Raw genomic sequence first — 72089 nt, 5'->3', positions numbered from 1 at the left:
ATACATATTTAATTACGTGTACAAAGTTACTGATGATTTGAAGGAAAAATGTAAGTTTACGTGAAAAGGATCATTTTGGTGCTTAAATGACGATCTAAGGAAAACGTATAAGGAAAAGTATATGTATGTTTATCATTAAATATTTTTACAGTTTTAAAGTTAAAAGTTTAATTTAGCAGTTATAGTATATGATTGTAAAAATTTACTGTTGAAATTGATGACAAAAGTTTTATGTAGAAATTTTTAAATCTATATTTATTCTAAAAGCAGTCTTGAAGTTATAGTATTAAATATTATTTTACGAAATTATTTAAAAGCTCATTTTGGCCACACACTAATAATAATCTTATTTACTTACTGAACGTCGTCTCACTCCAATCATATTTTTATTTCAGATAACTCTGAAGAGCATGTTGGAAATCAGGCTTAGCAAGCATACGGGTGGGGATAGAAAAATAAAGATTATTTAGAAATATTAGTATGATGCCGGATATTTATGCTTATGTAATTATTCTTCTTTTGAAATAAATGATTGTAATATGGATAATTAGCGCTCTGGTTTAATAAAAATTGAGTTTATTTGCTTCCGCTGTAAATCAATGGTAAAAAGTTAATATCCCAGGCCCCTCGGGGTCGGGGTGTTACAAAAATAATTTTATTTTATTAGTAGGTCGTTTCAACACCACAGTTTAGCCCAAGAGCAACACAACCCTCCCCTGGCTTATCTCACATTTGATCTTCTTCCTAACTTTAGCTCGATCCCCTTTCATCTTCTTCCTAGAATTCTCCTTCCTTAACTTCTCCCGAAATCCCTAATCCCAATTCCAGTTCACCACTCTCATTGTAATAACCCAAGAAATTAATCAGAGCCTTGTCAAAGAACACATGGGATTTGTCGATGAGGGTACATGAGGATCTCGTCGATGAGAAGATACTGAGAGGGGGATTTTTGGCAGCCTAAAAATCATTGACGAGGGTTTAGGTTCGTCGACAAACTTCGTTAGGGACTCGTCGACAAGATGATGTGTCTCATTGACAAATCCAGGGCTATAAGTACTTTTAAAATTGATTTTTTCATAGAAATCTGACGCAGGAAACCCTTCTCTCTCTTTATAAAACGTTCCCCTCCCCTTTTCTCTTCAATTCCAGCCCTGTTTCTTGTTGAATCAATGATTTGAGGCCAGCACGATGCTCCTGGGAAAGTTCTTTGCAAGTCTGCCAGAGCGAATCGTTGGTGGAAGTGATTCGAATTTCATCCCAATCTCAGGGTAAGACATTTTATTTAGTATTTGTCTTTCCCATAGTTATAAGAAATGTATTATACAAAGAAATACTGATGTTTTGTTCTAGGGGATGTTGTTTTCAGAGTATTGAGCGGGGAACCCTACGGGTGTAGGACCAGACACAGTATGGGGCTTTTGCAGAAATCAAGTAAGAGAAATATGCTATGCTGGGAGTTTTAACCATGTTATTAGAGATTTTATGTATATGCGTGTATACCAGTTTATTATTCAGTTTTTACAAAATAAGAGTTTTTAATGTATGTGTGGCTTGAATAGATATTTACCTGATACAGAATTTATATAGCTTTTCCAGCATATCATGTTATACAATATATACAGATATAGGAAAATATTCACAAATGTTTATCGGACAGATATAAGCAAATTTTATTCAGTTCAGCATATTACAATATTTAAAGAATGTCATGTTTTCTAATACCATAACACTCAGATTATACAGTCAGATATATAGTTATAGCATCAAGATGTTACAGATATCTTATTCAGATATTACAGTATTTATAGTACATAATTACAATGTTATGGTTATTTTGGAAACATGATGAAAATAGTAAAGATAATTATAGTATATATATATTTATACAGTATCATATCCCTGAGAAAATAGTACAGACAAATGAAGTTTACAGGATACAGTACTGTTGCTATTTATAGAATAGAGTGCAACCACATATCTTAGATAGTGTGTGGGTATTGTCAACCATGCTCGGAGTGGATGCAACTCCCTAGTTTCTGGGTTGAGGGGGCCGGTTTGATAAGGTAGCAGTCCAGTTCTGTGCCTAGGAGAGGATGCAGTTTGGTCAGGCTAAGGAAGGGTAGAGTATAGTGACTTACCTGGTAGGCCAACCAGAGTTAAGTCCCGCCTACGGTCCGCACAATCCTGTCATAAGGGGTCAAATCATAACATACAGACTTTCAAGGAAAAAGCACAGTTATGTATATGTATACAGTGTAAAAAATAGAAAATTCAAATGATACAGTCATATTTTAAGCTACGATAAATGTAAGATATATCTTTACTGATTTGCCAGCTTATACAGTTTCAAATGTTATTATTATAGTTATGCAACTTGGTCGCCACACACTAATAATATCATATTTCCACTTACTGAGCGTTGACTCATCCCATGCTTTAACATTTTTCAGGTGAACCAGTTAGGCGAGTAGATCAGGCTCGCAGATAGAGTGACCCCTTGATTACCTTGTGTATAAGGTAAGTGTGTATAGAGGGATTGAGTATTGGGGAAATGGTACTGGTGTGAGATGTGATAATGTAATTATGATATGAATACTGAATTCTTGTATTGTATGTATATATATATATATATATATATATATATATATATATATATATATATATATATATATATATCGTTGTATGATTCTTATGTTTTTCCGCTGCATAGGTGTGCCCATTACGTACAAGAATACCTCAGTGCCCATCTGAGGCCTGAGATGATACAGTAGGGGTATCAGAGTAATTTATTTATTAAATGGAAAAAAATGGAGTAATTTTTGGGTCGTTACACTCATTCCCCCCAAATCTCTAATTATTACTCTGTCCCTTACCAACTCTTCTCGTCCACGTACTTTCACCGATGGTATTGTTCCCTATCCATACTGAGAATGCTATGTCCCCACTGCCATGGTTTCTGATGAGCCCTCTTCATTCTCCACTACCTCCGATTTTCCTGAATGAAAAACAACCATGTCCTAAGAATACCAATCCCTTGTCCAAACCAATACCTAGACACTAGTTCCCCTTTCCTCTTTTTTGAGCCTAATTGGTAGCAAGTGGGTGTTCTGAACGAAACTGAGATTAGATGGCTCTATTGAATGGAGGAAAGCGAGGCTCATGGCTAAGGGTTTTCATTAACAAATTGGTATAGATTATACTGAAACCTTCAGCCTAGTAGTAAAGCCTAACACTATTGGGTTAGTTCTCTCAATCGCCATTAATTGTGGTTGGTGTATAAGACAAAGTTGTAACGCCCTAGAAAATGATATACTTGTGAATGTAAAAATAAAAATAAAAATTAAAAAATTTAAAAAATTTAAAATTTAAAATTAAAATAAAAATTAATTAATATAATAATATTTTAATATTTATTATATATATATATATATATATATATATATATGTTAAATGATAACCTGAAGCTTCTTTGGAAATCAGTTCCTGCAGAAGTCTAGAGCCCCTCCTACTTCATCTCTCACTCTCGTCTCTTCTCCCACTCTCCTTGATTTCTTTGGCTAAACGGGCGCCAATCGAAAATCGAAAAATACCACTGGGCTCTGTTCTCCGCCACCGACATTTCTAGTGGAGTGGATTTGTTGTAGGAGTGACGTATGCATATCTCTTGGGGTAAGGTAATTTCTCACTCTTACCTCATTTTTTCTTAAATCTTTAGCCAAATTGACGATCGAAAACCACCACAAGAATCTAGGGATGATTCCCTATAATTCTAGCGAAGCGGATTTCTCGTGGGGTCATCATAGGCATAGCCCCAAAACTAGGATAAAGGGGTTATTTAGAGATTAATTTTTATTTAATTAATGTAAATTTGGAAATGTTAGAATATTAGGCATCCTGAAGTTGAACTAGGGTTATTGAATTCAGGGTTTGGGTGAGCGTTACGGGTATGATTTCAGGATCCCTACCGGCATAGTTCAGGAAACCAGGTAAGGGGAATAAATTATAACAATATTTGTTGAGAATTATTGATTGAGAAATTATGTGAGAACGAAACATGATATTTTGCCTGATATTATTGTGATATGATTATCAGATAAAAATTGTATGGCATATGAGTTACACTGAGAATAATTGGGTTGTGTGATTTGCATGAAGAAAATGGGAATCTAATATAAATATATATATATATATATATATATATATATATATATATATATATAAAAAGGTTTTTTTGCAGAGATGATTTAAAAGAAACCCAGTGCTATGTATACACTGAGCTAAAACGAAATGAGAATTGTTTTATTGAGAAACAATGAAAATAATATATGTATATGTATATTGAAGAATTTTCTGAGAAATGACGAAAAGAGAAACATGGATATGTATATTGGAAAAATAATGAAATGCTTTATTGAGAAATGCTGAAATGTGTGAAATGATATATATATGTCTTAGTATGAGATGAAATGTGAAAAAAAAAAAAAAAAAAAGGAATATTGCAATGTAAATTCTGCAATATGAATATTGAAATGTGGAAATTGAAATTTGATTTCTGAAATGTGAATATTAAATTAAGAATACTAATTGTAAATTCTGAGAAATGTGAACATTGCAAAGTGCAAAATCTGTAATGTGATCATTGAAATGTAAATGATGAAAGGCCAATACCGCATAATGATTGCAGGTATATGGTAATGATAACCCTGACGGATGTTTATGAAAACCCTAATGATGGGTTGTGATATTGAGCACAGTACCGTTGCTAGTGGTAATAGTGCAACCACACAAACTCTTGGAGCATGTGACATAACAGTCGACTAAACCGTTTAGTAGATTTTGTTGTGCCCCTTAAGTCTGAATTAGTGCTATAAGCCGGCCAGTCATACTACAGACTCTAGATATATGATATGATATTTTGATCTAATTGGGTCGGCTAACCACAGTTAGATCCAACCTTCGAGCCACACAACCTTGACCATGGGGGGAAGCATGGTGTGGAAAAGAGATCCTTAGGGCAACCATGAGTTACATACGCGATATTGGTTCTAGGAACCAAGGATACTCATGTGTTGGATAGTAAAATGGATATGTGTGAGTTAATGACATAAATAATTGAGGCGAAGTAAAACTCTCCGCTTGAGGGCTTACTGAGTAAGGTGAGTGCCTAATGAGTATCAGTTGTAGTCGAACCCGAGTTAATTGGGTAAGGTTACAAACGTTATCAAAGCAGACGGGAGCTGCATGTATGGGCGTGCAATCTCCCCTATCCTAAAAGACTTCACCAGTAAATATGGGTTGTGTAAGAATGAATTTGAGCAATGGTTTTAAAGCTTACCAAAGTTTGTGTTTTATATCTATATGATTATGAGCATATATATTAGTGTATTTTCTCAGATAAATTGATGATTTGGATAGTAAAATGTGTCATAACTGAACTCATATTGCCACACACTATAAATAAATTATTCCGTCTTACTGAGATGTATTTCACCCAAATTACCTAAACTTTTTAGGGAACATGGACTGTAGAGACCCGAAGGAATTATAATAATTAAATAATAAGTGAAAGGAGAGAGAAAGATAAATTGTAATTTGGAAATTCAAATAGGGGTGTCGTTGACGAATATAGCACATTCGTCAACGAACACACTTAATGGGATCGTCGACAGGGACACATGTCTTGTCAATTAGAAATTACCGAGAGACTATTTTCAACTCTAAATTTCATCGACGAGGAATAAACATTCGTTGATGAACTCCCTTCTTGGCCTCGTCAACGAAGTGACGTGGCTCGTCGACAAGTGCAGGTGTAAATAGCTTAAACTCGATTTTTTATGTAGAAATCACGCAAAGAACCCTCTCTCTCTCTCTCTCTCATGTTCATCCCCTTTCCCTTCTCTCTAAGATTTTGGGCCGGTCTCTTGCCGGTTTGACAATCCAAGGCGGCCACGACACTCCTAGAAAGTTTCTCTTCAAGTTTGCTGGAGTGGATCGTTGGTGGGGCTAACTTGGATTCCATTCCAAATTCAAGGTAAGATCTTTTATTTAGTATTTGGCTTTCCTACAATTGTAGAAAATATAGTACTCGAAGAAATACTGAAATTTTGTTCAGGAAGATGTTGTTTTCAGGGTATTGAACGAAGAACCCTACGAGTGTAGGACTAGTCAATGTAGGGGCTTTTCAGTAATCAAGTAAAGGAATAAACTAAAGCAGTAATTTTTCATGAAAATTATTATTATTTAATAGCATATTAATTTTTAGAAGGCATGTATTATATATGAGCATATTTTGTGAAAATGTATATTTGATAAAATGCTGCTATTATACAGGAATATATATATTTAGTATGAAATGTCAGGAAATGTGATTTCATAACAGAATTCATGATTTTATTCAGTCCGTGTGGCATGAATATTATTTTACACATATTGTTTTATGTTAAGTCAATTTTACAGAAAAAGCATGTTTCAGTTATTTTCAAGAATAACATGATAATATAGTAAACAGTACATTTATTCAGATCAGTATGTATGATATGTTCGGCACAAGGCCATAGTTATGCATGTTTTTGGTGCAAGGCAGCAATTATGAATGAATTCGGCGCAAGGTCTGTAACGCCCCGACCCTTTAAAACCCGGGTCCGGTGCGTTATACCTAATAAAATATCTAATAATCCATAATCAATATATATGCAATGGAAAACATAACTATAATCTCCATATAACATAATATCAGAGTTTACTTATTCTAACTACCAACCATAATAAATTAATCATCCACCAATATTCAAATATATACACGTCTCCAAAACATTATCCACTAATACCAGTATGTTTCACAACTATCCTTTCATAACCAACTTAAAACATAAAGACATAAAACATAAACTATACATATCAGAATTAACATAAAAATATACCCTTTTTCTTATTTTTTCAAATAAAATGTTATAAAATCTTGAGCTCTCAAAGCTCAATCCTGAGAAATCCTGAAAAAAATGAATTCATATTCGGGTAAGACACATCTCAATAAGGGAAGAAACAATATATTAAACTCAGTGTGTGGCCATCATGAGTTTATAATCAACATATTATTTAACATTTGAAAATCGTTAACATAATTTCTGAAATCATTCCCTAAACCTAATCAAATACATGCAAATGTTTAACCCACGAGATTACCCGAGGATAGGGGTGATTACCCGCTCATACAAGTAGCACCTTTCTGCTCTGATACATTTAGCAACCCGAAAGTCACAATTTAAGCATACTAGGGCACTCACCTTACTCGGTAAGCTCTCAAGTGTTAGATTGATCTCGTACTCACGCATTCAACAATAGTTTACCGGTAAAGGCCCTAAGGATTGGGAATTCTACCCACCCATACAAGTAGGTTCCCTCTGCCCTAGTGCGTTATGTAGCTACTGTCACATCTGAAGCTACTAGTGCACTCGCCTTACTCAGCAAGCCCTCAGGCGAAAGGTACGCCTCGTCCAATCGTAACATGTTCTACGTACATACATACTTCTATTATCATAATACATCATTCTATTCTGTCATTATACATTCATGCACATTCATTCCTGTTCATAACTTAACTTTGCATTTCATTTCACTTTAAGTGGTTTTTTCCTATTTACATCATTTACATTTGTCATTTCATTTCATTGCCATTTCATCATCATTTCATTGCATAACATTTCATTTCATTACTTCGTACTACAGCTGGTCTTTAGCAATCATCAGTTAGTCTACGTAGAAATGTGCTAAATCTGCTAACACAGCTCCTTTTAGCTGTCATCAGTTAGTCTACACAGAAGTGTGCTAGATCTGCTAACATGGCTCTCTTTTAGCTGTCTTACATTTACATGGTTGCATTTAACATACACAGGCAACATTGTCCATATCATATTTTATTCTCATTATTTTACTTACTTAGCCTGCATCTCACACATTTAACATATAATTTGTACAGATTCTCATGCCACACAATTTAGCAATAAAATTCATACACTGCCTGTAAAATAGGCCAACCAACATTTAGTATTTATATACTGAAAATACCTTTCATTTCTTACTTAATTATTTTGAAAATATTTTTCCACTTTCATCAGTTCATTTTCGCATATACATATCTAATAAACAACCCTAAATTCGAAAGAAATATAATTTAAACAGTTGGCATTTTACCCATACTAAAACATATACACGTACATATAACACAATTTATTTTTTCATTAAATTCATAAAAATTCTGATTTAATATATATTTTTTCCCTTACCTGATTTCTTGAACTACGCCAACAAGGACTCCGAAAAATACCTGTGGCGCTCACCCGAACCTTGAATAAAAAAAATTCCTAACTCCAATAAATTATTCTTGAATAAAATATTATTTAAATATTTCCTAAGCCTATAATTCCTAAATAAATAAATATACCCTTAAATTTAGTCAAATTGTCAAATTTCTCAAATCCCACTCTTACTTTGGAGTAGAGCCTAGAAAACCCCAATTGAAAAATTACCTACGTCAAAATGACGACAATGACGATTAGGACCCGGTGGTAGTGCCTGATAATCGATTCAATAGTAGATTTAACCAGAAATTGAGAAATTGGGGGAAAATTACCTTTCCCCAAGAGCAGTGCCTAAACTGTTCCCACGACAAATCTGTTCCAATAGAAATGTCGGTGGTGGAGTTAAAAATCCAACGGCACCTTCTATTTCCCGATCAGTTGAATATTCATCAAGAAATAAGGAGAGAGGGAGAGAAGACGGAGAGGCGAGGCGGCGGCACGTAGAGGCTGAGAGAGAATTGAGTTCAGAAAGATCAGATTTCGATTTTGAAATCTGATTCAAATTGCAATGCAATCATATCCACTATTATTATTTTAATATTATATATATATATATATATATGTACATATATAATTTAATATACATATCTTTATTTTAGTTTTTTTTTTCCACACTATTCATTTTATTTGTTTATTTAATTAATTAGTTCAATAATAATTAATTAATTAATAACTAGTCTTAATTTTTTTTTCTTACTTGTTTATTTAATACATTAATTTAATAATATTTAACTAGTTAATTGATTAATAATTTTAATTTATTAATTTTTTTTAACAAATTTTTTTTTCGGGTTATTACAAGGTCATAATTATTTATATTATTACAGAATTCAAAAAAAATGTTATCAATCTATTTATATTAAACAGTATATTATCATGTATTATATGTTATCAGAACCCGGATGATAGTCCAGATCAGTTATCAGGAGCACGGTACTGTAGTTATATAGTTCAGTTCAGTTCAGACTTGTGCTAACTACCCCTGCTAGGAGAGAGGGTGGGAGATGGATAGTTGATGTGACTTTCAGTATAAAGTTGTAGACATCCATCTGGCAGTCCAGACCAAGGTACGGTGGGCCCATCATACTTACATACATTTTTTATTCCGCATTTGTCGGCCAGCCATTGTCGAGTCCGGCCTTCGGGCTGCACAACTCGTCATGGGGGATAACACATGACATCAGTTAGCTTTTCATCCTAGGTAAATTTCAGAATTACTAGTTATATTAGATGTTTTTATGAGCAGTGAAATACAGTATGGTTTAGTAAAACTATAAAATTGTATGTTTACATAGTTATGATATTATCAGTGTTTTCAAGCATGTGACATATACTGTATATTTATTATAGCACGCAAATATATTCATGTTTCCACAGATCTGTATTTAGTTTATTTCCCTTACTAAGAGGTGTCTCACCCTTGCTTAAAACATTTTAGGGAACCCAGAAAGATAGGAGGACCGAGCCTCGAGCCATTGAGGCGGTTGTACCACCCCACTAGGAGGGTGAGTTATTTAAGCTAGGGTCAATAGGTCTTTGTTGTAAGATACTAGATTTAACTTTTGGTATTTTGAGGATTGTGTATATACAGTATATGGTGGAATGTAGTTAACTCTAGAAAATTGTATTCTATGGTTGAGTGTGTGAAATTTATATTTACTGCTGCTTAGGTTTCCGCTGTGTATGACAAGTGTGTCCTTGTTACCCACGGGTTCAGGTTGACTTTATTATATTTTAAGTTAATGATAATTAATATGGTTGATATGTGGTAAATTAGGCAGGTCGTTACAGTTTGGTATCAGAGCCTAGGATGTTAGGTTCTATAGACTCTAGAATGCAGCAATAACAATACCAAAGTATAGGATAAGGGAATTTAAGGTTTGGTATGTAGTCTAGATGCAGAACTTCCGTGATGGTTTGTATGTCTCTCTTGGAGTGACGATTTTAGGAAATCCATGGTAAACTATTGTTGGGTTGGGTATCTAGGTTGTTGGATTGAACCTTGAATTAAGATCAGGAATGATGAATTAGTTAAGGATATAATATACTAGTTAGATGATATGTTATAGTAATAGGGTCCTGAGCTAAGTTTATTGTCTTTTCAAGATGAAATCTGGAGGTAGTAGCATCCATGCTAGTGGTAATGAGGGTATTGGGCCCTCAGGTGTTGCGGGTGGTGATTCGAATGCAGTACTATGCAGCGTGACTTAGAAAGTCATAGCTAAAATTGCAAGGAACTCTAGAGAGTAAGGTGGTCCATCTACAGGCCACGACAGTTCGATTGAGAATTTTATTAAGATAAATCCTTCAGCTTTCTCAGGAGGAACTAATCTTGCAGTCGCTGAAATTGGGTGCAGGAGATTGAAAAAGTGTTTGCAGTATTGCAGTATACTAAGGAGCAGAGGTTGTTGTTCGTTATGTATAAATTGACTGGAGAGGTCAAAAGATGGTGGACGACAGTGAAACTCTTGGAGCAGCAGAGGACAAGGCCTATAAAGATGATGTAGGAGCGATTTAAAGAGATATTTTTCGATAGATATTTTCCAGTCTCATCCAAGGAAGCCAAGATAGAGGAGTTCCTGAATCTGAAGTAGGGACCGCAGACAGTGCAGCAGTACGCGGTGAGGTTTATTCAGTTATCTCGCTTCGCTCTGTATATTATTTCAAACGAGATAAAGAAGGTAAGACAGTTTGAAAGAGGTCTAAGGAGAGAATTATATAAGCAAGTGTCGATACTGAAATTACAAGATTTTTTTGAGCTGGTAGATAGGGCAACTATGGCAGAAGCTGGAAAGTGGTTAGAGGCTGAGGAGTAGAGACAAAGGAAGAGATCCACGCCGTATGGTTCCCAGTAGGGGTCCAATCAGGTTTTGTGGAAGAGAGGTGGCTACTACAGAGACCGGAGGCAGAAGTTGGGGAGTCGTGGGTTTCAGGGTATGCAGCCATTTCCAGCTTGTCCAACTTATGGAAAGGGACACTCGGGGGAGTGTCATGCCGAGCGGGGTATCTGCTACCGATGTGGGGAGTTAGGATATATAACGAGAGATTGTCAGGCTTAGATTGGAGCTGCTCCTTCTCCTAGACCTGCTTAAGGAGGTTATCAAACGTCTCGCGGAGGCCAGTAGAGGAATATGGCTCCAGAAAGGGTTTATACCTTGATGCCTGGTGATGCTGAGACAGCCAGCGATGTGGTGATAGGTATGGTTGGCATACTTTCATTTAAAATTATTGTATTATTTGATTCAGGAGCCACGCACTTGTTCATGTCTATGGAGTGCACTAGATTATGTGGGGCTGAAACACAACTGTTAGACACTGAATTGTTTGTAACTACACCAACGGGGTTAGTAGTAAAGTGTACTAGGGTGCTCTGAGGCTGTCTAGTTGATATTCAGGGGAAAGTCTTGTTTTCTGATTTGATAGTGCTGAACATGCATAGGTTTGATATAATATTCGACATGAATTGACTAGTATCTAATTTGGCTAGTATAGATTATCATTTAAGAGAAGTGATTTTTAGACCTCTGGGAAGATCAGAATTTAAGTTTATAAGGTCGCGAGTGCAATCCCTACCTCAGTTAGTTTCAGCTATTCAGGTGAGGAGACTGCTCCTGAGTTATTGTCAGGGATTCGTGGCCTTTGTGAAGGAGATGACTGGGAATGCATTGAAGCTCACTAGTACGCTAGTAGTGAAAGAGTTTACATATGTGTTTCCAAATGAGTTACCAGGCTTACCACCTGATCGTGAGGTAGATTTTCCTATTGATCTGCTTCCAGGTACAGCGTCAATCTCTAAAGCACCTTACCGAATGACGCCAGCAGAGTTGGAAGAATTAAAGAATCAGTTGCAAGATTTTCTTGATAAGGGTTTTATACGACCTAATGTATCTCCATGGGGAGTTCTAATGTTATTTGTGAAGAAGAAAGACGGGTCCATAAGGATGTGTATAGATTATAGTGAAATTAATAAGGTGACAATCAAGAATAAGTATCCTCTACCCTGTATAAATGATTTATTTGAATAACACCAGGGTATACGAGTGTATTCTAAGATGGATCTCAGGTCGGGATATCATCAAGTAAAGGTAAGGGTAAAAGATGTATCGAAGATGGCCTTTAGGACTAGGTATGGGCATTATGAGTTTCTTGTTATGCCTTTTGGTCTGACAAATGCTCCTACAATATTCATGGATTTGATGAATAGAATCTTCCACCCATACTTAGACCAATTTATTGTTATTTTTATTGATGATGTACTGGTCTATTCGAGGAGCTATGAGGAGTATAAGATGCATTTGATGCAGGTCTTACAAACGCTCAGGGAAAAGAAGTCGTATACCAAGTTCAGCAAATGTGAATTTTGGTTCAAAAAGATTGTGTTTTTGGGGCATGTCATTTCAGGGGATGGAATTTTTGTGGATCCTAGTAAAATTGATACGGTAGTGAATTAGTCTAGACCGAGGAACGTCCAGGAGATTTGGAGTTTCTTGGGGCTGGTTGGTTATTACTGTTGTTTTGTTGAAGGATTCTCAGCGTTATCAACGCCTCTAACACAACTGACTAGGAAGAATATCAAATTTAAATGGGACGAAAGCTGTGAGCAGAGCTTCCAAGAATTGAAGCAAAGTCTTGTCACGACACCAGTGTTGATCATCCCATCAGGGGGTGAGGGTTATGTTATCTACAGTGATGCATCCTTGAAGGGATTTGACTGTGTATTGATGCAGCATGGTAGGGTGGTAGCGTATGCTTCTAGACAGTTGAAAGAGTGTGAAAATAACTACTTTGCCCATGATTTTGAATTGACTGCAGTAGTACATGCATTGAAGATTTGGAGGCATTACCTGTATGGCGAACAATGTGAAATCTTCTCTGACCATAAGAGTTTACAATACTTCTTCACTCAAAAGGAACTGAACATGAGGCAGAGAAGGTGGTTGGAGCTTATTAAATATTTTGATTGTACTATCAGTTACCACCCAAGAAAAGAAAACGTGGTAGCTGATGCGTTGAGTAGGAAGTCTATGGGACCAGCGTTGGCAACTATGGAGATTCAGTATCCAATCATAATGGATTTTGAAAGACTCGACATAGAGTTGGTCGAGAGTGATCCTCGGGTATGTATTGCTAGTTTAGTGGTACAGTCTACTCTGCAGGAAAGGATTAAAGCTGCTCAGAAGGAGGATCCAGAATTTGCAGAGGTAATGGTCAGAGTACGGAGTGGTTAGGGAGAGGAATTTTGAATTACAAATGACAAAGCCCTGTGGTTTCGTTCTAGATTATGTTTTCCTGCTAATACTGATATTAGAAAGACCATTTTAGAAGAGGCTCACAGATCTTTGTACACAGTTCATCTCGGCAGCACGAAAATGTATAGGGATTTGCGAGAGTCTTTTTGGTGGAATGGTATGAAGAAGGAGATTGCTGAGTATGTATCACAATGTTTGATGTGCCAGCATATAAAGGCTAAGCACTAGAGATCGGCAGGTCGATTGCAACCACTTTTTATCTTAGAGTAGAAATGGGATCACATATATATGAATTTTGTTTTAGGGTTGTTTTAGGGCTGCCATCGGCATTACATGACTAGAATGCAATTTGGGTGATTGTAGATCGTGACTAAGACCGCCCATTTCCTTCCTATCAAGATTAGCAACTCCATTAATAGATTGAAAGAGATGTATATTCAGGAGATAGTCCACTCTCACGATGTACCTGTGTCTATAGTGTCAGATCGAGACTCGTGTTTCACGTTATAATTTTGGAGGAGCTTGCAAAAGGCTCTAAGGTCTCAGTTATCTTTTAGCACGACGTTATATCCTCAGTCATACGGGCAAAATGAGAGGACGATTAAGATATTAGAAGATATGCTTCAGGCATGCGTGCTAGATTTTGGGGGTAGTTGGACTTAGTTCATGCCGCTAGTGGAATTTGCGTACAATAATAGTTATCAAGCCAGCATTGGCATGACATCATTTGAGGTGCTTGGCGGTAAAAGATTTCGTTCTCCTCTATACTAGGATGAGATGGGTGAACAGTGAGTTGTGGGACCAGAATTAGTGCAGCAAGCATATGATAAGGTTCGGCTCATCAAAGATAGAATTAGTGCAACTCAAAGCCGACAGAAGAGTTATGCCTATAACCACTGCAGGAAATTAGAGTTTGATATTGGCAATCATATGTTTTTGAAAATAGCTCCATTAAAAGGGGTTATAAGATTTAGAAGGAAAGGTAAACTTAGTCTTAGCTCATTGGCCCGATTGAGATTCTAGAGAAAGTAAGGCCGGTTGCCTACATGTTAGATTTACCACCTGTGTTGTCCAGAATACACGACGTATTCCATCTCCATGTTAAGGAAATACGTCCCAAACCCTTCTCACATAATCAGTTATGGTGAATTAGAACTCAATGATTCACTGGTTCATGGGGAGGTGCTAGTGCAGATTCTGGATAGGAAAAAACAGGAATTAAGTAATAAGAAGATTCCTTTAGTAAAAGTCATGTGGAGAAATCACGCAATAGAATAAGCCTCTTGAGAACTTGAGGAACAGATAAGACAGAAATACCCGCAATTATTCCACAGGGTTTAGTTATAATCAGGTAAAGTGTAAATAATTACGCAATGTTTCTTTTGCAGGTTAGTTAGTGTATATAGTAGTTTAGTTAGTAAGTATTATTTTGGTTTTGGGAGAATTTTATTTTATATATGTAATCTCTCAGAACTCTGAATGTAACCATGGTATTCCTCTGCTATAAGTGAGGGTAAGTAAGAAAATAAGTAGACTGTTTACCTTTAGGGGATAGTGAATTATATGGATAATAAATTTCGAGGACGAAATTTTTATAAGGAGGGGAGAATGCAGAGACCTGAAGGAATTATAATAATTAAATAATAAAGGAAAGGAGAGAGAAAGATAAATTGTAATTTTTAAATTCAAACAAAGGTCTCGTCAATGAACACAACATGTTCGTCGATGAACATGCTTAATGGGATCGTCGACAAGGACACATGTCTCGTCGACGAGAAGTTACTGAGAGGCTATTTTCAGTTCTGAATTTTGTCTATGAGAAATAAGCAATCGTCAACGAACTCCCTTCTTGGCCTCGTCAGTGTAGGTGTATAAATAGCCTAAACTCAATTTTTTTTGTAGAAATCGCGCGAAGAACCCTCTCTCTCTCTCTCTCTCTCTCTCTCTCTCTCTCTCTCTCTCTTGTTCGTCCCCTCTCCATTCTCTCTAAGATTTTGGGCCGGTCTCTTGTCGATTCAACGATTCGAGGCCACGACACTCCTAAGAAGTTTCTCTTCAAGTTTGCTAGAATGAATCATTGGTGGAGCTAACTTGGATTCCATCCCAAATTCAAGGTAAGGCTTTTTATTTAGTATTTGACTTTTCTACAGTTATAGAAAATGTAGTACTCGAAGAAATACTGAAGTTTTGTTCAGGGAGATGTTTTCAAGGTATTGAATGAGGAATCCTGCAGGTGTAGGACTAGTCATTGTAGGGGCTTTTCAGTAGTCAGGTAAGGAAATAAACTAAAGTAATAATTTTTCATGAAAATTATTATTATTTAATAGCAGATTAATTTTCAGAAGGCATGTATTATATATGAGCATATTTTGTGAAAATGTATATTTGGAAAAATACTGCTGTTATACGGGAATATATATATGTAGTATGAAATGTCAAGAAATGTGATTTCATAACAGAATTCATGATTTTATTCAGTTTGTGTGGCGTGAATATTATTTTACACATGTTGTTTTACGTTAAGTCAATTTTAGAGAAAAAGCATGTTTAAGTTATTTTTAGGAATAACATGATAATACAGTAAACAGTACATTTATTTAGATCAATATGTATGATATGTTTGGCGCAAAGCCATGATTGATAGCTGTTGCAAGGCCGTAGTTATGCATGTTTTCGGCACAAGGCCATAATTAATTATGTTATTACAGTATTCAGAAAAATGCTATCAATCTATTTATGTTAAATAATATATTATCATGTATTATATGTTATCAGAACCCGGATGATAGTTTAGATCAGTTATCAGGAGCACGGTACTGTAGCTATACAGTTCAGTTCAGTTCAGACTTGTACTAACTGCCCCTGCTAATAGAGGGGGTGAGAGATGGATAGTCGATGTGGCTTTCAATGTAGAATTGTAGATGTCCACTTGACAGTTTGGACATCGTACTTACATACATTTTTGACTCAGCAGTGGTCGACCAGCCATTGTCAGGTCCCACCTTTGGGCTGCACAACCCGTTATGGGGGATAATACATGACATCAGTTAGCCTTTCATCCTAGGTAAATTTCAGAATTACTAATTATATCAGATGTTTTTATGAACAATGAAATACATTATGGTTTAGTAAAACTATAAAATTGTATGTTTACACAGTTATGATATTATCAGTGTTTTCAAGCATGTGACATATACTGTATATTTATTATAGTACGCAAATATATTTATGTTGTCACACAACTGTATTTAGTTTATTTCCCTTACTGAAAGGTGTCTTACCCCAACTTAAACCATTTCAGGGAACCTAGAAATATAGGTAGACCGAGCCCCGCGCCGTTGAGGCGATTGTACTACCCCGCTAGGAGGGTGAGTCTTTTGAGCTAGGGTCAGTAGGTCTTTGTTGTAAGATCCTAGATTTAAATTTTGGTATTTTGAGGATTGTGCATATACAGTATATGATGAAATGTAGTTAACTCTAGTATATTGTATTATATGGTTGAGTGTGTGAAATTTATATTTACTGCTACTTAGGTTTCCAATGTGTATGACAGGTGTGTCCCCGTTACCCACAGCTTCGGGTTGACTATATTATGTTTTAAGTTAATGATAATTAATATGGTTGATATGTGGTAAATTAGGTAGGTCATTGCAAGTACAGACCATGTTATAGAGCTCCATGTTAGTAGAAAGTTGAGACCTTGATACACATGGTGAGTTTTTGGACTAGGGAGGTGTGAATCCCCTAGGGTTGTATTATTTTTGGGTATAGGATAGAAATGTATGTATATGGATACTGATACTCTGGGTATTGTATTCTGGATGGTATGTACATTATGTTTTCCGCTGTTAGGTTAACATAAATAAAACGTCTGTTTACCTGGTACCCAATGCGGGTCGGGTCGGGTCATGTGAGTAGTGTCAGGGTTGTTGATGTGACCGATATTTGATTAATATCTTTTATTTATTGAAAAAAATGGTATGAAAAATTGGGGCATCACAAAATTAACATACAAAATGCCTTTCTTCATGGTCCACTCTCTGATAAAATTTTAATGGAACAACCGCAAGGTTTTGTTGATCCATTGAGGCCTCATTTTGTTTGTAAATTGAATAAGGACATTTACGGCCTTAAGCAAGCTCCTCGAGCTTGGTTCTTGACTCTGAGCTCTTGGTTATTCACCTATGGCTTCTTTGCATCAAAGGTTGATCCCTCACTTTTTATCATGCACACTAATACATTATGCTGTTTAACTTGGTCTATGTTGATGATATGATAATTACCTCATCCTCTTCATTAGCCGTTGGTAATCTTTTTGCATCACTCAGCCAAGCTTTTCCAGTTAAGCATCTAAACAGATTATCTTATTTTCTAGGGTTATAACTTGAAACTACCTCTTAGATGGGCTTCTTCTCTGTTAGTAGAAATATATTTCTAATTTGTTAAAAAATTCTAGTATAAGTGGTGCTAATCCTATCTCCTCCCCTATGTTGGCTTTGACAAAGCTTTCCAAATTTGATTCTCCATCCTTTGATAATATCACCTTTTATCGAAGCATTGTTGGTAGCTTACAATCTCTCTTTAACTAGACCTAACATCTCCTTTTCTATTAATAAAGCATGCCAATTTATGCATGAATCCAAATTTTCTCACTGGACAGCAGTCAAACGAATTCTATGCTATTTAAAATCCACTATCAACTATAGTCTTTTTTATCTCAAAATAGTATTCCTTCAATTTACACGCCTATTCCGATGCCGATTGGGATGGATGCTCAGATGATAGAAAATCTACCGAAGGCTTTTGTATTTTTGTGGGAAATCACCATATTTCACGGAGCTAAAGAAAGCATAATACTATTGCACGTTCCACCACTGAGGCTGAATACAAATCACTGGCTAACACCACTGTAGGGCTTATTTTGGATGCAAGCCTTAATAAAAGAGCTTGGTTCTCTCTTTCGATGCCCCCTGTTTTGTGGTGTGATAAATTAAGGGCCACATATTTGACTTCAAATCCTATCTATCACTCTCGCACAAAGCACATGGACATTGATTTTCACTTTGTGAGAGATAGAGTAGCTGCCAAAGCATTACAAATCAAATTTTGGAGTAGTAAAGACCAACTTGCATATGTGTTCACTAAACCATTGGTCTCTAATCGTTTCCCTACTCTTTGATTTAGTTCGTGTGCTTGACACCCCACTTGACTCAAGTGGGTGTATTAGCATACGTCAAGATGATGCCACTCTGCAAAACAAGAAACAACATAAGCCACCTCAGTCGTAACCAATATTATTCCTTTTGTAACCAACATTATTCTTTTTACGTGCTTTCTGTTATTCTTGCTGTACCTTATGCCTTTATATTCTGTCAAGAAGCACAATGTAATATACAATGAAGGAAATGAATATTTGAGAAACATTTTCCTCTCCTTTTCTAATAATGTGGTGTTGGTGTGAGTTGAGAGATTTTAGGGGAAATCATAATTATAAATCCCTTATATCAAGGTTTTGATTGTAAATCCCTTGATACAAGGGACAACCCAAATTAGATTTTTTTTTTGTATATAATTACCTATTTTTCCATGAATTGGGGGAGAAGGAAATTAAAAAAACAAAATTCCTTAGTTTTGTCATGGTATCATAGCAAGCCAATTCTGTACCTCACCAGTCGGCGAACAGCCGACGACTCTCGTCCCCGGCGGCTTCCTCCAGACGTCATTGCCTCCTCTGTTTTCTTTGAAACAAGAATCGGTCCTAATCTTGTTGACAAACTTCTTGACCCTTTGTCGCTCGGTTTCCTTGTTGCTGGTGGAGTCCATTGCGTCGCCATCGGTGACGGATATTCGGATGACTCTACCAATTCCTTCTCTGCCGTCGCCGCACCCAACCGAACATCGTTGATGGCCATTCCACGGCTATCAAGATTCTGGCCGTCCATTGCCTAATCTAACCGACGAAGGCTGTCGTTGAGAGGATGGCCATTGGCCCCCTCTTCGTACTTATGACGACAGTGCTGTTGCAGGAACAACGCTCAAGCAACACGAAGAAGGCTGAAACCATGCCTGTGCCCCTAGTCACTCGCCTTGCTTCTCCGTCGTCGCCATCATCAAAGGAGCCCTATTGATCTACGTTGTGATGACGCCTGCAATCGCTGACACTGAATGTATTTCATTGATGCTTAATGTAGTCATTTAGGGATTTCTTGCGCACCACATGCTATTGCTAACATATCATGAACAGGAAGAATTTCAGCTTGCACTTTTCTAAACCACCTAATCAGATCTGCGATTGCTAATGCCTACACTGCTTACATGATTTTGTATTCAATGCATTGAAGGTTACGTCCGATCACAAATCTCGAGGTGGTAAGTATCTGCATTTGCCTACTCCTTTACATTTTTGTTGTCATCCACACAGTTTTGGATCTTTTGAGGATTCGTAATTGGTTGTTGGTTTACGAAGCGACGAGAGGGTCGGGTTTGCCCACATTTTGAAGAGGTGTTTATATTTTATGCATCCGTACACTTATGTCACTCTGCGTATTAAATATCCACTCGCCAAGTCATCGTCGCCACTGCGGTATTTCTCTGCTGTTGCGTTATTTGTCTTCTCCATTGCGGTATTTCTCTTCCGTAGCACCCATGGCAGAATCCAACATCCCTCACTCGCACCACATGGAGATCGCCCAAGGTGATTCACCGATCTCGAAACCAGGTAACTGTGGTACTGCTTTTTGTAATTCATCTTGTGATGGTGACAGGAGTTTGTGGATACTTGACTCGGGAGTTACCAATCACATGACATTCGATGAAAATGATTTCTCCAAAACATCTCTACCTCGGCGCACCTGCATTATTAATGTCAATGGGATCATATCTCCAATTACAAGGGCAGGAACCGTGGATTAATCACCCACTTTATCCTTATCTAATACTTTGCTTGTTCCCTCTCTTTCCCAAAAATTGCTCTCCCGTGAGCCAAGGTACTGAAACTTTAAACTGTGTTGTACTAATGTATTCTATTTTTTGTTTACTTCAGGATATTCTTACCAAGGAGATCATTGGGCATGATACTAAGAGAGGGGGCTCTATTATGTTGACGATTTCAGTATGGGTCGTGCACATTGTTGGCCTAACAAGGTTTTTCAATCGGTTTTGGTGATAACAAATAAAGGACTATTTAACTTGGAAATGTTGAGTTTTTGTATTTCAGGAAATATGGATCAAGTATGGTTCAAGTAAAGTTCTAGTGTGGTTCAAATAAAGCTCAAGTATGGTTCAAGAAAAGATCAAAGTAAAGACCAAGTATGAATCAAGTATGAGACAACTATTCAATGATCCAAAGAGAAACTTAGATATTTGCAACTCAAGCAAAGAACTTCAAAAGCAAAGATTGAGGAAAAAGTCAAGTTTGTCATACAAAGTTTTAGGAAATATGTTGTAAGTATTTCAAAAGCCAAAATATTGTTTGAAATATGTTTTGAAGCTTTGTCAAGAGATTATAAGGACTTAAAAGACCTATTGAATATTTCTGAAATAAGCTTTGTAAAAATCATAAGAGAGCAAATTAGTTTTCAAAGAAAAATATATTTTTAAACAAGTTCTTGGCAGATCAGATGACTGAACTTTTCAGTTCAGATGACTGAAGTGACAACTTCAGATGACTGAACTTCATGTTCAGACATCTGAAGAATTACTTCAGACGTCTAAAGATTAAGTGCAGATGCCTGGAGATTTTATGAATTCAAACATCTGAACCTGGCACCTCAGACATCTGAACCCTATCTTCAAATTTCTGACCCTGTGTCCAGTTGAATTTTTAAAGGGTTTCAGGAACTTCAAACGTCTGATCTCAAAACCTCAGACATCTAAACACTGTTCAACGGGCAAATTTTTAAAAATCTTATTTTTAAATTATAGCCGTTTGAACCCCAAATTTTCTAACAACTTGGGAAACTCTTTAAGGAAACTTTTATAACAAGGAAACTTGCTTGGAAGCCTATAAATACATGGTTCTTGTGAATCAAAAATACACCAAGCATTGAAAATCTCTCAAGCTCTTTTGCTCTCAAAATCTCTCTTTGATCAAAACTCTTGCAAGCTAAAAGTAGTATTATTCTGAAATTCTTACTCATCAATTTTCTGAAGAAAGATTACTAATTTCTCATCTAGAGAAAAGGAATTTGGTGAAATCTCTGTTAAAGCTTCAAAAGTTTATTTCTTGCTTGATATTTATCTTTTGAAGTACATAGTTTTCAATTTGTACTAATCTACTCTTTGTGTGAGCTTCTCTTGTACACCAGCATTTTGATATCTCTCTTGTAGGTTTTGGACGATTCCAGGCTATTGGATCGTTAACCAAACAAAGGTATATTGTTTGGAGAAGGCGAGCTCTAGCCTTGGTCAAGGAGTGGTTGTAAACAAGCGTTGTTCCACCCAGTAACGGAACTGGTATAGTGGAATCCTTTGGTGTTTTGCCAAGGGCGAGGACATAGGTTGTGTTGAAGCCGAACCTCATAAAAAACCTTGTGTCTTTCTCTCTTCTTTACTTTCTATATTTTGTACGTACTGCTGTTGTATGATCTAAAAGTGCAGGTTACAGGTTTTAAAGTGAGAAAGAAACAAAGAATCTTGACACTTAGAAAGTACGTTTTGATTAACCGTTTGCGGAAATCCAAAAAGAGAGTACGTTGGTTAATCTGCGGAAATCTTAATCAAGAGAAGTACATACTAAGAGCTTACTCAAAAAAGGTGGTAAACATTTACAGGAAAATTACCAAAAAACACTAGTATTCTTGGTTGAGTGATTGAATTACTTTTGTTTCATTGATTGGTTTGTTAATTTAAATTTTTGTATTTTCAAGTGTGATTATCATTTATCAACTATGTTTTTCCTTAGTATCATAAGCAAAAGTTTTAAAAACATTAAAATCAAAAAGAATCCAATTCACCCCCCTCTTGAGAAGCTATTCCTAATTTCAATTGGTATCAGAGCCTAATTATAGAAATTCCTAATAAGAAACTATAAAAAGATCTAATGGCAAATATTGAAGTAGCACCCTTCAGTGAAGGTCAATCCTCAACTCGTCCATCAATCTTCTGTGGACACAATTATACCTTTTGGAAAAAGAGAATGAAAATATATCTTCAACACATGGATTAGAAAGCATTTGAAGTCGTTATGGATGGAAATCTTATCCCCACTAAGATAGTTGATGGAAAACATATTCCAAAAGAAAAGAAAGATATGACCGACTTAAATTATAAAATGCTTCAAATAAATGCAAGTGCTATAAATGTGTTATATTGTGCATTAGATGCTAATGAGTTTAACCGAGTCATGGCCTACAAAACAGCTAAAGAGATTTGGGATAAACTAGAAGTAACTTATGAAGGAACCGTTGATGTTAGAGATAATAGGATAGACATGTTAACAAGCAAATACAAAGCATTCAAAATGAATCCTGATGAAACAATCTCAAACACGTACACCACATAATAAACTCCTTAAGTGCCTTAGGAAAAAGCTATACTACCTATGAAATGATCAGAAAAATTCTAGGAGGCCTTCCCTCTATTTGGGAACCAAAGGCTACAGCTATCACGGAATGTAGAAACCTTAAGACTACTTCTTTAGATGAACTAATAGGCTCACTTCTCACCTATGAGATGACCTTGAAAGAAAGGAATCCTGAACCAAAGCATAAAAGATCCATAACACTAAAAGCATCTAGCCACAACACTAGTGAAGAAGAAAGTGAAACTAGTGACTTAGATCAAGAGAAGTTAGCATTCATTACTAAGAGACTAGGAAAATTCTACAGAAGAAATGAAAGGTTTCCTAGAAAGTTTAATAGAAGGAAAACTGAAAAAGGAGAGACAAGTAGGAAAGAAAATAAAGATAAAAATGAACCTCCAATTTGTTATCATTGCAAAAAACCAGGGCATATCAAACCGGATTGCCCATTATTCAAGAAAGACAAGAAGAAAAAGAAAGAAGCTATGAAGGCTACTTGGGATGACTCAAGCTCCAGCAAAATTGAAATCGAATCAAGTGAACAAGAGATGACAAATATATGCTTCATGGCGAATAACGAAGAGGTAAATTCTTACTTTCTTCAATCGAATCTCAAAATGAGGCTTGTGATGAATCGTGTGATATCTTGCCTTCTTATAAGGAATTACAAGCTGAATTCTTCTCACTACATAAAAGTTTCTAAAAGAAATATAACTTTGAAAGATCAAAATCAAGAACTTGTAAAGCAACTTGAATCATTCAAAGCTATTGAAGAAGAAAGAAATACTTGTATTAAGAAGTTGGAAGAAGAAATAAATATAGTAAAACAAGAGTTAGATAAAACTCATAAAGATGACTTGAATAAGAAAAATTTAGAAATAAATGAACTTAAAAAGGTAGTTGAGGATAAAGAAAAGATTATCTATAATTTTACCAAAGGTAAAGAAAATTTTGAAAAGATGATTGGACAGCAAAGGCTTCATGGAAACAAAGAAGGAATAGGTTACAACGGTAAAGCAAATAAAAGGAATAAAAAGTTATACATGGGATATTTTGTTAAGGAAGTTAAGTTTTATGCTAGCACTTCATCAAATAACAAGCATAAACACACCACTTGCTATATGTGCAAGACTAAAGGTCATGTAATGTTTAATTGCCCATTAAAAAGAAAATATGTTAAAGTTCAAGGAGAATGGAAAGCAAATAGTGGAACTAACAACAAAATAAAGAAAGTCAAAAGAATTTGGATTCCAAAAACTAACACATAGTATCCCTCATTGTAGTTTTGCCTTAAGACAACAACGATAACGGACAAATGGTACTTGGACAGCGGTTGCTCAAGGCATATGCCTAGTGACAAGACCAAGTTTTCTACTTTAAAACAAAAGGATGGGGGATACGTCACCTTCGGCAACAATGCCAAAGGTAAAATTTTTGGTATCGGAAAAATTGGTAAAGAACCTTCGCTCACCATAGATAATGTGCTATTAGTAGAAGGACTAAAACATAATCTTTTAATTATTAGTCAACTAAGTGATAAAGGGTTCAAAGTAATTTTCATGAAAGAAAAATGTGTTATCCAAAATCCTAAAAATAAAGAAATTTTGTTTATGGCTCATAGAATAAATAATGTTTATTACATAAATCTTGAGAAATTAGCAAATCAAAACATAACTTGTTTAATAGTTATGAATGAAGTAAGTTGGTTATGGCATAGAAAACTAGGTCATGCTAGCATGGACCAACTATCCAAATTATCTAAGAAAAATCTTGTAAAAGGACTACCAAATACTAAATTTATAAAAAGACAAGTTGTGTGATGCTTGTCAAAAGGGAAAACAAGTTAAGACAAGTTTTAGAAAGAAAAATTACATATCCACTAAAAGACCCCTAGAACTCTTGCACCTAGACTTATTTGGTCCAACTAGAACCTTAACTTAGGCGGAAAACAATATGCTTTTGTAATAGTAGATGATTATTCAAGATATACTTGGGTAATCTTTTTAGCAAACAAAGATGAAGCTTGTAACCAATTAATAACTTTATGCAAGAAATTAAAAAATGAGAAAGGTTATAATGTAACAAGCTTTAGAAGTGACCAAGGAAGAGAGTTTAAAAATAAGGAAGTTGATAAATTTTATAATGAATATGGAATAACTCACAATTTTTCAGCACCTAAAACTCCACAACGAAATGGAGTTGTTGAAAGGAAAAATAGAATTTTACAAGAAATGACAAGAACAATGCTTAATAAAAATAATTTACCTAAATTTTTTTGAGCAGAAGCTGTAAATACGGCATGTTATATTATAAATAGGGTATCAATAAGATCAAAAATAGATAAAACATCATATGAACTTTGGAAAGATAGAAAACCTAATATCTCCTACTTTCATGTATTCGGATGTAAATGTTTTATACTAAATACTAAAGATGATTTAGGAAAATTTGATGCATAGTCGGATGAAGATATCTTCCTAGGTTATTATACAAATAGTAAAACTTATAGGATTTATAATAAAAGAACTTCTACAATTATGGAATCAATTCATATAACTTTTGATGAATCAAATAAATATGACATTAAAGATATGAATGATGAAAAAGAAGATACTTCACAAAAAGAAGAAGATCTTGAAATAAAAGAAGAAAATAATGATGATACTCCAAATAATAACCTTACAAAAAATATGAAACTTCCAAAAGAGTGGAAATATGACAAAAATTACCCAAAAGAACAAATTCTTGGTGAAACATCAAAAGGAATAACCATTAGGGCCTCACTAAAAACTATTTGCAACCATTATGTCTTCTTATCCCAAAATGAACCCAAAAACATTGAAGATTCTTTAAATGATGATTCTTGGATTATAGCTATGCAAGAGGAACTAAATCAATTTGAAAGAAGTCAAGTATGAGAACTTATACCTAAACCCAATGATAAATCAATCATAGGAACTAAATGGGTGTTTAGAAATAAGAAGGATGAAAATGGAGTTGTTGTGAGAAATAAAGCTAGGCTAGTTGCACAAGGGTATAATCAAGAAGAAGGAATTGATTACGATGAAACCTTTGCCCCTGTGGCAAGGATGGAAGCAATTAGGATGCTTTTAGCTTATACAGCCCATGAGGATTTTAAGTTATATCAAATGGATGTAAAGAGTGCATTCTTAAATGGATATATAAATGAAGAAATGTATGTCAAACAACCTCTAGGTTTTGAAAATTCTAAAAATCCAAACCATGTATTCAAATTGACAAAAGCTCTTTATAGTTTGAAACAAGCTCCAAGAACTTGGTATGGGAGGTTAAGTAAATTTTTACTTTAAAATGAATTTACAAGAGGAATGGTAGATAGTACTTTATTCATTAAAATAAAAAACAAAGACATACTAATAGTTCAAATATATGTGGACGATATTATATTTGGAGCTAAAATGAAAATCTATGCAAGGAATTTGCCACATGTATGCAAAAAGAATTTGAGATGAGTATGATAGGGGAGCTAAATTATTTTCTAGGATTACAAATAAAACAAGCTGAAAATGGAACTTTCATAAATCAAACTAAGTACATCAAGGATATGCTCAAAAAGTTTGATATGGAACAAAGTAAACTTATAGGAACTCCTATGAATACAACCACAAGCCTTGATAGAGATGAAAAAGGAAAACAAGTAGACATAACACACTATAGAGGAATTATTGGTAGTTTACTATATTTAACTGCCAGTAGGCCTGATATTATGTTTAGTGTGTGTATGTGTGCTAGATTTCAATCAACACCCAAGGAATCCCACTTAACAGCCATTAAGAGAATTCTTAGATACTTGGTAGGATCACTTGATCTAGGTTTATGGTATCCAAAGGACACTGATTTTAATATGATAAGTTATTCCGATGCTAATTATGTTGGATGTAAGATTGATAGAAAGAGTACAAGTGGCACATGCCACTTTCTAGGACAATCCTTAGTATCATGGTTCTCAAAGAAGCAAAATTCTATAGCTTTATCAACTGCCGAAGCTAAATATGTGGCAGCGGGAAGTTGTTCACAAATCTTATACATGAAACAACAATTAAAATATTTTAATCTAGACTATAAAACAATACCAATAAAGTGTGATAACACAAGTGCTATAAACATATCGAAAAATCTAATTTCACACTCAAGAACTAAGCATATTGACATAAGACATCATTTTTTGAGAGATCATGTTCAAAAAGAGGGTATAATTCTTGAATTCATAAATACAAGTGATCAATGGGCTGACATATTTACAAAACCTCTAAGTGAAGAAGATTTATACATATAAGGAGAGAACTTGGGCTAATCCATAGAAGAGAAGTGTATTAGAAGTGAATTTTCAAAATTTTTATGCACTTCAAACGTCTGAACTTTACACCCCAGACATCTGAGCACTGTAGCAAACAGGTTTAGACATCTGAACTTGGGACTTTAGACGTTTGAGCGCCTACTGACTTTTCAAATTCCAGGTTTTAAAAACTTCAGACATCTGAAGATAATCTTCAGACATCTAAAGTCGCGGGGTTTATATACTATTAGCGCACTAAACCCTAACTTCAGACTTCTGAAATTGTTTGTTTCATTCATCCGACCACCACACTCTTCATCTTCTTTCATTCTTGCTTCAATCCGAAGCCTCTACCTCACAAAGATTCATCTCACGAAACCTAGGGTAACCAAAACCTAGTGTCTTCATGCCTCAGATCAAATAGACTGCAAACAAAGGTTCTTCATCGGGGAAGGATACTCAAAATATTGACAAATGGTTGGATGCTCCTCGAGCTCGAATCCGTTATCGAAATTCACTGAGTTCTGTAGAACCAATCTTAGGTAAAATCTTGGATGTATCCTTCTTCGCTATCGAATTTCCAGATATTCTTACATTATTTCGTGATATTGGTTGGCTTGATTTCATCACTCAACAACCCAAAGGTTGTTTTCCTCATTTGGTCAAAATTTTATATGCAAACATGACATATGAAAATGGGATTTTTTTTCTTCAGAGGTTAAAGGAAAGAAAATGCTACTGAATTCTGAAATATTGTCTCCCATTTTCAAAATTACTCCAGGAGATTTTAATAGTCCTAAGTTTGCTCAATCGTGGATCCTAGAACAAGGATTCACTCTCGAAGCTTTTCTTCCCATGATTATGGAAAATGAGCTTGTCTATTTTGCACATCCTCCTCTATACAAGCAACTGAACTTAAAAGGCCAGATTCTTCATAAACTTGTTTCAAATAATATTATACCAAAACAAGACTCTTTTGATTATCTTTCTTATATCGAATGCTTTGTTCTTTGGTGTCTGCTCAAAGGAAAGAAACTAGATTTGGCTAGTTTAATCATTAGGTGGATGTGGACCAAACTGGAATCTGATCGAGTCAATCTTCCTTACGGAGGAATTCTTACTCTTCTTTTTACTCATCTTAATATTATCAATATCTCTGAGTTTTTCATAAAAAGAACTCGATATGATCTTTTTAGTGAAACTTCCCTCAAGAAAATGGGGTATGACAAGGGAAGATCAGGATGGTATTTGAAAATAGGGAGGACTACACATGCACCACCTGCCTCTGCAGTAGCCACAGCTTCAGCCTCAGCCTCAGCCTCAGCCTCAACACCAATATCAACAGCCGCACAATCTTCTTCCACCCAGGACCTTGGCTCTTCTCAAGACACACCTTCATGGTTCTTGTCCTTTCAAAAGGATTTTTCCAGCTTTTCCTCTGAAGTACGCACTGGACTTTAGAATATTTAATAAAAAGTCACATCACTTGACAAACGGGTCACTCATATAGAACAATATCATGCGAAGTCTTCTAAGGGAAGTGATCCTATGGACATTAGTTCTGCTCCTCCAAGTGGAGATGATGATGATGATGATGATGATGATGATGATGATGACTCTGCAGAAAAAGAAGGAAATTTTGAAGAAGAAGGTGATGAAGGGAATACTGAAGAAAAAGGAACCCAAGAAGAAGGAGAAGAAGAAGAAGAGCAAGGAGATGGCACTTAAAAAGAAGATTATGATAGTTTAGCTTAGGTTACTAATGAAACTTTTTGTTTTCCCTAAAGTATCAAGACTTATGTACCTCAAAATGTTTATAATTATGCTAAAATGCAGCTTTTTGTTGTATTTCTATTTTTGTATGGGAACACATGAAACATCTATGTATTACCTCTTTGTACAGATTATCTCTTGTAGAATGACTTTTTGATGGTTCTTCATAATCTTGTTACTTTTTTTGACTAATGACAAAGGGGGAGAGAGGGTTTAGTAAAGATAAAATAAATAAAGAGTACTTGATGAACCACTACATGTGAACAAATGAAAGAACTTGATGAGCCACATGTGAATAAATGAATCCTTTCCATATGAACTAACATGGCTATTAAATGAATGGATGGATATATGACTTTCTTTGGCTTGTAACATATATGGAACACATGATAAATTCTCTATGGCTTATAGCAAGGGAGAGTACTTCATTTTTATATATGACTTGCTTAGTAATGTTCATAGTAAGGGGGAGTACTTCATTTTTTATAAATCCTTTATCTTTACTCCTTGTTTGTCATCATCAAAAAGGAGGAGATTGTTGGCCTAACAAGGTTTTTCAATCGGTTTTGGTGATAACAAATAAAGGACTATTTAACTTGGAAATGTTGAGTTTTTGTGTTTCGGGAAATATGGATCAAGTATGGTTCAAGTAAAGTTCTAGTGTGGTTCAAATAAAGCTCAAGTATGATTCACGAAAAGATCAAAGTAAAGGCCAAGTATGAATCAAGTATGAGACAACTATTCAATGATCAAAAGAGAAACTTAGATATTTGCAGCTCAAGTAAAGAACTTCAAAAGCAAAGATTGAGGAAAAAGTCAAGCTTGTCATACAAAGTTTTAGGAAATATGTTGTAAGTATTCCAAAAGCCAAAATATCGTTTGAAATATGTTTTGAAGCTCCGTCAAGAGATTATAAGGACTTAAAAGACCTATTGAATATTTCTGAAATAAGCTTTGTAAAAATCATAAGAAAGCAAATCAGTTTTCAAAGAAAAATATTTTTTTAAACAGGTTCTTGACATATCAGATGACTAAAGTGACAACTTCAGATGACTGAACTTCATGTTCAGACATCTGAAGAATTACTTCAGACATCTGAAGATTTTATGAACCAAAACAGAACCAAACAGTAGCAGTTCAGACTTTTGAACTCGTGACTTCAGACATCTGAACCTATCACCTCAGACGTCTGAACCCTATCTTCAGATGTCTGACTCTGACCCTATGTCCAGTTGAATTTTTAAAGGGTTTCAGGAACTTCAAATGTCTGACCTCGAAACCTCAGACATCTGAACACTATTCAACGGGCAAATTTTTAAAAATCTTATTTTTTAAATTATAGCCATTTGAACCCCAAATTTTCTAACAACCTCTTTAAGGAAACTTTTGCAACAAGGAAACTTGCTTGGAAGCCTATAAATACATGGTTTTTGTGAATCAAAAATACACCAAACATTGAAAATCTCTTAAGCTCTCTTGCTCTCAAAATCTCTTTTTGATCAAAACTCTTGCAAGCTGAAAGTATTATTATTTTGAAATTCTTACTCATCAATTCCTGAAGAAAGATTACTGATTTCTCATCTAGAGAAAAGGAATTTGGTGAAATCTCTGTTAAAGCTTCAAAATTTTATTTCTTGCTTAATAATTATCTTTTAAAGTACATAGTTTTCAATTTGTACTAATATGCTCTTTGTGTGAGCTTCTCTTGTACACCAGCATTTTGATATCTCTCTTGTAGATTTTGGACGATTCCAGGCTGTTGGATCGTTAACCAAACAAGAGCATATTGTTTGGAGAAGGCGGGCTCTAGCCTTGGTCAAGGAGTGGTTGTAAACAGGCGTTGTTCCACCCGGTAACGGAACTACTATAGTGGAATCCTTTGGTGTTTTGCCAAGGGCGAGGACGTAGGTTGTGTTGAAGTCGAACCTCGTAAAAAACCTTGTGTCTTTCTCTCTTCTTTACTTTCGATATTCTGTACTTGCTACTGTTGTATGATCTAAAAGTGCAAGTTACAAGTTTTAAAGTGAGAAAGAAACAAAGACTCTTGCCACTTAAAAAGTACGTTTTGATTAACCGTTTGCAGAAACCCAAAAAGGAGTACGTTGGTTAATTTGCGGAAATCTTAATCAAGAGAAGTACATACTAAGAGCTTACTCAATGAAGGTGGTAAACATTTATAGGGAAATTACCAAAAAGCACTAATATTCTTGGTTGAGTAATTGAATTACTTTTGTTTTCGTTGATTGGTTTGTTAATTTAAATTTCTGTATTTTCAAGTGTGATTATCATTTATCAATTGTGTTTTTCCTTAGTATCATAAGCAAAAGTTTTAAAAACATTAAAATAAAAAATAATTCAATTCACCCCCCTCTTGGGAAGTTATTCCTAATTTCACACATCATATGCATCCTTCGGTTGACAAGAAAGAGCAAAATATTTGACTTTGGCACCGTCGGTTAGGGCATCTGTCCTTCAATTATATAAAATATTTATTTGTGAATTTATTTTCCAATATTTCGATATCTAATTTGAAATGTGAGACTTGCATTCTTGCTGAAAGCCATAAAGCTACTTGTCCTTTAAGTATGAATAAAAGTACTGTTCCTTTTGCTTTAATTCACTCGGATGCATAGGATCTTTCCCCAATTTCTACAATATCTGATTTCCACTGGTTTGTGATATTTGTAGATGACTGCACTCGCATAACTTGACTTTACTTACTAAAACATAAAAATAGCGTACTGATTGTATTTCAGCCCTTTCACACAATGGTTCAAATCTAATTCTCAGCTCAAATTTAGATTCTTCTATCGGATAACGGTGGTGAGTATATGAATCAACCATTTAAGGCTTATTTTCAGCATCATTGTAAAGACCCAAAAATTTAAAAGGATTAAAATAATTTGAAAAATAAAATAAAATAAAATAACAGATAAATAAATAAAAGGAATGACGTGGGAAAAGAGAAAAAAAATTAAAAATAAAGAAATTAAATTAAATTAAGATAGATTAAATAATTAAATAACTAGTTGTTAAATTAAATATTATTGTATTGGATTTATAAAAAAAAATTAAAATAAGATATATATATATATATATATATATATATATATATATATATAAAGTTACTGACAGAATGAAGATAAAAAAAAGAAAGAAGAAAGAAGAAGGAAGAAGAAGAAAGAAGCAGAAAGAGGAGACATCAGGCGGCGGCCCCCCCCCCTCGGTGAAATTTTCCTGCGCACGCGCAACCACTTCCGTCTCCGTCTCTCTCTTTCTCAATTTCTTAGTGAGTTTGGGACGGATCGGGGAACAGAATGTGCCATTGGATTCCTGGTTCCGCTGCCGACATTTCTATTAGAGCAAATTTTTCATGGGAACGGCTTAGGTATTGCTCCTAGGGAAAGGTAATTTTTTCCTATTTTCTCAATTTTGCTGTTAATATGTGGTTAAATCGACGAACGGACACCACCACGGGGTCCTAGTCGTCGTCACCGTCATTTTGACGTAAGTAATTTTTCAATTGGGATTTTCTAGGCCCTACTCCAAAGCGAGAGTCGAATTTGGGAAATTTGGTAATTTGGCTAAATTTAAAGATATTATTATTTATTTAGGAATTATGGCCCTAGGAAGTATTAAATAATATTTTATTCAAGAATAATTTATTAGAATTAGGAATTTAATTTCAGGGTCCGGGTGAGCGCCGCAGGTATTTTTCAGAGTCCCTATTGGCGTAGTTCAAGAAACCAGGTAAGGGGAAAAATATATATTAAATCAAAATTTTTATGAATTTAATGGAAAAATAAATTGTGTTATATGTACGTGTATATGTTTCGGTATGAGTAAAATTCCAACCATTTAAATTATATTTTCTTCGAGTTTAGGGTTGTTTATTAGATATGTATATACGAAAATGAACTGATGAAAGTGAGAAATATTTTTAGGATAATTAAGTAAGAAATGAAAGGCATTTTTAGTGTATAAACATTAAATATTGGTTGGCTTATTTTACAGGCAATGTATGAATTTTACTGTTAAACTGTGTGGCATGAGATTCTGTGCAAATATATGTTAAATGTATGAGATGCAAGCTAAGTAAGTAAACCAATGAAAATAAAATATGATATGGACAATATTGCCTGTGCATGTTAAATGCAACCATGTAAATGTAAAACAGCTGAAAGACAGCCATGTTAGCAGATCTAGCACACTTCTGTGTAGACTAACTGATGACAGCTAAAAGGAGCTGTGTTAGCAGATCTAACACGTTTCTACATAAATTAACTGATGATTACTAAAGACCAGCTGTAGTACGAAGTAATGAAATAAAATGTTATGCAATGAAATGACGATGAAATGGCAATGAAATGAAATGACAAAGGTAAATGATGTAAATGAGAAAGAGTCACTTAAAGGGAAACAAAATGCAACGTTAAGTTATAAATAGGAATGAATGTGCATGAATGTATAATGACAGAAAAGAATGATGTATTATGATATTAGAAGTATGTATGTATGTAGAACATGTTACGATTGGGCGAGGTGTACCTTTCTCTTGAGGGCTTGCTGAGTAAGGCGAGTGTACTAGTAGCTTTAGATGTGGCAGTAGCTACATAACGTACTAGGGCAGAGGGAACCTACTTGTATGGGCAGGTAGATTTCCCTATCCTTAGGGCCTTTGCCGATAAATTATTGTTGAATGTGTGAGTACGAGATCAATCTACCACTTGAGGGCTTACTGAGTAAAGTGAGTGCTCTGATATGTTTTAATTGTGACCTTACCTAAGTATCAGAGCATAGGGGTGTTACTTGTATGGGCGGATAATCACCCCTATCCTTAGGAAATCTCGTGAGTTAAACATTTGCATGTGTTTGATTAGGATCAAGGAATGATTTCGGAATTTATGTTAAGGATTTTCAAATGTTAAATATTATGTTATATATAAACTCATGTTGGCCACACACGTTTTAATATATGGTTTCTTCCCTTACTGAGATATGTCTCACCCGAATATGAATGTATTTTTTTTTTAGGATTTCCTTCGAGATCGAGCTTAGAGAGCTCGAGATTTTTATAGCATTATTGGGAGATATAAAGAAAAAGGGTATAAACATTTTAATGATGTTTTTGTAGAAAGTAAATATTTAAGTTTTATATCTTTATGTTTTGAGGCTATTGAATAAGGAATAATTGTGAAAATAATGAATTATTTTGAAAATTATGTAAATTTATGGAAATGCAGGTGTTGGATGATTTATTATAGATTATAGTTAGAATTAGTAAACTCTGATATTATGTTATATAGAGATTATGATCATGTTTTTCCGCTGCGTATGTTTTGGAATATGATTTATGAGGATATGATCAGGTATAACGCACCGGACTCGGGTTTAAGGATTTGGGGTGCTACAATCATGGCCTTAGCCATGAAACCTCTTGCACACAAACTTCTCAACAGAATGGTGTTGTTGAGAGAAAGAATTGCCATATTCTTGAAACTGCTCAGGCCCTATTACTTTGGGCTCATGTGCCTAGTCACCATTGGAATGATGCTGTTGCTACGGTTGTTCATCTCCTCAATCAAATGCCTTCCAAAATCTTGAATTTCAAGACTCCATTACAGACCCTATCTACATATACTCCCTTACCTATGTTATTGATGCTTCCTCGTTGAATTTTCGGATGTGTCACATTTGTCCACCTTCATAAAAATCAGCGCACGAAACTACTGTGTGCCATTTGATGCCTCTTCTTAGGATATGGAGTACACCAAAATGGGTATTGATGCTATGATCTGACCACCAAACACACCCATTTGACCGTGGATGTCACTTTTTTGGAGTCCAAGATATTTTGCTCTTCCTCCTTACCCATTTCTTCTCGTTAGGGGGAGATCAGTAATGACGAGCCAAATTGGCTGAGTTTTGACTGCCCAGTGAACACAACACTAAAATGTATGTCAATGAGGAACCCAATATAGAAAAAGGTGTGAGTTCAGAAGCATATATAGGTTCCAGAGATATTTCTACATCGCCTAAAGCTGAAGCTGAAATAGAAAACCCCCCTCACGACATAGTACCCGAAGACCCATCTCTTGATAATATCCCTGAGGTAAACACTCCTAGACCTTCAAACTCTAATGATAAAAATATCCATGTTGGCTACACTTTACCTTTTAGGCATAATTTGGAAAACCACCAAATAGATACTATCTGGACATTGTAGGACAAAACTCAAAGTATCCAATCGCCAACTATGTGTCTACAAAAAAGCTTTCCGAACCACTCAGTAAATTCGTACTTGAACTCTCCTTGGGTAGTGTTCCCACCAATATTCATGATGCTCTGACAAATCCTAAGTAGACCCAAACTGTGAAGGAAGACATGAAGGCACTGCAAAAAAAATAAAATTTGACTCTTGTTCCTTTGCCCAAAGGAAAGAAGATGGTAGGGTGTAAATGGGTGTTCTCCATTAAGCACAAAGCAAATGGTTCGATTGATCGATACAAAGCAAGACTAGCAACAAAAGGTTACACCTAGACATATGGTGTAGACTACCAAGAGACCTTCTCGTCGGTAGCAAAATTGAAGTTGGTTAGAGTATTATTATCCCTTGCCACAAACCTTGATTGGCCATTGCACCAATTTGATGTAAAAAATGCCTTTCTCCATGAAGATCTAGCGGAGGAGGTCTACATGGATGTTCCACCAGGCTATACAGCAACTCTCGAAGTTAAGGTGGTGTGCAAATTACAACAAGCATTGTATGGCTTGAAACAATCACCTAGAGCATGGTTTGGGTGATTCAGTTTGGAAATGAAGAAATATGGCTATCAATAAAGCAACGTAGATCGTACACTTTTTTTAAAGCATCAACAAGGTAAGGTCACATCTCTAATAATTTATGTAGATGACATGATTATTACAAGAGATGATCTATAAGAAATATCGAGACTCCAAGAGCGATTGGCAACTGAGTTCGAAATGAAAATTTTGGGAGGATTGAAATACTTCCTGAGAATTGAGGTTGTTAGATCAAGACCTTCTATCTGAGGTGGGACTACTAGAATGCAAACCTGCAGACACACCAATTGTTCAAAACCATAAACTAGGAGAATCACCATACCACATGCCAACAAATAAAGAAAGGTACCAGAGGATAGTCGGAAAGGTCATTTATCTATCACATACTTGCCTTAATATTGCTTATGCGGTAAGTGTAGTAAGTCAATTCATACATTGTCCAAGTGAGGATCACATGGATGCGGTGCTTAGAATTCTTTGATACTTAAAGTCATCTCCAAGGAAAGGGCTTATGTTCTCAAAAAACAGACACCTCAAAGTCGAGGGATATATAGATGCAGACTAGGCAGGAAATATATCATATCTAAAATCCACCTCGCGGTACTTCATGTTTGTTGGTGGGAATCTTCTAACTTGGAGAAGTAAGAAACAAAATGTGGTGGCTTTATCAAGTGCTGAAGCTGAGTTCTATGGAATGGTTAAAGGTCTTTGTGAACTTCTTTGGCTTAAAAGACTACTAACTAAAATAGGTTTTGCCCCTAATTATGAGATGGACCTGTTCTGTGATAATAAGGCCGCAATTGATATCTCACACAATACTGTCCAAAATGACCGAACTAAACATGTGGAAGTGGACCGACATTTCATCAAACAAAATCTTGAGAACAAGACAATTCGATTTCCTTTTGTTGAGTCTAAAGACCAGTTGGCAAATGTACTTACAAAAGTTGTATGTAGCAAAATCTTTTACAACTCACTTAACAAGTTGGGCATGCGAGACCTGTATGCACCAACTTGAGAGAGAGTGTTGGTGTGAATTGTTGTTAATTAGAGAGATTTTAGGAAAAATCATAATTGTAAATCCCTCGTATCAAGGTCTTGATTGTAAATCCCTTGATACAAGGGACAACCCAAATTAGATTTTTTATATATACCTATTATTCCATGTGATTGGGGGAGAAGGAAATAAAGAAATTTTTTTCCTTAGTTTTGACTTGTGGATTAAGACAAAATACAAATTTTGTACTTCATCTAGCTTGAATCTACAAGTCCAAATCCAAGTTCCAAAACTCAAACCCCCAAATATGATACAATACTATGTTTGGTTCACTAAAATGGAATAGATTGAAAGTGAAATGAAATGAAAATTTGTATGACGATTTTGTAAAATTGCAAAGATTAATTTCATCCTATTCTTTTCAACCAAACACTACCTAAGGGTTTACACCATCCTTGCTCGGCTCTTGAGTATGTCAAGATCACACCAACAATTACTACTTGTTAGCCGCTTGTGATAGATTAGATTATCATAATCATAATGCAAGTTTACAAGCAAGACAACAAAAAAGAAACCAAAGACAGAAAAAAAGTATCAAATATTTTTTTAACACCACATGTAATCACATAGCTGCATTGGATCATAAGCTGTGCCTTCTTAACTTGCAGTAATGGTTGTATGCTAGCTGGTTCTAGCTCTAGGGAATAGGAGAGTTGAGACCCTCCTGAGCAGACAATGGATGAAGATTTTGGTGCCTCTTGGAAGGGACATATGTCTTCTCACTGAACAAAGAGTGTTTCTTCTCATGGTGATCCAAAATCTGCTTGATGTAAAGCCATCGAAACCATGGCAAAACTCCCTCCTTGAACTTGAGAATTGCTAGGAACAAAATTCTATAAGATATGAAGCTGATCACAACAACAGACAAGTCCCACCATTTTGAGTGATTCAACTTGACTCCAAACATAGTTGTGATGATAACATCCCCCTTAACTTTGGGTTCACCAGGAACTAGAGGATCAAACTCAAGCCCGATCAAGTTGTTCTTGTGAGCTCCCTGCATTCACATCATAACAGCAACGGATTTAAATCGTTCCATGTGAAAACATGCTTTGGTTTTGTCTTACTCGGGGCTTGGTCTCAAGTGCATTATGGGATTAGTTATGGAAGTGACATATGCAAGTTTAAATTTAAATAAGTTACTTATTCTTATTTGAGTTATTTAAGAAAAAATCAGTTTCTCAAATCATAAGTCAGTAATTTTCACAAGCAACCCCAAACACCCCTATAAAGCCTTAGCAGTTTTTAGGGGAAAAGTCATAAAATTTCTTTGAATCTCTTTCCACTTGGTGAAGCTTGCAGTTCCTATATGATCTGAAAATAAATACACAAATGTTGGATGAATATCATGTCCAACTTTTATGCCTTGGCAGGTTACCATCTTTCCAGCAATGAAAAAAAAAAAAAAAGGGCTCAAAATCTGAAGTGGTGTTGTATTTTCTTTTGCTTTTGATCTTTTATTTAGCATAATCTATGTACATAAATGTTAATATGTTATGCATGACCTACCTGTAATGCCCATGCTAGGTAATTGATGTATGAAAATGGGTACCGCCAGAATGGTTTAGGAAGATCAGGCAGAAATCGGTAAAACCCACTGGTTAGCATCATGATTCCCTGAATACAAAACCATTCACTGTGTTAAGGATGACATTGGTGGTAAATAAATGATGAAGATGAAATTATTAAGAAGCAGATCAAATGTTAAGATGCAGTATTCTTACAATCATTCCAGCCCCGACCACAACTCCCATCTTGTAGTTAGGAACCAATGAAGCTATAACCATCATGCAGCTCTCTATGTTGGCAATGCAACTGAACATATTGAGGCAGAAAAATACATAGAATGAAAATTCAGGACGAAATTTCACCATATAAGTTGTGATAGTCCCACTAGCAAGCGTCAAAGCAACCAAGAAAAGGAGTGAAGAGAGGAAGTTGGAAAGGATAAACACTGCATTTCCATAGTGCCCATTGAGTCTCTCTCGATGGAAAACCTGTGTTTCAAGGCCAAAGAAATTAATATCAAAAGCACAGAGAATGGCATGCCTTCTAAGAAGCCAGGGTGAATTTATATGTGTGTATAATAATTTCACCTCGTATTTATCCCAGAAAAGTAAGATTGGTTACCTTCATTTCTTCAGTGAAGGATGGGAAGCCTCCAATGGACATGAATGTCATAAAGCCTGTTACAAAACCACAGCAAGATCCTCGAGCCCAGATTGAAGAGTAGCTAGTGCCAATATCATAATAGAGGGATCCAACACAAATAGAAACAAGTATATAAAGTGCTATTCTTATCCAGTAATATCCCAAATCCCTATGCATATTCACGAAAGATCTCCGTGTTAATGTCAGAAGTTGCTTCCACCATCTTGCTTGGCTGCCAGCTTTTGTTTCTGTCACAAGCCCATCCTGCAGTGCATGAAACAACTCATTGGATTCATGTTAGGCAATGCTATAGAGAGATTCTGTTCTCATAGGTGACACCTTTAGGATGGGTGTCTTACCATCTTGAACGATGCACATTTGGATTGAGAAGCTGAATGACTTAGAGAACTTTTTCTAGTTATGAGAAGATATGTTTAGATCAACGAAATTCTTCAATATGCAATTTGACATGCTTCAATGTAATATTGTGTGTTTTGTGGAATACTTTTATCTCCAAAACCCAAGTTAGTTTGCCGGTGAAATAAAGAACAAAAAAAAGAAAGTTTAGACACTAAGATAAACCTGTAAAGCCCAAGTTAGCAGAACGGCTTACAATGGTTAAAATTTCTTGAATCCTTTCTTTTGATCTAGTTGCATACTGTGAGCACTTGTATTGCTCAATGAGCATTGCCTTTATATTTGCTGTTGCCAAATTCATCACAGAACCTGATGATTTTTCAATTTCCTGTAAATTGTAATTGAGAAATGAGATAAGAAACATTAACTCCACATAATTCTATTGGCGAAGCCGCGAAGGATGCAAAAATAAAAATGAAAGGCATGTTTGCGTGCATTGGTGTGTATAAAACTTGCCTAGCTTGTTAACAGAATTTCAAAATAAAATACTAATCTTATGGGATCCCGGAATTGACAACAAGCATACTGCAGAGGTTGGAGAATCGACAAGCAGCAGAGTGGAGGTTATTTTGCTGCAAAGTACAGACACTAGCCAACTGGCACAAACCGTATGTACACACAAGCATGTGCAGGCACATCCGCACATGCAAACTGAGTGCTTGGGTTTGTTGGTTGTCCCTCCTTGTGGGGCCCATTTCTTGAAAAAGTTTTTTTTGTTAATGCTTTGTTGGCTTCTCCAAAAAGGCATGTGTGGGGCATGTCCTTTGGTATTCTCAAAAGGCCATGCGCAGCAAGCAGCTGCCCCAGTTTTTCTCTCCAATTAGAATTTTGGTACATAGTAGCAACAACTCCTGGATAGCAGCCTCTCTCCATTCCATCTTTTTTACACACAGCCAGCACCTGCAGCGCTCTTCCGGCCTGCAGTAGCTCGTCCTCACGCCAGCAGAGCAGCCGGTTTTTTTTGTTGCAGCAACCTGCTGCTGCTTTCTTCTTCTTGTGACTCCGGCTGCGTTTTATTATCAGTATTTTTTGGGAGCTTCTGATTGTGCTATTTTGGTTGGTTCTTTTTTTTGGAGTTTTGTTTAAAATATTTGTTGAGAGCTTTCCATCTTACTATATTTATGCTTTCCATCTTACTATATTTATTTATACACTCTTGTGTATTTGTAAGGCTTATGCCTTTTGTATCCACTTTATACAACATATTTGGTGATAGTGGATTTGGACCGCCGTATCCCGTGGACGTACCTCAACATTTGAGGGAACCGCGTTAAATTTTGTGTGTCTCATTTTATTTATTCATTTTTGCATTACTCCATTGATTTACTTGTGAGAATTAATTCATATATAATATAATATTTTCCCTAACAAGTAGTATCAGAGCCGTGTTATTTGTACGCATTAAATTTGTGTAAATCATGGATGGTAATGTTGGCCGTATGATTAGCTTCAATGGAAGCAATTGGGTAACTTGGAAAACAAAAATGTAAGATCTTTTATTTTACAAAGATTTGGATGGGCCTATTGAAGTTGATAGCCGAAAGCCTAAAGACATGAGTGATGATGAGTGGAATAGACTTAATAGGAAAACCGTTGGTGTTATCCGGCAATGGATTGATGATAGTGTTTTTCATCATGTTTCTACTGAAACTTCAGCACATGAATTGTGGAAAAAACTGGAGTCTTTATGATAGAAATTCGGCTACAAATAAAACTTTTCCTTTCCAAAAATTGGTGAATTTGAAATATAAAGACGGTGGTCTTATTACTAAGCATTTGAATGAGATGAAAAATATTATCAATCAGCTTACTACTATGAAAATAGTTTTTGATGATGAATTGCAGGCCTTAATACTTCTTAACTCTTTGCCGGAAAGTTGGGAGACTTTGGTTGTGACTGTTAGTAATTCGGCTCCTGATGGAATTGTTACTATAAACCAAGTAACTAACAGCTTGTTGAATGAAGAAATTAGAAGAAAAACAGTTGGCTCTTCTCATTCAGAGGCACTTGTGACAGAAAACCGGGGGAGAGGTAGAAGTAAAAGCAAATATTCTCACTGTAATGATAAATCAAGAGGTCGGTCCAGCTCAGTTTCGAAAAAAGATATTGAGTGCCACTATTGTCATAAAAGGGGGCATATGAAGCGGGAGTGTAGAAAATTGAAATTTAAGGAGCAAAACAAAAAGAAAACTTTTGAGAAATGACATGAAGACACAACTTCAGTTGCATCTGATGGTGATCTCATGGTTGTTTGTGATAAAAGTTGCATTAATTTGACAAGTCAAGAGACTGATTGGATTATTGATTCCGGTGCGTCATTCCATGTCACTTCTCGACGAGATTTCTTCACTTCTTATTCCAAAGGAAATTATGGAGTTGTTCAGATGGGAAATGAAGGTTTGTCAAAAATTGTTGGCATGGGAAATGTTTGTTTGGAAGCAAATTTGGGATGCAAGTTGGTGCTCAAAGATGTGAGACATGTACCCGATATTCGACTAAATTTGATATCTACCGAAAAGCTTGATGATGAAGGGTTTGACAACCATTTTGGTGATGGAAAATGGAAGCTCACAAAGGGTAATTTGGTGGTGGCTAAAGGCAAGAAAACCGGTACACTTTATATGATGCAAGGTAAAATTGGTAATGGTGTTGTGAATGCAATTGAAAGTCACTCTTCCACCGATTTGTGGCATAAGCGACTTGGTCACATGAGTGAAAAAGGAATGCAGTTTTTGTTCAAACAAAAGCTCCTACCCGGGATGAAAGGTACCTCTCTTAAAGCTTGTGTTCATTGTTTGGCCGGTAAGCAACATAGAGCTCCTTTTCGTACAAAGTTTGTTACTAAAAAATCTAATGTTTTAGATTTGATACATTCAGATGTATGTGATCCTTTGAAATTTAAATCTCATGGTGGTACACTTTATTTTGTTACCTTTATTGATGATTGTTCAAGAAAAGTTTGGGCTTACACTTTGAAGACTAAAGATCAAGTCTTAGATGTGTTTAAGCATTTTCAGGTTAAAGTTGAAAGGGAGACTGGAAAGAAGGTGAAATGTGTGCGCTCGGATAATGGTGGAGAGTACATTCGTCCATTTGATGCATATTGTTACAGCCAAGGAATTAGACATCAAAAGACCGTCAAGAAAACCCCTCAACAAAATGGTATTGCTGAAAGGATGAACCGCACTATACTCGAGAGAATGAGATGTATGCTCTCTCATGCGAAGTTGCCAAAATCACTTTGGGGTGAAGCAATGCGGACGGCGGTGGACTTGATTAATTTGTCTCCTTCAACTCCTTTATTTGGTGAAGTTCCTAAAAAAATTTGGAAAGGTAAGGATGTCACTCATGATCACTTGAAAGTGTTTGGTTGTCATGCATTTGTTCACATTCCAAAAGATGAAAGATCCAAACTTGATGACACGACAAAGCAATGTATTTTTCTTGGCTATGGGCATGATGAATTTGGATACAGATTGTGGAATCCGGTTGACAAGAAAATTGTTAGAAGCTGAGATGTTGTATTTTTTGAAGATCGAACAATTGAAGATTTTGGCACGGTTGAGCAACCACAATCCAATGGGAATGATTTTGTTGACTTAGACTTACCTTCTCCATCTTTGGCACATGATGAAAATATGGAAGATGTTCTTCCACCTCTTGAAGATGTTGGAAATGATGAAATTCCTAATGATGTTGAAGATGAAAATGAGGGGGAGCAACAAGTTCAAGAGCAAGCTCAATTGAGAAGGTTTTCAAGAGAGCCAAGACCTTCATCTAAATATCCATCAAGTGACTATGTTACTCTAACGGATCAAGGGGAACCCGAAAGCTATCAAGAAGCCATGAACCATGAAAATAAAGTTGAATGGATGGAGCTTATGCAAGAGGAAATGAATTCCATAGTTGACAATTACACTTATAATTTGGTTAAACTTCCTCCTGGAAAGAAAGTTTTGAAAAATAAATGGGTGTTTAGGCTGAAAAATGATGGAAATAATTTTCGGTACAAGGCTAGGCTTGTGATAAAAGGCTTTGGTCAGAAAAAAGGAATTGACTTTGATGAAATATTTTCACCGGTTGTAAAGATGTCATCTATTCGGGTTGTTCTTGGCATGGTAGCATACTTGAATTTAGAAGTTGAGCACCTAGATGTGAAAACCGCTTTCTTACATGGTGACTTGGAAAATGAAATTTACATGAAACAACCGGAAGGCTTCAAACAAAAAAGGAAAGAGAATTTTGTGTGCAAATTAAAGAAAAGTTTGCATGGGTTGAAGCAAGCACCACGGAAATGGTACAAGAAATTTGATTCTTTCATGATTAATCATGGTTACTCAAAAACCTCTTCGGATGATTATGTGTTTGTGAAAAGATTTTCGGATGGTACTTATATTATTCTCTTACTCTATATTGATGATATGCTCATTGTAGGACAGGACTTCTCTAAGATTGACAAATTGAAGTTGGAGTTGAGCAAGTCTTTTACTATGAAAGACTTGGGACTAGCAAAACAAATTCTTGGCATGAGAATTGTTCGTGATCGTAAAAAAGGCAAATTTGGTTGTCTCAAGAAAGTTACATTGAAAAAGTGCTTGAGAAGTTCAATTTGGTTGTCTCAAAACAAATTCTTGGCATGAGAATTGTTCGCTGATTGCCCACTTGCTAGTCACTTCAAGTTTAGTTTAAAACAAAATCCTACAAGTGAAAAAGACAAGGAAGGGATGAAGAAAATTCCTTATGCTTCGGCCATTGGTTCCTTAATGTATGCAATGGTTTGCACAAGACCGGATTTAGCTTATGCTGTTGGAGTTGTTAGCCGGTTTCTCTCTAATCCAGGAAAGGAGCATTGGTTAGCGGTAAAATGGATTCTCTGATACCTTAGAGGCACTTCAAAGGTGTGCTTGTGCTTTGGAAATGGTAAATCTACGCTCCATGGATTCACGGATGCCGACATGGCTGGTGATGTTGATTCTAGAAAATCCACTTCGGGTTATTTGATGACTTTTGTAGGAGAGTTGTGGCATGACAATCTAAATTACAGAAATGTGTTGTTCTATCTATTACGGAAGCCAAGTTTATTGCCATTACGGAATCTTGCAAAGAATTACTTTGGTTGAAGAGATTCTTAAAAGAGTTGGGCATGGAACAAGAAATGTATGTTCTTTATTGTGATAGCCAAAGTGCAATTCATTTGAATAAGAATTTTATCTTCCATTCAAAGTCAAAACATATTGATGTTAGATATCATTGGATTCGGGATGTGTTGGATAAGAAATTATTGCAACTTGACAAAATTCACACTGATGATAATGGTTCGGATATGATGACTAAAGCATTGTCAAGGGACAAACATGTGAAGTGTAGAGTTTTGGCCGGATTGGTGGAGTCGTCCCCATAAGTCGGGAGGGGGAGATTTGTTGGGTATCCCTCCTTGTGGGGCCCATATCTTGAAAAAGTTTTTTTTGTTAATGCTTTGTTGGCTTCTCCAAAAAGGCATGTGTGGGGCATGTCCTTTGGTATTCTCAAAAGGCCATGCGCAGCAAGCAGCTGCCCCAGTTTTTCTCTCCAATTAGAATTTCGGTACATAGTAGCAGCAACTCCTGGATAGCAGCCTCTCTCCATTCCATCTTTTTTACACACAGCCAGCGCCTGCTGCGCTCTTCCGGCCTGCAGTAGCTCATCCTCACGCCAACAGAGCAGCCGGTTTTTTTTGTTGCAGCAACCTGCTGCTGCTTTCTTCTTCTTGCGACTCCAGCTGCGTTTTATTATCAGTATTTTTTTGGGAGCTTCTGATTGTGCTATTTTGGTTGGTTCTTTTTTTGAGAGTTTTGTTCAGAGTATTTGGTGAGAGCTTTCCATCTTACTACATTTATTTATAAACTCTTGTGTATTTGTAAGGCTTATGCCTTTTGTATCCACTTTGTACAACATATTTGGTGATAGTAGATTTGGACCGCCGTGCCCCGTGGACGTACCTCAACATTTGAGGGAACGACGTTAAATTTTGTGTGTCTCATTTTATTTATTCATTTTTGCATTTGTTAAATTGTAAAGTCTTTTTCAAGCATTCAAAGTCTAACATAGGGGCTGTACTATTCATATGGTGGTTGTACTATTTATATGGTGGCTGCACTATTCATTTGATGGCTGCACAAGTCTACAAAGGTGGCTACACTATTCATTTGATGGTTGCACTATTCATTTAGTGGCTGCACAAGTCTACAAAGGTGGCTACACTATTCATTCGATGACTTTGAAAAAGAGGCTTACAAAACCCCTATAAATAGGGAAGTGGTGGTGAAGGAAGTTGTATCCATCCCAAGCATCTCCAACTCCACCTTTAGAGAGAGATCAAGTACTCTCCTACAAAGTATCTCTGTTGTAGCCCGTGTTTCTTGTTTCTCCTAATTTGAGAGAAGTTGTATTATTATTTTTTCATAGTGGATTCCTTCTACTCTTGCCCGTGGTTTTTCCCTCAATTTGTTTGGGGGTTTTCCACGTAAATCTTGGTGTCAATTTCTCTTTTCTAATTTCTTGTTTTAGCTGTGTGATACTGTTCCTACCCATTCAATTTCCTAACAGCATTACTCCATTGATTTACTTGTGGGAATTAGTTCATATATAATATAATATTTTCCCTAATAGGTTCTTCACTTTGTAACAAATGTATTGATAAATTTCTCCTTGGCTCTTAAGCATACAAGTGAGGGCCTCCTTGAAGGCTAGATGGCTAAAGGCCTAAGACCTGAGGCAAAATTTTCAATGGCTATTTTGTTATTTGGTTTAATATATGGAAACAAGGAGCTGATTTAGAACTCTTACGGAGCAATATATAGGCACTTAAACACAAGTAATGTATGGTTAGAAAACCAAACTGTTACAAATTCAGCATTTTCATGTTCAATCCATTACAATTTGGGAACATGATATACATAGATGAAATCAGGTCACAGCAACCCCAAGGACAGAACACAAACCACATTCCACAATCACACCCAAAAGCAACCCAAAGAGCGCTTTTAAACGGTAATTCACAGTTGACACCAGAAAAACAACACTAAAGCTATTAACACATACTTACAGATATCATAAAAGGTTCATTTGAAGTGATTGTGACATTGTCAAAGTCTGAATTGATAAATCGAAGGAAATGATCAGAAGGATTTCTTCTACTTGGACATGGAAATCCAGTTTCGGCGAAGAACTGCAATAATTAATGATGAAAATCAATTAAGACTGGACTATACGCAATTGTTCAATATTCCATATTTTAAGTACAAAATGAAGTCATATGGAGCACCAAAATTTCATGAGCTGGCAACACCTTATGAAGTTTTAAGTACATATAATTTCAATATGTCAATAAAACATAAAAAGTTTTAACCATTTTAAATTTATTTGAGAAAACAATTGCACACAAACACAGACTTCGCTATTTTTTATTTTTTATTTTTGCTGAGGAAGACTTCACTATTTATAACTTGTGCAATACTGATCATTATATTAAGGTCAGACTATGAAAATTCAGAATTTTAGAAGAAGCATTGCCATCAACAAAAGAAAGTGTCCTGTCTCAAAAATTTCACCAATTTGAGAATTTTTCACAGTTGAAATTTTTGACCATGCCAGGAAACAGATTATACTTCCTCTCTAATGACTAATCAACCACGTATTATATATTAAACATATTTAAGATTTTAAAGCTTGTGCAATGAAATTTTAAAATTTCAGACTTTCAACTTGATTTTGGCCATCACTAGTGGCAATTTTGCAGACTATTCTATTCTATCATACATCCTTACCTGCAATGCCATCTTTGCTCCTCCAAAGTAGACAGTTTCACCACCAGCTAGTAAAAAAAGGTTGTCAAAGAGCTCAAAAACTTCACTAGATGGCTGGTGAATCGAAAGGATGACTGTTCTTCCATTAAAAGCAACATTTCTAAGAATCTGAATCACAAAGAAAGCCGAAGCAGCATCAAGGCCACTAGTGGGTTCATCCAGAAACAAGAGATTGGGTTTTGTGAGGATTTCTAGTGCAATGCTCAGTCTTCTCTTCTCCCCACCACTTATACCCCTTAAATGCCAGTTTCCAATTAACAGATCAGCGCAATCTTGGAGACCCATTTCTTGAATTACTTCATTTACTGTTTTATTGACCTCTTCTCTGGTCATGGTAGTTGGAAGCCTCAAATGGGCTGAGTAAGCAATAGTTTCTTTAACAGTGAGAGTTCCTAACAGTGTATCCTCTTGTGTCACATAAGCCTGGAATAATAATGTTAAAAAAAAACCGATAAAAGGATGCTCAGAGAATTTAAAAAGAAAGAAATGTTCACTAAAAAATTTAAAAGAAAAAAGAAGTGATTGAAATGAATATCTCAAGACAATCATGGACATTGAAATGAAGCTGTGGACATTGGAAGGCATTCTTCCTTCAATTTAGCCTAAATATGACAAATTTTTTAGAAAAAAAAAAGGCTCATAACATTAGGGATTTAATTTTAATTTAAAATCACTGAAAAAATAGTCCATTTTTGTAACTTTCTATGTACATTATTTCCAAACCCTCGTGTGAATTTGAGGTTCTGCAGTTTTGTTTGAATCTAGAGTTGACACAGCTAATTACAAACAATAAAAAAGGTCACTTACAGCAACACCATAATCCAGCCTCCTCTTCTTCCCATTAAGAAGAATATTTCCAGTCACCATGACATTTCCAGACTGTCTACCTGCAACATTCAAGTTCATGGATTAACCAAAACTTTAATTGGTGCTCAAAAGAAATAAATAATTAAATGCTACTTTGAATATTTTGATCTAACACCAAATTGTCCCCAAATATTCTTAAATGTCATGCAGGTATTCTTTTTTACCTTTTTAAGGTTTTGTTGACCTCACAAGGCTTAGAATCTTATTTTGATGATAACAAACTAAAGAAACTTAACATGTTTTGCTAAGAAACGTTTTAGGGCTCAAAAGCTTTCATAAAGAAATAAAGTTCAAAAGTTCTTATAAAAGACCAAGTTCCAAAAAGATCAAGCTCAAGTATTTGTAAAGAAACTCACATGAAGATTATGCTTTAAAGACTTGGCTCATGATGAAGCAAAAGACAATTGAAGAAAGAAAAGCCCAAGAGAGATACAAAGAATGGAAGCCAATACATGAAGGCTTAGAGTTTAGAAAGTTAAAGTTTTAAGAAGTCTCATGTAAGTATTTCAAACGATTTCAATATGGATACATGAAACTTTTAGGTTAATTTCTTGGACCTAAATACCTTTTAAAATACTTGGAAAATATTTTTATAAAGTCAAAAATTATTTCAAAAAGGTTAAAATTATTTTTGAAATAAAAAGCACCAAAACAGGATTTTCCAAATTCTGTTAATTTTTCTATATCCGCATTGATGTGCAGTTTTCTCAATCAATGGATTTTTATCTTAAAAAATGAGCAACATGAAATTTGTAGGATTTTTTCTTAACTTTCTGTTGATACTAAGAACATCTAATTTGGAATTTTATAAAAAACTTTATGACCAAAATACTGAAGGGTGGTAGAAACTGTCAGGCGACTAACCATATCTATTCAGGCGACTCAACAGCAAACAGCACCTGTCCAGGCGACTGACCCATCAAAGCCCAGTTGACTGACCCTATACTGACTTCAAAAATACGGTGAAATTTAAAGTCCAAGCGACTGACCCCTTAAGTCCAGTCGACTGGCCCTTCGAAATTCATATTTTTAAAAGTAACAGGAAGTTTTCATAATTGAGTTTTTGAATTCTAAACGTTATGAAAACTTGTGAAACATTCCAAGTCACTTGGGGAACATGAAATACACCTTCTAAACTCTATAAATACCCCCCAAGACAAAGGATTTTAGATACCAAGAATTAATATCAGCAATCAAACCTTATTGTTTACAATCTTCAAAAGCTCCCTTGCTCACATACTTGCTGAAGCTTTCTACTGAGTCTTGCTGATATTTTCTCACCAATCTTTGCGCACAAATTCTGAATCTTTCAATCTACAAAGAACCCAATGATATACACTTGCGCTTCATCTTTCTCTATTGTTATTTGATTGAAATATATTGTTTTCAATTGTACTAATCTGCTCTTATTGAGAGTGTCTTTGTACACCAATTTGTTTCTTGATTTTCTTGACGGTTCAGGATTGCTGAATCGTTGTACCAAGCATAGGGTATCGCTTGGAGAGAGGGCTCCACCCTAGTTGAAGGAGTGTACCGAGCATGGGGTATCACTTGGAAAGGACGGTTCTATCCTATTGAAGGAGTGTTGTAAAAGGTTTGCTCCGCCCATAAAAGAGTGGTATAGTGGAATCCTTAAGTGTGTTGCCTAAGGCGAGGACGTAAGCGGGTATAGCCGAACCTCGTAAAATCTTGGTGTCTTTATCTTCCCTACTCTCTTTAATTTTCTGCACACTTAAATTGCGTGGGTTGGATATTAAATTGTTGAAAATTAATTTGTTTTTGGGAATTGAGGAAACTTTGATTTAAGGGAGTACGTTGATTGATCTTTTGCAGAAACCTCAAAGGGAGTATGTTGATTAATCTTTTGCGGAAACCTTGATTAAAGGAAGTGTGTTGATTGATAGATATCAAAGACTGGATTTTGAAAGGCTGCTGAATTTCTAAGTTTGATTCTTTATCAACATACTATATTATTTGTTGGATTCACATATTCGAAAGCTAAACTAAAATCTGATATTGGTTACTACACCATCTTAAATTGTTTCTTAAATTTGATCAAGCTATTGTAATATCATTGGATACTGAGTTGGTTGGATTTTAAAAGCTGAGATCTTGAGTGACTTTCAAATATATTGACTTTACAACATCATATTAATTGTTGGGTAATAAGATAAGGTGGTTGATAATAATTATATCAATATTAAGTTAAATTGAATTGTGAGATTAACTTAAAATTCAAAAGGGGTTATACTTCTAAAATTTTAAATCCCAATTCACCTCCCCTCTTGGGAATATACCTTACTTTTTAATTAGTATCAGAGCGAGGTTGTGGTAAATCTTAACCTAGAAGCTACACAAAGATCCCTGTGGCACACCTAGGTGTATCTCCCTTTGCCGAAGGTCAATCTTCCTCTAGACCTCCTCTCTTTTGTGGTGTAAATTACACTTTTTAGAAACAAAGAATTAGAATTTATTTACAAACTATGGATTGGAAAGCATGGAAAGTTGTCACACATGGTGACCTTATCCCCACTAAAATCGTAGATAGTAAAGAAATACCCAAAGAGGAAAAAGAGATGACCGACAATGACCATAAGATGTTGCAAGTAAACTTAAGCGCTATGAATGCATTATATTGTGCTCTTGACGTAAATGAATTCAATAGGGTCATGGCATGTAAATTAGCCAAAGAAATATGGGATAAATTACAGGTAACCTATGAAGGAACGATTGATGTTAGAGATAGTAGAATTGATATGCTCACAAGCGAGTATGAGGCCTTTAGAATGAACCCGAATGAAACTATTACTAGTATGTACACTAGGTTCACCCATATAATAAACTCCCTCAATGCCTTAGGAAAGAATTACTCAACTTATGAAATGATCCGAAAAATTCTTAGAAAACTTCCACCGATTTGGGAACCTAAGGCCACTGGAATAACTGAAGGAAGAAATTTGAAAAAACACCTCCCTAAATGAATTAATAGGTTCTCTCCTCACATATGAAATAGCAATAAACGAAAGAACTAAAGGAAAATCTAAAAACAAGGAATCCATTGCTTTCAAAGCCTCAAGTGAAAGCACTAGCGATGAAGATGAAGAAGTGATGGATGTAAGTGATATAGTCTTCATAACCAAGAAACTTGCAAAAATACTTAAAAGAAAGATAAAATTTACTAAAAAATTCCGGGACTCAAAATCAAACGAAGGCAAAACCAATAAAAAGGAAACAAAGAAAGAACCTCCTACATGCTATAATTGCAAGAAAGTTGGGCATATTAAACCAGATTGTCCATAGCTTAAGAGGGATTCTAAGAAGAAAAAGAAAAAGGCAATGAAGGCAACCACATTAGACAATATAAGTTCCAGTAGTTCAAAAAGTAAATCAAATGACCAAGAAGTTACTTATACTTGCTTTATGCATGGGATGATGATGAAGAACAAAGTTTCACATCCAAATCATTAAATGACTCATGCAATGAATCTTGCTCATTTGATAACTCCAATTTTTTTTTTCTTTTTAGAAGGAAGGCAACACCTCCATTTATTTATTAATATACCCTCACTTTTGGTGGAGGAATACCGTGGTTATAAGACAAGCATTGGGAGATTATAGATAAAAAACATTAAAGGTCTCCAAAAAACAACATCAACAACCACCCAACACAGGACTACAAATCCAAACAAAACTAAATAAGAAACAATTTTAAGCAGGTCTAACAAAAATAAAAATAATAAAATAAACTAAAAGAAAAAAATCAATGACGAAACGAAGTGAGACCCAACATATCCATCCAAAGAATACCTTTCCGAGAACGTGGTCATCTAATGACTCCAATGATGATGGTATGTCATCTTATAAACACTTCATTGAAAAATAAGAATGAAACTTTAACGAAAGAATTAGAATCTAAAAATCTTGCTGAAAAACAAAAATTTTAAAATCAAAAGATTAGAAAGCAAGAATGAAAATGCGATGAAAGAATTTGAAGATTTAAGATCCCAATCTTCTGTGGAATATAAGAAAGATCTATATATATCTGAACTAGAAAGTAAAATCAGCAAAATGTCTCAAGATCTAGTAATGCTGCAAATAAAGGGTAAAAATATACAAAACTCAGAAATCCGTGATCTTAATATTAAAATTGAGGATCAAGCCAAAATCATCTACAATTTTACTAGAGGAAAAGAAAACCTTGATAAAATGATTGGATCACAAAGAATGTCTTTGGATAAAGAAGACATAGGATTCAATGGAGTTGAGAACACAAAGAAAAAGAACCTCTACATGGAGTACTTTGCAAAAGCCTCCAAAGATTATTCTAGCACCTTTTCAAATGCTTACACTCCTACCACATGCTTCCTATGTAAGAAGAAAGGACACATTAAGTTTGAATGTCCATTAAAGAGAAAGGGCGTGAAAACTAGACAAGTTTGGAGAATAAAAGAAACATCACTTGGTAAACCATCCGGATCCAAGAAAGTATGGGTACCTATACTAAAAAGCCTAGTTTACAAACTAAAGACTCCAAAGATATTAGGAATAGTCATTCTCTTTTTAGAAATTAAGAAAGCTAAATCTATACTAAAATGAAAAGGGATGCCTCCATAGCCTACAGGATTCAAAATAGTCAATTCAACTATAAGAAGAAAATTTATCCTTGATCAATCTATAGAAGCTCACTTAATCCCAATTAATACACGGATATTGAACTAGTTGAAATGAAAAATCTTAAAGAAGAGTTTATGAGCTTATTGACAAATTGAAACAAATAAATACAAGAATGGCATTGTTGGCCACAAATCAAGAAAACTTGGATTGTACAAGGCTAAAACTTAGAAAGTATTGAGATTTGAAAAGCCATATGAATTTTGAGTATTCATATGCAAAAGAATTATCTGAAATCAAAAGAAAAAAAATCTGAAGCAAATAGAACTTATTGCATAAGAATTTTGAATAAGGAATAAGGATAAGTGCTTGAAGATAGCAGAAAAGTCAAAAACACTAAGCTGGGTTGAAATATTTGATGCTACTATTTTTTTGTTTAGCTCTTTTTTGTTTTCTCTTGGCCATCTTAGTTCACATGCTTATTTTAGATTATGTTATATATCTTTTGCATGCTAAATGATGGATGATCACATTTTGATTGAAATATATGCTGGCTTATGGACCTTGTTATGTGATCTAAATGCGATTTTTTTTTTTTTTTTGTCCTTAATACCTTTGCATAATATTTCTCTCGATTTATTCTTTTGTTGATATAAAAAAAAAAAAAGCAGGAGAAAATTTAGCAAAACTAAATATTAGCAAACTAAAAAAGAGCATGACATGATAAAATTAAAAACATAGCTTCACATGATATTTACACTCATACTATTCATGGATACATAGTTTGCACTTCAAGAATGAAATTATGAATTTATTGAATATGAAATACATTTCATTCAGGGGGAGTTAGATTTGTTATGTAATGATATCATGATTTAAGAAATTATTGAAAATTATGATATACAATCTTTTGTATTTTCTTGTCTATCTTTTTATGCATGATGAATGCAAAGTTTTGTTTTGTGCCTTCACTTGATATATACTTTTGCTTATGGTTGCTCTTTACCTTAGTATTTATATATTTTTTATTGATATCTTATTCTTTTTTATTGATGTCAAAAGGGAGAGAATTTTTGGACAAAAATTGAGCACGACACTAGCATGACACTGCCTACCTAAGCATGTATATTGGTTCAACTATGAAATGAAATATATGAGCATGATAATTGATCTTGAATTATGACATAATGTGATATTGAGCTAATCTTGATATATGAACATGATATTGAAATTATGACATACCTAAGCATGTATATTGGCTCAACTATGAAATGAAATATATGAACATGATAATTGATCTTAAATTATGACATAATATGATATTGAGCTAATCTTGATATATGAACATGATATTGAAATTGATCTTGCATTGCAAATATTGTTAAGATGATGCTTATTGTAAAGGGGAGCCTTTTTAAGGCTTACTCAATTTTTTTGTTCTTTGTTTGTCATCATCAAAAAGGGGGAGATTGTTGGCCTCACAAAGCTTAGAATCTTTTTTTGATGATAACAAACTAAAGGAACTTAACATGTTTTGCTAAGATATGTTTCAAGACTCAAAAGCTTTCATAAAGAGATCAAGCTCAAAAGTTCTTATAAAAGATCAAGTTCCTAAAAGATCAAGCTCAAGTGTTTGTAAAGAAGCTCACATGAAGATTATGATTAAAGACTAGGCCCATGATGAAGCAAAAGACAATTGAAGAAAGAAAAGCCCAAGAGAGATACAAAGAATGAAAGCCAATACATGAAAACTTAGAGCTTAGAAAGTTAAAGTTTTAAGAAGTCTCACGTAAGTACTTCAAACGATTTCAATATGGATACACGAAACTCTTAGGTTAATTTCTTGGACCTAGATACCTTTTTATATACTTGGAAAATATTTTTATAAAGTCAAAAATTATTTCAAAAAGGTTAAAATTATTTTTGGAATGAAAAGCACCAAAACAGAATTTTTCAAATTCTATTCTTTTTTCTATATCTGCATTGATGTGCAATTTTCTCTATCAACGAATTTTTATCTTCAAAAATGATCAACATGAAAGTTGTAGAATTTTTTCTTAAATTTCTGTTGATACTAAGAACATATTATTTAGAGTTTTATAGAAAAAGTTATGACCAAAATACTAAAAGGTGGTCGAAGCTCAGGCGACTGACCACATCTGTTCAGGCGACTAAACAATAGATAGAACCTATCTAGGCGACTAACCCATCAAAGCCCAATCGATTGACCCTGTACTGACTTCAAAAATACGTTGAAATTTAAAGTCCAAGCGACTGACCCCTTAAGTCCAGTCGACTCACCCTTTGAAATTCAAATTTTTAAAAGTAACGGGAAGTTTCCAAAATTGAGTTTTTAAATTTTAAACGTTATGAAAACTTGGGAAACACTCCAAGTCATTTGAGGAACACGAAATACACCTTCTAAACTTTATAAATACCCCCCAGGACAAAGGATTTAAGATACCAAGAATTAAAATCAGCAATCAAACCTTATTGCTTACAATCTTCAAATCTCTCTTGCTCACATACTTGCTGAAGTTTTCTACTGAATCTTGCAAATATTTTCTCACCGATCTTTGCACACAAATTTTGAATCTTTCAATTTAAGAAAGAACCCAGTGATATACACTTGAACTTCATCTTTCTATATTGTTATTTGATTTAAGTATATTGTTTTCAATTGTACTAATCTGCTCTTGTTGAGAGTGTCTTTGTACACCAATTTGTTTCTTGATTTTCTTGACGGTTCAGGATTGTTGAATCGTTGTACCAAGCGTAGGGTATCACTTGGAGAGGAGGCCCCACCCTAGTTGAAAGAATGTACCGAGCGTGAGGTATCGCTTGGAGAATAGAGCTCTATCCTATTGAAGGAGTGTTGTAAAAGGTTTGCTTCACCCGTAAAGGAGTGGTATAGTGGAATCCTTATGTGTGTTGCCTAAAGTGAGGATGTAGGCGGGTATAGCGGAATCTCGTAAAATCTTGGTGTCTTTCTCTTCCCTCCTCTCTTTAATTTTCTGCACACTTAAACTATGTGGGTTGGATATTAAATTGCTAAAAATAAATTTGCTTTTGGGAATTGAGGAAACTTTGATTTAAGGGAGTACGTTGATTGATCTTTTGCGGAAACCTCAAAGGGAGTACGTTGATTAATCTTTTGCGGAAACCTTGATTAAAGGAAGTGTGTTGATTGATAGATATCAAAGACTGAATTTTGAAAGGCTGTTGAATTTCTAAGTTTTATTCTTTATCAGCATACTATATTGTTTGTTAGATTGACATATTCAAAAGCTAAACTAAAATCTGATATTGGTTACTACACCATCTTAAATTGTTTCTTAAATTTGATCAAGCTATTGGAATATCATTGGATACTGAATTGATTGAATTAAGTTTTATTTTAAAAGCTGAGATCTTGAATGACTTTCAAATATATTGACTTTACAACATCATATTAATTGTTGGGTAATACAGATAAGGTGGTTGATAATAATTATATCAATATCAAGTTAAATTGAATTGTGAGATTAACTTAAAATTCAAAAGGGGTTATACTTAACTAAAAGTTTACAAAGAAAAATTTTAAATCCCAATTCACCCCCCTCTTGCGAATACCCCTTACTTTTCAAGTTCTTTGGGTCTTTTTGTTCATAAAGGCTAATGTTTCCTCATCAGCAATTTTGTTAAATTTGCCGACACTAAATACAATTTGGATGAAAAATTAATTGGTACAAACTAGAGAAAGCAGTACAGAAATTAATATAATCAAAGTATGATGTAATTTGGCATTTGATTAAAATTATAGTGATTAAATGTCATTTAGCTAGCTCAAAGAACAACCATGCACTTTTCCCTTGAAGTCCTATAATTTGTTTGGTCGATCAGAAAGAGGCATGTTGGGATTAGGCTATAGAAGGGGTGACCCCTTCTTTTGTTACGAGTATTTGGTCAAGTGAAAAAGAAGGATTAAAAAAATATTAAAGGTATAAAAACACCATTGAAAAACCTACATTTCTGGCTCATTGGGGTGGCCTTGCCAGAGTTTGAGAGAATCAACTATGTCAAAGGTTTTGGAAAAAAAAAAAAAAAAAAACTCCAAAGAAAACACAATGTTGGAAAATTGAAAAATATGGAGATATATTTGTAATTGTTTATAAAATTAGAAATCAAAAATGAAAATTATTTTGCACAGAGTTAATAGGCTCTTTGAATCAATTATTTTTCTCTTTAAATTCATTTTGTTAGTTTGTTTGCTTTAGGCTCCTTTATGATTGAGAATTATGTTCGATGAAAGGAAATGACAAAAAAATAAGAAGGAAATTTATTCTCCAGTGTATTTTTTTCCTATATCAAAGATTGTTAAAAATAAATAAAATTTTTCCCTAATATAATTAAAAATTAAGAAAAATTAAAAAGTTAATGATGTGTAAAATTAATATTTTGTGGATTAATTTGCTATATATTTTCTTTTCTTTTCTTTAATTTTTCACTTTCTACATTAGAAGGTGGAATCCTTCCTATTTTCCTTTCCTTTCCCTAGCATTTTTCAAATTCTAAACAGAACCTTAATTACTTAGCCAAAATCAACCTATAAAAACAAGCATTTTTTTTCTGCTTGATCTTGTATGAGCAGTTCTTCAACAAAAAAGGCCCTGAATTTGGGGTGACTATTACAGTTAACAGTTAGTTTTAGTCAGTTGGTTAGTTTGTTTTTTGGTTTTCTGTTTTCTGCTCTTCTGTTATACTCTTTATTTTTCTTTCTCTCTTCTTTTCTGTTTTCTTCCTCTTTTTTCTCTGGTTATAAATAATGAATTGGGGGTGACTGCATGCAACTTAGAACTTTGAAAGATCAAAAACAAAGGGCAGCCACCCGTATATTTTAGTTTCATATTTCTGATCACTCTCCATCATGCAACTTAGAACTTTGAAAGATTAAAAACAAAGGGCAGCCACCCATATATTTTAGTTTCATATTTCTGATCACTCTCCATAAATATTTTACAGTGTTTATTGTGTGCATATGTGTATTTTAAATTTTCTGTGTTTATGTAAATTTTCTTGCAAGAAACCATATATATGAATCCCAACCGGGCCCCTAGTGCATTTAGGATGGATATGGGCTATCCCATTTGGTGGCTCATGTTCAATGACCTTCCCAATAGACCAAATAATAAGATCAAAATTAAGAACACCCACACACACATGTTAGGACCCTATGAGCAACGAGAAAAATTGGGACACCAGAAATTTACGTGCTTCGGTCAAGATCGACCTACGTCCACGGAACACACCACAATTCACTAAAAAACCGCCGGAAAAATACAACTCTCTCAACTTCCCTCTTCCTCGCACTCTCTTCTTCCTCTCTTTTCTTCTTTGTGCTTTTAAACTCTCCACAGCTCCTCTATTTATAGGTAGCTAATAATCAATTACAATTAATTACAATAAATCCAAATTGAGAAATTTCATTTATCTAAATTAAATGGCGGGTAACAGCTTGCAATCTCCAGCTTGTAACGTGTCTCCAGCTCAGCGTCTCACGCGTCTCCAGCACAACAATCCCCCACTTGGAGATGGAGACGCCTCCTCAACCAATATCATAAAAATAAATGATGTGCTCAAAATATGTCTTCAAGCATGAAGACCAACTGAAGTTGAACACAACTTCAGCTTCTTTGTAGTCACCACCTTAGTTAATATACCTGCCGGATTTCTGCTACCTTGAATTTTTTCAAGTGTCAACACGCCGTCCTCTATCAGAGATCTGATGAAGTGATAATGCAATCCAATATGTTTAGTTCTGGAATGAAATGAGGAGTTCTTTACCAAGTGTATCACACTCTAACTGTCACTGTACAAAACATTCCTCTCCTGCTTTAATCCAAGTTCCGTTAACAAACCCTGAAGCCAAATTATCTCTTTACTGGCTTCTGTCACTGCTGCATACTCATCTTCTGTAGTAGATAGAATAACAATCTTTTGTATCTGTGACATCCAACTAACAGTTGTTGCACCAACAGTGAATATATATCCGGTGGTGCTTCTGGGATGATCAATTTCACGTGCAAAATCAGCATCTACAAATCCTTGAATTTTCAAATTGCTTTTGCCGAAACATAGGCACTTATCAATAGTGCCACGTAAATATCTCAAAATTCACTTCACTGCTTCCCAGTGTGTCTTCCCTAGATTTGACATATATCTGCTGACAGCTCCCACTGCTTGGCCAATATTTGTTCTAGTACCAACCATAGCATACATTAAACTTCCAACGGCTAAGGCAGATGGTACCTTAGCCATGAAGTCTTTTTCTTTATCTGTCTGGAGAGACTGATCCTTAAAGTGACGAAAGTGACCTGCTAATGGTGTATTTATAGATTTGGCGCTGCTTACGTTAAACTTCTGTAAAACACGACTGATGTACTCTGACTGAGATAACTGCAACGTTCCTTGTTGCTTATCTCTAGAGATCCGCCATCCCAAGAATCTACTTTGCAGGACCCAAGTATTTCATATCAAATTCCTCTGACAATTGCTACTTCAATTTTCTTATCTCTTCTATATCTAATCCTGTGACTAGCATATCAACAACATAGGATAATATAGCTAGTACGATACCTCTTGAAGTAGCAACAGTGGTCGGCATTGCACTTCTGAAAATTGTTCATCTGCATACAGCTGTCAAATTTCTTGTACCACTGCCTAGGAGCTTGTTTGAGACCATACAAACTCTTTTTCAATTTGTATACAAGATTCTTTTTACCTTTAACTGAGAAACCTTCTGACTGTTGCATATTAATTTCTTCATCAAGATCACCGTGAAGAAATGTCGTCTTCACATCCAACTGCTCAAGATGTAAACCCTCTGAGGCAACAATACTCAAAACAGATCTGATGGTTGTCAGCTTGACAACTGGTGCAAAAATATCAGTGTAGTCAATTCCTTTTTCTGTTCGAAACCTTTGACTACTAACCGAGTTTTATACCTCTTGGATCCATCATGCTCTTCTTTGATCCTGGACACCCATTTGTTGTGAAGAGCCTTCTTACCATTAGGTAACTTAGCTAATTCTCATGTTTTGTTGGAGTTAAGAGACTTCATCTCGTCTTTCATTGTAAGCTCCCACTTGCTCGAATCTCCTGCCTGACATGCTTCAACATAGTATTCAAGTTCTCCTTCATCTGTAAGAAGTAAATGATTCACATACCTCCTGTTTGGTACATGCTGCCGAGAAGATCTCCTAAACTCTGGTGCTGGAGTAGGAGGTGGTGGTGCAACAATCTGCTCCATAGGTTCCTCTGCCTCAGGATTCTCAATATTCTGCTGAGGATTCTCGTTGTTCTGCTGACGTGTCCTTACACCTTCTAAAACATCATCCACATCTACAAAGGTTGTTTCAGACTCTGTCGTGTGTCTATCTTTGTACATCACCTTTTCATCAAAAATCACATCTCTACTTCTGATCACCTTTTTGTTTTCATCATCCCCAATGCGAAACCCATATTCATCTCCACCATAACTGATGAAAGTGCATTTCCGGGATTTCAGATCTAGCTTATTCCTGACATGATCATTGATATGTACATATGCAATACAACCAAAAACTTTCAAATGTGAAAGTCTTACCTCTTTATTACTCCATACTTCTTCTAGTAGACTATAGTCCAATGGTCTTGATGGACTCTTGTTAATCAAATAAGCTGCTGTGTTGACTGCTTCTGCCCAAAACATCTTTGGCAAGCCTGATTGCATACGCATGCTTCTGATTTTTTCTGTCAACGTTCTGTTCATCCGCTCAGCTACGCCGTTGTGTTGAGGCATACTTGGCATAGTTTGTTCTATTCTGATACCATGCTCATAGCAGAATTTCTTGAACTCAGTGTCAACATACTCACCACCGTTATCTGTTCTCAACTTCTTGATTTTCAAACCAGTTTCATTTTCTACCATTGCTTTCCAAATTTTAAAAGCATCAAAAAACATCAGATTTATATTTCATGAAGTAAACTCATACCTTTCGTGAATGATCATCGATAAATGTGACGAAATAATGCTTCCACTTGTGGATGGAAATGGTTGTTGGTCCCCCATACATTTGAATGGACTAACTCAAGTCTCTCCTTCTTTGGGGTACTGATGTTTGTCTAGAAACTAACTCTCTTCTGTTTTCCAATTATGCAATCCTCACATGTGTCAATCGTCACCAACTGTAAATCATTCAACTTACCCTTTGAGTGCATCACCCTAAGTCCCTTCTCACTCAGGTGTCCGAGTCGTAGTCGTTGATGCCATAAGTTGCTATCATCATTTCCTATAGCAACTGTAATAGACATGCATGCATTAGGAGTTACGTAAAGAATACCACTTTTCTTACCTCGTGCAATTGTCAATGCACCCTTCAAAATCTTCCATTCATCACCAATGATAATTGTGTTATATCCTTCATCTGTTAGTTGACCGACTGAGATCAAATTCTTCCTCAGGTTTGGAATATATCTGACATCTCTCAGTTTCCATACTGACCCATTCATTTTTATCTTCACTGTCCCCTTACCAGCAATGTCGCAAGGTTGATCATTGTCAATATATACTTTAACGAAATTACCTGATGTATACTCCTCTAAGCAATCTCTACTGCAAGTGGCATGGAATGAAGCTCCAGAATCTAACACTCAAAACTCCTTTTTGCTCTCCAAAGAGCAGATCAAGATATCATCATTTTCTGAAGCAACATTTGCTTTTGTTTTTGCCCTCATCTCATATTTTTTCTTCAGACTTTTGCACTGATTTTTGTAATTACCAGTTTTTCTACAGTTCTAGCATTCAATAATTTTTGTGCCCTGGAAACCTGTGTCCTAAGAACCTCTGGTATTTCTGAATTTAGACTGCCTGGGCCTAGATCTGCTGATGTTGTTTGATCGTCCATGCCTGTTTCATCTGCCTCGACTTTCCATGTTCAAGGCTGAACTCAAAGTGAAACCATAGTTTGACTGCATTCTGATTTCTTCTATTAAAATCATGTTGACGACCTCATTGTATACAAGCTTTGATTTCCCTACGAAGCTAGTAATTGCAGTAACAACACCATTCCAACTTTCGGGCAATTGACTGAAAATCAATAGGGCACGAATCTCATTATCAAATGTTATCCCGACTAAGGTGAGTTGATCCGACAACTCATTGAAATTATTCAAATGCCTACTTTAAACTTTCCCCTGCAGACATAGTCATAGTAAATAATCTTTTCATAAGATGTACCTTGTTAGCGACTGAAGGCAACTCGTACATATTAGAAAGTGCATCCATCAGAGACTTGGTGGATAATGTATGCTTGATATTGAATGTCACAGACTTTGACAATGTCATTCTGATGGCTCCAAGAGCTTTTCGATCAAGCAACTCCCACTCGTCCTCGTTCATAGAAGCTAGCTTACCCTTCAATGGTAAGTGCAACTCCTTCCCAAATAAATAATCTTCAATCTGCATCTTCCAGAAATCGAAATTATTGTCATTGAACATTTCGATTTTTGAGCTTTTTTCGTTCGACATCTCGATTCGCTGATCTAGAGATGAAATTAGCTCAAATAGACAGCACGGTTGTATCCGAAACAGTCGAAAACCTTAGCAATGGTTCAAGTCGTTCAAAAAACAAACTCAAAATGACTCTGAAAAGCCCGGTCAAAGATCAAGTCAACCCTTGTCAAATTTGGTCAACGATGCTGACGTGGCAGGGTGCTGACGTGGCAGTGCTGATGTGTCACTGCGGGGTCCACTCATTGATGTGGCACTGGGGCCCACCTACTAACGTGGTAGTGCTGGTGTGACACTAGGGCCCACCTGCTACCGTGGCAAGTGACGTGGCACTGACTCAGTGCGTCGCTAGATCCGGGTATGGATCCGGATCAGGTTCAGGTCGAGGATTGGTTTTCGGGTCAAATAAAGGATAGTCAGGTCGGGTCGAGGTGGTCCGAGCAAGGAAGACGCATGGCGCCCGTGAGCGGCAAGTCACCAACGCGTGATGAGGCGTCCTGCTCAAGCAAAGTGCGTGTTGGCACGTGTGCCTCCGTCTGAGCTCCTTTCGACCTCTAGTTTGCACCGTTGGCTTCGTCTCGGCGAGGTGAACGTGATGGTGGCCATAAAATTCAATTTCAAGCCACTAGACAGAACTCTGATTTCGGTAAACAACTCCAATCTAGCCTTTCTGTTCTAACCGGACTTTGATACTACTTGTTAGGGCCCTGTGAGCAACTAGAAAAATTGGGACACTAGAAATTTACGTGGTTCGGTCAAGATCGAGCTACGTCCACGGAGCACACCACAATTCACTAAAAAACCATCGGAAAAATACAACTCACTCAGCTTCTCTTCTTCCTCTTTTTTCTTTTCTGTGCTTTTCAACTCTCCACAGCTCCTCTATTTATAGGTAACTGATAATCAATTACAATTAATTACAATAAATCCAAATTGAGAAATTTCATTTATCTAAATTTAATGGTGGATAACAACTTGCAATCTCTAGCTTGCAACCGCGTCTCCAGCACAACAACACATATGTGTGTATATATACATATTAACTCCTAGCAAATTTGGGAAGACAGCACAAGGCTTTAATCCTACAACACAGAGAGTTTCTTTTTCCATGCACCAAAACACCTAATCAAGGAAAGAAAATGAGGATTCTATCGCCTTGCCTCCTTCAGTTGAATAATCTAGAGGGAATAGAGGGATTACTATTTCAATGCAAGGAGCAGCATGCTCTCTCCAATCATCAACACAAATTTTCACACAATAGTCAAAATCCATCAAGAAAAATTGCTGCTTTTCCTCTCTGACTCAAAAACAAAGCCCCTGCCCCCACTCCCAACAAAATACACACACACACACAAACATACACAAACGTTTACTTTTCCTTTCTAATTCATTCAGACATGCATACATACATGTGTGAGTGCATGTTAAAGAGAACCCACATATATGTATATATATATATATATAGAGAGAGAGAGAGAGAGAGAGAGAGAGAGGAACCAGCGAGAGAGTTGAGAAGGGTAGATTTGCCAGAGCCAGATGGACCCATAATGGCCAAGAGGGTGCCAGGATGAGCATACCCACTTAACCCATTCAGCAGCCTCTTGTGAAATATCCCACCACAGCTACTGCGAGCTACCACCACAGCACTCAGCTCTTCCCAAACCAAATACATATCTTCCCCTTCTTCCCTCCTTCCCAGACTGAAACCACCATCGCCACTGCCGCTGCTGCCATGGTTGAGCTCTATCTCCATTTCCTTAATTATTTCAGTTGGTGTTCTAAACAATGGAACAACTAGCTAATAATTAATCAGACTTTTGGGATCGTCGTTTTGCTTACATACAAAAACGTGGGGAGATGTAAACGAATCACGGGCGCATAATGTTAGAGAAATATCAAGTTTGGAGATGGAAAGGGAATGGGATTATTGTGGTTTACGTACCAATCTGCCATTAATGCTGCCATTATTAATGAATGGCATCGTATCCGTTGCATACAGGAGAAAAGAGTACAACTGCTCCTAACCAGTCAAAATATTTGCAAATGACTTACCACACCTTCTGAAGCCTCTAGGGAGTAGGGAGACTAGAGTAGTCGTCAGCCTAGCTAGCTTCTAAAGCTTTCCCCCTATTTCTTTCTTTCTCTTTTTTTTTAAAAAAAATTAAAAATTATTGTTCGATATTTATATTTTCTATTAAAAATTTATAAAGACGTAACAATTTAGTTTTATAAAGGTTGTCAACTACGGTAAGCATCAGTTGAGAAGGACAAAGAGTAAAGCAGTAATGTATGTGACTGGCAATAAAAAAGGGAGGAATATGTATAGAGAATTTCGACCAAAGAAACTAAGTTAGTCGTCTATGATCATGGAGAATGATGAAAAATAATTTATGCGGTTGACCAATGTGATGAATATTAAGAGTTGATTGCTGTAGTTGTTTTATATGTTTCATGTTAAAAGCTTGGGTAAGAGATACTAACAAAAATGAGGTTTAGTGACAAAATAATGACATCTTTTTTATATTTCAAAAATTTTAGAAATCTTTGTCAAGGTCTAAAAAAATCACAAGTACCTTTTTTGAGATTTGTCAAGCATAAATTTATTCTTATAATTTACAAAAATAAAATAAACTTTTTAAAGAAAAACTTGCGCCTTTTTGACAAAAGTGAGGAAAAGTTTAGAACAATTCTAAAGTCTTAGTAGAGATTTTTTTTTTTTTTTTTTTTATCAAACCTCAAGCAAGTGAGTATCTTTTCTCCTAAAAGCTTTTACTCTTTAAGATTAATTAGTAAAAAAAATTATGTGATATCTGTTGTGCCGAGCACCCCACTTGTATTAAACACCAATATTACAACTATTACTATTGAATATATAGGAAATTAAAGTAATGTAGAAACTAATAATAAAACAGTAAAAAAAATAAGACAAGAAATTAACGAGGTTCGATATAGAATTACCTACGTCTTTGGGCGCTGACGATTAATCTACTATTTCTTGACAAAGTACAATTTTGAGGTGTGTTTTACAAATGAAGACTTGAGCTCTTTATATAGTTTCAACCTCAAGTCCAAAAAACACTTCTCTCCAATGTGGGACAAATAATATAAAAAATTCAAAACAACTTTTTATACTAATGTGGAACTATTCTACCAATGTGGGACAAAAAAACAACAAATCTCCATCTTGACGATAAATTCAACAAATTTTTTAGTCACCAACATTTTCTGGAGTTCCACATCATCGGCGCCTTCAAAAAATATTCAGACTTGCAGGATATTGATCAAGTCCAAACAATGTTTGAACTTGATTGTTGTCACAATCTTGGTCAACATATATGCGGGATTTTCAATTATAACAATCTTTTAAAGAAGTATCTTGTCTCCATCAATAATATCCCGCATAAAATGAAACCGAACATCGATGTGCTTTGTTCATGCATGATAGAACAAATGAATAGCACTCTGACTATCACAGAACACAACAATGTGCTTCTGAACAACTCCCAAATTTTCAAGTAAACCCTACAACCAAATAGCTTCCTTAACAGCCTCTGAAGCTGCCATGTACTCTGCTTTTGTTGTAAACAAGGTAATGTTAGACTGTAAGGTAGACCTCCAACTCACTAGACCATTAGCAAATGTAAAAACATATCCAGTAGTTGATCGATGTTTATACAAATCACCTGCAAAATCAGAATCCACATAACCAACAACATGTTGATCAATAGTATTAGTTTTCTCAAATACTATACCAACATTAATCGTATTTATAATATATCTCAAAATTTATTTCACAGTTTGTCAATACCCTTTACCCGAATCATGCATATACCTGCTCACCATACTAATAGCTTGTGAAATATCAGGTCTACTACAAACCATTGCATACATCAGACTACCAACAACACTTGCATAAGGAACCTGTGACATATACTTACGTTCCTTATCTAATTTAGGAGATAAAGCCGCATTAAGTTTGAAATGAGGAGCAAGAGGAATGCTTACTAGTTTTGACTGCTCAGACATGTCAAAACTCTATACTACCTTCTTCAAATACTATTTCTAAGACAAACTAACTCTTCCTCTCATTGTGTCTCTGCGAATCTCCATTCCAAGTATCTTCAATACTTCACCAAGATCTTTCATCTCAAACTTTTGATTTAACTGACTTTTCAACTTGTTGATTTCTTCCCTATTCTTTGAATCTATCAACATATCATCAACATACAAGAGTAAATATATAAAAGATCAATTTTGTAGTCTGTGAAAATAAACACAATGATCATATTTAATTCTAATGTACTTTTGACCCATCATAAACTGATGAAATTATTTGTACCACTGTCTTGGAGACTATTTTAAACCATACAATGATTTACCCAATTTACATACACAAATTTCTTTTCCAGTAACCTGAAATCCATCTAGCTGAGTCATATAGATTTCCTCTTCCAAATCATCATGTAAAAATGCAGTTTTTACATCGAGCTGAACTAGTTCAAGATCAAATTGTGCTACCAAAGCCAACAAAATTTGAATGAAAGAATGTTTAACAACTAGAAAAAATACCTCATTATAATCAATGTCTTCTTTCTGTGTGTAGCCCTTAACTACCAATCTAACTTTGAAGCGAACATTATTTGTATCTGGAAATCCTTCTTTCTTTACATAAACTCATTTGCAACCAATTGCTTTCTTACCCTTGGGCAACTGGACTAGCTCCCAAGTCTGATTCTGATGAAGAGACTGCATTTCTTCATCCATCGCTCTTTTCCACTTTTCTGATTCAGAGTTCCTCATTGCATCTTTGAAAGTGTAAAGAACATTATCATCCACAATTGTAAGTGCATAGGCCACCATATCAGTATACCGAGCAAGTTTTCGAATTTCTCGTCTTAGCCTCTCAGAAACAATTGCTTCTTATTGTTGTGAAGATTCTCGAATTCAAATCTCCTCTTCTTGTACGCTATTCCCCGCCGTAACTAGAGAGTTACCTTGTGTAATCTCATTTCTGACTAGGTTTCCTAAAATTGTCTCAACCTCTACTTGTTGTTGAGTACCACTAGTCTTCTTTGCAACTCGTGACTCCTTGTGTATTGTTTTCTTCATCATCGCAAGTTCATCAAAAGTCACATCCCTGCTTAAAATCATTTTTTTCATCTTTAGACACCAAAGACTGTATCCTTTGACTCCTGCACTTATTCCCAAGAATATTGTTTTCTTGTCTCTTGGATTCAACTTAGATTCTTTAACATGATAATAAGTCATAGTACCAAACACATGTAAAGAATCATAATCACTAGCAGGCTTTCTAGACCATACCTTATAGAGTGTTTTTTCTCCTATTGCAGATGATGGTAAACGATTAATGAGATGACACGCATATCTAATAGCCTCAGCCCAAAACCTTTTGTCTAACCCAACATTAGACAACATACATCAAACTTTCTCCAGCAAAGTTTGATTCATGCACTCTACCACCCCATTCTTCTATGGTGTATCTCGAACTGTGAAGTGTCGAGCAATACTTTCATCCTGACATACCTTCATAAACAGGTCACTCGTGTATTCACCACCATTAACTGATCTGAGCCGTTTAATCTTTCTGCCAGTTTGAGTTTCAACTAATTTTTTCCACTTACAGAAAATATCACACACTTCATTTTTATGCTTCATAGAATACACCCAAACTCTTCTGGAAAAATCATCAACAAAAGTGACAAAATAATGTATACCACCCCAACAAAGCCGTTTTTGTGGGCCCCCATACATCTGTATGGATATAGTCTAAAATACCTTTAGTTTGGTGGATTGCAGTGCTAAATTTCACTCTAATCTATTTACCCAGAATGCAATGCTCACAAAATTCAAGTTTGCACACCTCTGCACCCTTTAACAAATCTTGCTTAGCTAATTGTTGCAAAGATTTTTCTCCTGCATGTGCTAATCGCATATGTCATAACCTAATTGTATATGAACTTGCATCTTTCTTAGAAACAACAGCTGCTGAGCCAATAACTATACTAGCTTATAAATAATACAAGTTATTTTTTCTTATTCCTTTCATCACCACCAACGCACCTGATTTAATCTTTAAGGTTCCATCTTTCAAAGTGATAGCGAACCCCTTAGATTCTAAGGCACCCAATGAAATCAGATTCTTCTTTAGGCTTGGAACATACCTAACATCAGTCAAGCTCTTAATAGTTCCATCTTGACATTTCAACTGTATTGATCCTATTCTAGTTGTTTTACAAGTATTATCATTTCCCATAAAAACAACTCCACCATCTAATTCTTAAAAATTAAAAAATCATCCCCTATTGGGACATATGTGATAGGAACAACCAAAATCCAAAATCCACTCACCAAAATAATGTGACGAAGATGTTCTAACAAGAGAAAAATCTAACTCACTTCCATCATCATTGACTATATTGGCATTAGAATGTGTTTTGCCCTTATTCTTCTGCTATAATTTAAGGCAATCTTTCTTCCAATGCCCTCTCTCATGACCAAAGGCGCATTCATCTTTAGTAGGTCTCCCACGAGATTTACTCCTCTTATGAGATTTACTCCTCCTTCCAAGCATACGACTCTGAGAACGTTCCCTTATTGTTAGTTCTTCTGTTGTTTCCTTTTGGACCCTCTAATCGTTCTTTCTGCATTTAGTATTAATCAATGCATTACAAACAGCATCATAAGTAACTTTATCTTTCCCACACAATAAAGTGGTGGTCAAATGTTCATACTCATCAGGGAGAGAATTCAGTAATAATATGACTTTATCCTCATCTTTCACTTTTTCATCCAAATTTAACAAATCGGCTAAAATTTTATTGAAAGCATTTATGTGGTCATTAATCGAAATACCTGGTTGATACTGGAAACGAAACAATTTCTTTTTCAAATAGAGCCGATTTTTCAGAATCTTAGTCATAAATGTATCTTCTAATGTCTTCCACAATTTCTTTGCAGATGTCTCCCCCATAACACAATATTTCTGATTTTTAGTGAGACACAGACGAATCGTACCACATACCTGACGATTGATCTTTTCCCAATCTCTGTCACCCATATATAATGGTTTATCATCCAAAGCAATATCTAGTTCTCGCTGATACAAGATGTCCATCACCTCATATTGCCACATATCAAAATTATTAGTACCATCAAATTTCTCCACCTCAAACCGAGCATTAACTATCGTCTTCAATGATGATATCGAAGCCGAAGGGGTTGGAGTTCGTGTGGACAGAGTTTTGTCTACTGCTGCACTAGTTTCTGCCATCTTTTATATATTCAATAGCAACCAACAAAGCAAAAGGAATAGAATGAATAGTACGTACCAACTGTGTCTACTCTGTTTTATTCTATGAAATTCACACTTTGACCAAGCCGACTTCCACGGAGCGACAGAGCCGCAATGGTCTCTGAGCACTCTCTTAAATAAGGTTTTTCTTAAGCATCAAACGTGGAATCGAGGATCCTAATAGAGGAACACCTCTGTATCGACACTATTCAACCTAACTCTGATACCAATTGTTGTGTCGGGCACCTCACTTGTGCCAAATACCAATACTACAACTATTGCTATTGAACATATAAGAAACTAAAGTAATGCAGAAACTAATAATAAAATAGTAAAAAGAATAAGACAAGAAATTAACGAGGTTCGGTATAGAATTACCTACGTCCTCGGGCGCCAACGATCAATCTACTACTTCTTGACAAAGTACAACTTTGAGGTGTGTTTTACAAATGAAGAGTTGAACTCTTTATATAGTTTCAACCTCAAGTTCAAAAAACACTTCTCTCCAATCTGGGACAAATAATACAAAAAATTGAAAACAACTTTTTATACTAATATGAAACTATTCTACCAATGTGGGACAAAAAAAACAACAATATCTTCTAAGTTTTATGTTAATGAGGGCAAAAATAGACTAAATTTTATCACTTCTAATGAATACAATAGCAAATTTCAATTTAATGGCTGGAAAAAAACTAGTGTAAAAGAAAAGAAAAAAAAAAAAAGGTAATCTAGTGCACAAAGCTCTCGCGTGATCTATAGTATGCAGCATTACCTTATATTTTTGTAAGAGATTGTTGCGAAACTTCGAACCTGTGACCTCCAGGTCACACAGCGACAACCTTATCGTTGCGCCTGAAGTTCCCTTCTAGAAAATAAAAATAAAAATAAATAACAAACAAAACTAGTCTAAGAGTCAATTTTTTGTTATAAGAAAAATTAGACTATTGTATATATTTTTACCTTGGATCACTTTTTTGTTGCCATCAACTTTATCATCTAACATTTAAGTGATAAAAATTAAAGTGAAAAGGGAAAAAACAATAAATTAAATGCATGCACATTTAAATACTAGTTATATTTGGCAAATGAATTTTTTTAATAGTAAAAGATTTTATTCAAGCATATGGAGATATACAAGAATAAGAGAAATCAATAAGAAGTAATTAAATGGATAAAGAAGTAAAAGAAATCAAGAGAATAGGAAAAGAAATCTATTATTGAGTTAAGACTCTTAATATGAATGAGAATATTTTTTCCAGATTCTTGCTACTCTCCATTATAATAGAGATTTTTTTTTTCCAAGTGCACCCATTACATGCAAGTGCATACATGCTCGATAAAATTATTTGATATTTGAGGAGTCGTTTAGTATCATTGTAAAAAATTAAAGAAATAGAAATTAAAAAAATAAAAAATAAAAACTTGAAATAGAAATTAAAAACTAAAAATCAGTAATTTGATTGGTTAATATTTATACAACTAAAATATATTTAAAAATATTTAAAAAAATATTCATTTTCTTCTTTAAATCAAATAATATTACAAAAATGTAATTAAAATAAAAAAATTGGAAAATAATAGACATTAAAAAAATACTATAAGAAAAATAAAAACTATTAAAATTATTTTACTTAATGTTATACTTTAAAATGTTACTTTGTGATAAAAATTCTATTGGGCATGACAATGGGGAAAAATATTTGTAATTGACTTTATTATTAGTTTTTGAAATTTATGAATATTTTTATTTCATTTATATTTAAATTCACATGATCATTTTATTTTTATTTTTATTTTAAAGTACATAAAATGAATGGTTTAATAAAAAAATCTATTTTTGGATATTAAAATTTTTGTCAACAGGTTGTTAAAATAATTGAAAACTATAAAATTTGTTTTTCAATTTTTCACAAACAGTAAAAAATCGATAATAGAAATAGAAAATTGGTAACATAAACAAATGCATTTTTTCAATCTATTTTTTCATTGTACAAAAATAGAAATTAAAAAGGAAACAACAATGATATCAAACAAACCATAAAATAATGATTCGAATTGAAGATCGAAAAAAACAAGATTGAACTTTGACTATGTTGGTGTACGTAAGACTCAAAAGATGTATTATTTTGCAAAGATTAATTGAAGCAAGCTATAAATATATTTTGGTCCAAAAATTGATTAGTTTAATTTGCTTTGCAGTGCAATATTGCTTTGCAATAAGCTTTTGGATCAAGTTGGACCTCATTCTTGTATAGTAAACCCACTGTTGAAGACTTTTT

General features: G+C 35.2%; 2 protein-coding genes across 2 annotated transcripts; both read right to left on the bottom strand.

The window, feature by feature from the left end:
- Positions 1-2071: 2071 nt before the first annotated feature.
- LOC131149183 (uncharacterized) lies at positions 2072-19811 on the bottom strand. The gene is made up of 2 exons (XM_058099370.1): positions 19271-19811; positions 2072-2184 (listed from the first exon to the last, which is right to left on the bottom strand). Exons 1-2 carry the CDS (start codon positions 19546-19548, stop codon positions 2157-2159), a joined length of 306 nt encoding a protein of 101 aa, XP_057955353.1. The 5' UTR covers positions 19549-19811; the 3' UTR covers positions 2072-2156.
- A 17677-nt stretch (positions 19812-37488) lies between these two features.
- On the bottom strand, positions 37489-64265 carry LOC131148779 (ABC transporter G family member 15-like). The gene is made up of 9 exons (XM_058098696.1): positions 63993-64265; positions 48296-48375; positions 47450-47911; positions 46729-46851; positions 39840-39971; positions 39206-39490; positions 38800-39072; positions 38585-38692; positions 37489-38072 (listed from the first exon to the last, which is right to left on the bottom strand). The coding sequence occupies exons 1-9, from the start codon at positions 64246-64248 to the stop codon at positions 37713-37715; spliced, it is 2079 nt and encodes a 692-aa protein (XP_057954679.1). The 5' UTR covers positions 64249-64265; the 3' UTR covers positions 37489-37712.
- Between the last annotated feature and the right edge of the window lie 7824 nt (positions 64266-72089).

This window comes from Malania oleifera, chromosome 2 (assembly GCF_029873635.1).
Source record: "Malania oleifera isolate guangnan ecotype guangnan chromosome 2, ASM2987363v1, whole genome shotgun sequence".
Taxonomy (NCBI): domain Eukaryota; kingdom Viridiplantae; phylum Streptophyta; class Magnoliopsida; order Santalales; family Ximeniaceae; genus Malania; species Malania oleifera.
This window is presented reverse-complemented; position numbering and strand designations above follow the sequence as displayed.

Excerpts from the sequence above, each read along its gene's own strand:
- LOC131149183 (XM_058099370.1), bottom strand. The coding sequence starts at position 19,548 with ATGGACGGCCAGAATCTTGATAGCCGTGGAATGGCCATCAACGATGTT. Across the intron at positions 2,185-19,270 it reads GCTGTTCGCCGACTGGTGAG|GATTGTGCGGACCGTAGGCG; the intron begins GTACAGAATTGG and ends CCCTTATGACAG.
- LOC131148779 (XM_058098696.1), bottom strand. The coding sequence starts at position 64,248 with ATGGAGATAGAGCTCAACCATGGCAGCAGCGGCAGTGGCGATGGTGGT. Across the intron at positions 48,376-63,992 it reads CCTTCTCAACTCTCTCGCTG|GTAGACAGTCTGGAAATGTC; the intron begins GTTCCTCTCTCT and ends TGAATGTTGCAG. Across the intron at positions 47,912-48,295 it reads GGCTGGATTATGGTGTTGCT|GCTTATGTGACACAAGAGGA; the intron begins GTAAGTGACCTT and ends TTATTATTCCAG.